The 72,089-nt window shown below is 36.5% G+C and overlaps 4 protein-coding genes and 1 pseudogene across 4 annotated transcripts; 4 read left to right on the top strand and 1 right to left on the bottom strand.

The window, feature by feature from the left end:
- Window positions 1-1,280: 1,280 nt before the first annotated feature.
- LOC103965744 (glutathione S-transferase F9) lies at window positions 1,281-11,246 on the top strand. Its single transcript, XM_048576871.1, has 3 exons — window positions 1,281-1,505; window positions 9,920-9,968; window positions 10,404-11,246. The coding sequence occupies exons 1-3, from the start codon at window positions 1,362-1,364 to the stop codon at window positions 10,853-10,855; spliced, it is 645 nt and encodes a 214-aa protein (XP_048432828.1). The 5' UTR covers window positions 1,281-1,361; the 3' UTR covers window positions 10,856-11,246.
- A 30,853-nt stretch (window positions 11,247-42,099) lies between these two features.
- Window positions 42,100-44,561, top strand: LOC103965750 (transcription factor JUNGBRUNNEN 1). Its single transcript, XM_009378828.3, has 3 exons — window positions 42,100-42,365; window positions 43,109-43,422; window positions 43,952-44,561. Exons 1-3 carry the CDS (start codon window positions 42,164-42,166, stop codon window positions 44,354-44,356), a joined length of 921 nt encoding a protein of 306 aa, XP_009377103.2. The 5' UTR covers window positions 42,100-42,163; the 3' UTR covers window positions 44,357-44,561.
- An 808-nt stretch (window positions 44,562-45,369) lies between these two features.
- Window positions 45,370-49,846, bottom strand: LOC103965768 (switch-associated protein 70). The gene is made up of 10 exons (XM_009378845.3): window positions 49,651-49,846; window positions 49,429-49,533; window positions 48,984-49,045; window positions 48,822-48,905; window positions 48,688-48,719; window positions 48,474-48,555; window positions 47,093-47,321; window positions 46,677-46,904; window positions 46,207-46,499; window positions 45,370-46,083 (listed from the first exon to the last, which is right to left on the bottom strand). The coding sequence occupies exons 1-10, from the start codon at window positions 49,675-49,677 to the stop codon at window positions 45,732-45,734; spliced, it is 1,494 nt and encodes a 497-aa protein (XP_009377120.2). The 5' UTR covers window positions 49,678-49,846; the 3' UTR covers window positions 45,370-45,731.
- A 1,259-nt stretch (window positions 49,847-51,105) lies between these two features.
- On the top strand, window positions 51,106-57,260 carry LOC103966761 (annotated as a pseudogene).
- Window positions 57,261-57,681: 421 nt separating this feature from the next.
- Window positions 57,682-59,876, top strand: LOC103965776 (4-hydroxyphenylpyruvate dioxygenase). The gene is made up of 2 exons (XM_009378853.3): window positions 57,682-58,964; window positions 59,402-59,876. Exons 1-2 carry the CDS (start codon window positions 57,829-57,831, stop codon window positions 59,586-59,588), a joined length of 1,323 nt encoding a protein of 440 aa, XP_009377128.3. The 5' UTR covers window positions 57,682-57,828; the 3' UTR covers window positions 59,589-59,876.
- Window positions 59,877-72,089: the final 12,213 nt, after the last annotated feature.

Raw genomic sequence — 72,089 nt, 5'->3', positions numbered from 1 at the left:
GATTAACTTATTCTACGAAATTAGGTATCATTATATTTATAACGAACACATCTAATCCTAATAACTAGACCTAAACTAAACTTATAAAAAAATCCAAACAATATAATACCTAAAATAATAATATTTTCCAACACATCATATTTAATATTATGAGTACAAAACAAGGCAGATAGAAATCCCCAACTTCAATGCATTTCACATGCTTTCTCATCACATTTGGCACCTTTTACTCGTCTTACGTCATGGCCTCCATTTTATATGCCATTATTTGTTATGTCCTGGCCTTCATTTTATATAACATATTTATAAGAAGTTGTTATTGGGACTTTAATTTTTTTTTTATTTATAAATTTTTTAGATTTAGTTATGAAAAGTGTATAATGTAATTTTTGGAATAGCAATAAGAGTTCATTTACATGTACATAATTGTCTTTCCTTTGCTATCTTAGAGCATCTCTAAAATAAATGTCAAAATATCCAAATTAACATTAATAGTCAAAAGATAGCAACAATTTTCCAACCGAAAAACCAAATCTGATGTGGCATAATATGAATTGACAACTATCACTCTTGCTACACAAATTAACAGCAGCTACAAATCTTTTTTAATTGATTATTGACTGTATTTTATTAATTTTATTATTGTCTTTTATTTCAAAACATTTATTATAATATTTTAATGCAATAAAATAATAACTTAGTTGACATGACAGGTGGAGAGAAAAACTAAAAGATATCAACCTACTTGTCAAATTTAAATTTTATGTTTAAAATTGTGAAAATTACATTTACTTCCTCAAGTTGACATTAACAAATTTGTTGGAATTTTGGATTGACAGGCCAAGGCACCCCACTTTAACAACACAAATATTGTCCTCAACTTGATAATTATCACATGTCTAATCCGTCAGGTGTGGGGACTAGGTATTAATTAGAGTAAGGTAATTATATTTAAACTCATTATTTCTCTTTCCCTCACCGATGTGAGATAGTTAACCTTTAAATAATGACGTGATAACAATGTGTTCCTCATTTATACTGACGTGACTGTCAACTTGTGCCACATACCCGTTAAATTAAAAAAATTTCGACTAGAAAAATGATCTTCGAAATGCATCCTACTTTAATCTCTGAAAATGTAATTTACTTTTTAAAATTTAGCATATCATTTGAAGATGCTGCTAGGAAAGCTGCAACTGGATGGATGTATGCATGTGAGCAGCCCCACCTACCCTCCACTCCAATTTTAAATTCTTCAATCCAATTGTTGGAGTGCTATATAATAAGAAGTACAGAACCAGAAGCTGGAGTCTGCAGACTGTTATCTAAATCCTTCGGTTTTAACACTAAAAAGTCATAACATGGTGGTGAAGGTGTATGGGCCTCTGTACGCCGCCCCAAAGCGTGTTTTGGTATGCCTTGTTGAGAAAGAGGTTGACTTTGAGACAGTCCCCATTGATCTTCTCAAGGGAGAGAACAAACACCCCGATTTCCTCAAGTTACAGGTTAGCTAATTAGTTACCTCTTAATGCAATTGTTTCTGATTAGCGATTGTTTTACACGTAGGATGAATTGGGACGTTATTTTGTAAATACGTAATTATTTTGAATATATTACATATTTTAATGATGTGGAAAATAAAAATAATAAAATATTAAAAACTAGGGGGAAAAAAAGAAGAGCATCGCTACGTCGACAGTGGGTGTGGTGATGACGGCTGTTGTTCGCCGACGGCTTTCAGTCGACTCCGCCGAGCCAATTTGTGGGATTAATGTTGGGACTCAGCGGGTGACTGGGTGTTGGATTGGATTGGGGTTGGGACTCTCCACTGCTGAGCTTTGCTCGATTAACGCTAGTCCGAGTCTTTTATCACAGAGCTTCGAGCCACCATTTCCATGGTCGGCGAACCCGTATGTAAGTCGATGGCATCTTTAATTTTTTTTCTTCGAACCCCGCGTACCCACATCCCGCCCCAGATCCGTCGATCGCCGTTCCAGAAGCCAAAAAAAGAAAAAGTACCAAGATTTCCCACACTCAATACAGAAACATAGAATCCCAACAATTTCTTACCCATTTTCCCTCTGACCAAACACACCCAATTTTCTTCTCAGACAATATGCAGAGCTTAAATCACCCATTCCACTTCAGATCCTGAAAAGCCCAGCTAAGCCTATAAACCAAAAACTAAAATAATAAAAAATTTCCCACCGAGGAAGACGCTGAGGTTGGGATGGGGCTCTGCAATTGCAGCAGGTTGGGTGGAAGTGGCGTGAAGCAGAATTAGGGTTTCATTTTTTTTTCTTTTTCTATTTTTAAGTTTTTAATAATTAAAAAAAAACTTAAAATCTGTTTGGTATTCTACTTGAATCAAAATTTTTAAACTCAAAAACAATTTTCAAGTTTTAGACCTTAAACACTTATTTGGTAGAATTATTTTAAAAAACTGAACTAAGACTAACTAAAAAATATATTCTATTATCTAAAAACATAAAAAGTGAGTTTTAAAAGATTTTTTTTAATTAAACTCATTCATTTCTTTTTTCTACTTCATCCCCTCTCACACTAAATCTATCTCTCTTTTCTTCTTTCTCTCTCATCTTTTTTTTTAACCTCTTCATCTCTCCCCTAATCCGCTCACTTCGTTTTCTTAGTTTTTTTCTTTCACTCCTCTTCCTCTCTATCTCGTCTGAACTTCTCTCTTCGTCTTTCTCTTTTTTTTTCAATCATCTCTTACATTGTGTTTCGATGGAGAATTTCTAAATTATCACAGAATTTTAAATGACGGGAATTACAATTGACAGTAATTAAATTCCCATTAATTGAAATTTCATCGTTTAGATGTTGGATACATAGAAATTACAAAATGACGGAAATTCCAAATTTCATTGTTTGGATATTCTCTAGAATTTGTATTAAATAGAGGAATACAAATTTGAATAAAAACGTTAAACTGGTTATAAATCATTAAGGTAAAGTCATCAAACAAAAATCATTGAGCTATAAGAAAATACGTTGCTTTCCCTCACTCCCTGAAAAACCTTGAATGCGCACATTATCCAAGCTTCCACACTTGGAGTACATATCTATCAATGCAGAACCCACAAGAACATTTTCAGTAGGCCCAAAACCGAATTTCTTAGCAATGTCTCGAACCCAAGTAGCATACTTAGGTGCACCTAATTGTGTAGAAGCTGAAATGAGACCAACCAACGTAATCTCAGCAGTCCCTCCACCAGCACATTGCATTCTCTAAAAGCAATCCAACGTGTATCTTGGATGGGCATTCTGAGCATACCCATTAACCATTGCAGTTCACGCCACCATATCTTTTGCAAGCAACCCCTCAAACAACTCCCGAGCTGATTCCATATATCCCCAACCTGAAGGAAAATTTGTGAAAAACATGTTCATTTAAGCAACATCAATAGCATGCAATTAACAATTAAAGGCGGAATCATGCTTGTATGCACTTAAAACAAAACATTTACCCATGAAATTCAAAGCCTAGTAGATAGGTGAACCAAGACTCAACTCAAAACAAAGTGAGTTGAGAAATCAATACCTTTGTAGATTCCTCTTTGCATAAGCAAAGGCTAATCACCCAAAGAGAGGGCCTTCATTCCTTGCATCTTAGATCCATGGATTTGGATGGATGAAAATGTTTCTCCAAGTTCCCAAAATTGAGAACCTCTAAGTCTCCACACCAAGGTATATTGAAGAAGAAATGAGTGACCTTGAGGAAGTAAGATTGCTAGATGTTATCCTCAAGGTGGCCGGCCATTTCTAGAGAGAAAGGAGAGTTTGTGTTTCTCCAATTTCCCCAAAAACAACACTTAACAAATTTTGGCTATTAAGTCACACTTATACCTTAATTCATTTGAGTGGCAAACTTGTAAATAAGTCAAAACCCACTCTTTCTCTAACATGGCCGGCCTTAGGGATTTATTGGGCTATTTGGGCCTTTGTGAATCATTATTCATTAAGTTGTCATACAACTTAAGTCAATGGACTTGACGTTCGAAGCCCATTGGGCCTTAAGGTCCAAAACTATCCCGAGGTCTTCAACAAACTTATTCGTTTGATTATAATAATCATATTAATTAATCCTTGCCATAAATAATTAAACCATTTAATTATTCTTACTCATCTCCGTTGAATCTTCAAACTCTACCTTACACGGTGTACGATCCATTAGGTTCCTTTTAGCGAGGCAGTGGGCGATTCAAACTCTTTCAAATCGATTGTGAATTGAAACTTACTTTCAATTCTCCCGTTAGTGATAATACACTTTTAGGGCTTCCACAAACCATGGTTGACGCCTAGCAGCATGTCATGGTTACCCAAGCTAATCAGAAGAGGTGGAGAACCTATTCAGTTTTAGGATTACAAATGCAATACGGTCTTTCTCTAATACAATACTCTTGACCATATTGTTTGGTTTGATAGTTTATTCATGTCTACTATCCAATGTGAATCTTTGTACTTATATGATTACCTTGAATGTGATCTGGAACGCATTCCAACATCTCATTCATACTCTGGCCAGAGATTCTAAATCATATCATAGAGTATTCTCCCTCAAACAGTTTGAAGGTTAGAGATCCCTTGTTGCGCATTCACTTGCCTCCATGGCTAAGTGGCTTAACCCCGACGATGCCGTGGACACCCTGATAAAGTGACTTTGACATAATCAAAGATTAAGGACCTAACCATAAGACAACTGTGATGCCTCAGGTCAAAAGACTAATTTGCATTATCCCAACCATGAGTTCTCATGTGACATGAATATGAGAACTCTTCGTTGATCGTGTTCAGTGAACTCATTCTCTATTGAGCACCTACGTACTTGTCTTGATGTCACACACACCAATGACTCGAGACTAGTCACTCTCCCTGAGAGAAGACATAGCACGTACTGATCTTAACGGACTGTTAATGCCCAATTGACAATCCTATGATCAGGAACGTTTAGGATGTGTCAACGAAAGAATGGTCTCATGAATCTAACTTCTTTAGATCGCATTCTTCCAATCACATATTCCTTGGACTTATCGTTTAAGCATATAACATTTATATGAGACGGCTCAAACAATAATCTTTGCCCTTTACATTTAAACTACATTAGTTTGAAATGTCCGTAAAGTATCATCATATGATTGGTTTTAGGGCACATTTCCAACACAACCTTGGTATAAGCAAGTATCAACTCAATCCAAGAAACAACATCCCTCTCAGGCATTTCATCAGTTTGCATCAAAATGATACATCAACAAGACATTAGTTAAAATCAGAGTAAATTTTCCAACAATTAATAGCTTCAATTTTCCAACAATTAATAGCTGTAATTTTCCAACAATTAATAGCTACAATAATGTGATAAAGTTGATTGAAGTAGAAAAATCCCAGTAAAGCACACTTGCAAATGTCAATGAACTTTCATGACATGCAAGGCTTTTATTCTAACTAAAATCTTACTGAAAAACACTAAAATGGGAAATATAATGAAAACAATCCTATGCGCCTCGTGAAGTAAACAATAATACCATATTCTTTTTCTTCTTAACTGGGAGTGTCTTCAACATGAGAAATTGCTTGTCATTTTCGATCAACCAAGCACATGCTTTGATTTGTTCTTCTTCACTGAGATCTGGTATTGCATTTACTTCATCATATACCTCTGTTGGATCAAGCTTCTTTGTGTCTGCACAAATATATTCTTGAAAGGATGAAGCCATCTTGGCAAGTGAATCTGCAATCATATCTTTAGGGGTGGTTGGTTTTTTCTTTGTATGAGGCACTTCAACAAAATTTATTGGCTTTCTCTTGCTTTGAGTCTTCTGAACATTGGCTGAAGTAGGTGAAATATCATTAATAATTTCAATATCTTCTAAACCTTGCATATCACCATCCAAATCAATATGATTAGTTTCATTATGCGGAGAAGTCATAATCTCAACAGCTTTCACACCTGTTTCAGCACCCTCACCCGTGGCTCTATCTTTGCCACACAAATCCACTATATCATCCCAATTTGGAATGAACTTCCAACGAAAACTTTTAGCACCACTATGTGACTACCAATCGAAACATAAAAATCAAGAAGCAAACCGTAAGTATAAGAAGAGTTAAAAAAATATCACACACACAAAAGAAAAATAATGAATTTGTCATACCTTCACGTACTCTTGCCAGACATGATCTTCATCTACACTTATCATCTTTTTGGTTGCACCCCAACTAAATCCACTTTGACTTAGTATATCACTCACTATTGCATAGAACTTTTTCCAAGACTTCACACATTTCGAATGTTATCGGCGGTTACATGAATATCAAATTGAGTAGATATCATAGATGTAGCAGAATTATAAGCAGCTGTCTTCCAACCACCATCTTCTTTGTTACCCAATCTTCGTTCTTCACGAAGTATGTCAGCCAAAGCACGTTCCATATCTACATTCCATCTAAAATAATTATTTTCATCTCCTTCATTTTCAATTTCTTGGTTCTCTTTCTTTCTCCTTGGTTTTTGTTTGCATACTGGTTTTCTATCGAATCCTTTCATTGCTCCTAACATTAAACAAATATTAATTGAAATTTTAAGTCATTCGTAAACACATGCATATCAAGGAACAGAGTATCATTATTCACTAAGATAACACAATCAAAATAAAATCTGAAAACCAGGGCATTCCATAAAATATAAAAACTAATGCATTTCATAGCATGCATATCAAGAATCAGAGTATTAGCATTCACTAAGACAATATAATCAAACTAAAATCTGAAAATCAGGGCATTCCATAAAATTTAAAAACTAATGCATTTCGTAGCAATAATGTCATTGACAAAATTATTAACTGAGACGTTAAAGATGACATGCTAAGAAAAACAACTAATTTTCGATTAAGAAATATTGGCAACTCTCTGAGCTTGGTAATCATGGAACATATGCAATGCCAATGTATCACGAAATGTTGTCCATTCGGTAGTAGCTTGAATAGATGTAATCCCATCAGAGTTATTTTCATTTTCCTCCCTTGTTGAACGATTTAACAACTTTGAGTCCACAGATGCTAAAAATTATAAATCTTAAGCTTCTAAAATTGGATCAGCTGCTTGCTCAGTTCTAATAAAATTATGCAAGATACAACATGCATTTATAATCCTAACTTGTGTGTTTTAATATCAAAAAAGGATGGTGTGCGTAATATGCGCCATTGTTTTTTTAACAATCCAAATGCCCTCTCAATAACATTCCTTGCCTTTGAATGACGCAAATTATATAATTCTTTGTAGTTTTCAGGTCAACGGTTTCCAACCCACTCTTTCAAGTGATATCTAGTTCCATGGTAAGGTGCTAAAAACCCCGGTCCATTAGTATCGCCAGCGTCCACAAGAAAATACTTATCTACAATAAAAATTTAGAGAACAAATTTAGATACATTTTAAAGTTTTGTTTTTCTAACATAGAACTAATTGGTATCACACATTACCATTTGGAACATGAAACCGGTTACTCCTATGTAAAGCATCAAGCAAAACACGAGCATCAAATGCAGAGCCTTCCCATCCAGGTAACACATAAAAAAATCTTAAATCTGGACCACAAACTCCTAACATATTAGTGGATATATCACCCTTCTATCTCGATATCTTGGTCTTTCCTCAACCGTTATTGTTACTAGAATGAGAGTTCCATCAAGTGCTCCAAGACAATTCTAAATAAAAATGTCATACAATGAAAAAAAGATTAAAGTCTAAAAAGCTAGTGAAGATACCAAACAAATACATAATTTTTTTTAGAATTACCTCAAACCACCGCCACTTCTCTCTTTCAGAATTACCAATAATTCGTTGATATTTCACTTATTCTTGACTTATTTTCATCATTGCACGCAACACATTGTGAAATTGCCAACTAATTGTTTCCTTGGAACGATAATAGTGTAAACTGACGACTCTAAACTTCAAGTTGTGGGCAAGTATATGCAAAAAAATTGCAATAGATTCTTCAATGGACACATGTCTAGTGCGAACTAATCCACCAATCCCTTGTAAAATTTCACATACGTTTAAATGCACTCTTGCTAACTCGTAATTGTTCAATGCAAGTTGAATCTTTTCCATTAAACAATTGGCCGAGGAAAGATTGTCTTTCTTGATCCCAATCATTTGAAGGTTCTTTGAGAAGAACACTCTTACTATACCAATGCATGACAATGACAATAACATATATAATCGTACCAACAATAATTTTCCTCTTTTTCCTATTTTCCTCTTCATTTATAGCATGCTTTCGCTTTAACCTCGTTAGCATGTCTACAACATCAGTATTTTCCATACCTGTTTGAATATATCAACAAAGATATATTGTGACATGCAACAACAGTTATGTGATATGCAACTTTCTGTTTTAACCAAAAGAGTAGCCATACAAGTCACATTCAAATCAAGGAACTTTCTAAATTAACACCAAAGGCCATCAAAATCATCATTTTCAATCTTTCAATTACTGCTTCGGTGGCTTAACAAAATCATCATTTTCATATTGTTGCTTCTGCTTGTCATACATCATAATTAAAGATATTCGGTAGCGAGTAGGAGAAGCTAGATACGTTTTGATTGGATATGCGCTAGAAAGTCATATGCTTTTTTGGATTGAGGTGCTATCAAACGCTATTTCTATCTAAAGATTATCAAACCAGCTATTTTGAGTTCTGCAGCAACTCCTATTGGCTAATTAAGTGACAGTTGATTAAAATTATATCACTGATCACATGGGGTCTGCTAATCAGATTGAATTAGAGTTCACTAATTAACAAGACGATAATACTCTGATTCTTGATTTGAGTTGTTTCCTATATAAGGTTACAGACCCAATACACAATTCAATCGGATAAAAAAATTAATAAGCACACCAAGCATATGACTATCACCAAAATTCACAATTGCTATAAAGAGTATACCCAAAAAGCTTAAAATAATTCAAGAAAGAAGAGAGAAGAGGGAAGAGGCTAACCTAGAATGAAGGAAGAGATGAAGCACGAGCGAGAATCCCTTCGAAGATTGGTGAGTTATAACAGAGTGAAGCCCTTTTTACTATGAACTTTGGCGCTAAACATCCCAGTTTGGCACCCTAATCATGAAATTTGGCACTTGCAAGATTTCCATCCGATGGATTTGGGATTCTCTCTGTTGTTGGAATTATGAAATTCCACCTATTTAGATGGAAATTAAACTCGGTAATCTTCATCCCCAATTTCCCCCCTTTTTTTTTCCAGTAGAAATTGCCGTTTCTCTCGCAGCAAGGTTCCCAAACGTGGGAAAACTGCTTTCCCATCCTAATTCCCTAGTTTAAGTGAAATTATTTTTATTTTACTGTATCCAAACGGAGCATTAATTTCTTTCCTCCTCTTTTATTTTTCTCCCTCTCATGTGTCCCCATCTTTTTAGATCTCTTTGTCTAATTTAAATTGTAAGATTTAAAAATTTTAAATTGCAAACCAATCAAGTTTTTTAGTCTTAAAGAAAATTATTTTCAAGAAATGTTCTTAAGAAATATTTTAAGAAATGATAAAAATTTTCAAATAGGATACTAAACAGAGCCCTTAATTTTTTATTAATTAAATATTTTTTATTAGTTGGTCGGCCATGTGGCCCAAATTTAGTAGCCATGTCAGTATAAATATGGAACCCACTGTTGCCACGTCGTTGCTTAACGGCTAACTTAACAGATTATTTAACGGCTGTATGATATTGAAATGAAATAATAGTAAATCAGTAAATGTATGAAATTGAAATGTTTTAAAGATGTTGTATGAAGTTGCAATTGCACCAAAACTTGAGGGTGTAAAATGTAATTTACCCAATTATGTACGTGTACATTGATTTTGTATTGGTTTGTCTTTAAATGCAGCCATTTGGAACAGTTCCTCTCATTGAAGATGGGGATTATACTCTATATGGTATGCTCTGCTTTCCTTCTGGCACTTGATCTTTTAGTTTTTATTATTTATTCTGATACAAGTGATAGAGGGCTAGGAAAATCGAACTTGGAATTTCAGTTGCAATGGTGAATATTCGTAACTGAGTAACAATTCACCATTTTTGCTAGCACATGATATATCTTTACTTTTGGGTCCAAAATTTATCATCTTTTGAGAATTTCCTTAGCATCAGGTTGACCTTACAATTATACACTTGCTCACTGGTTTCTTAACATCACCTATACAAATGATCTAACAAGTTGTTTAAGAACGTAAAGTTGCACGTACCAAATAAAATACAACACATAACTAGTGATTCCACTACTAATAGCGAAGTCTTTTGAGATAAAACTCCACTGGTCCATCTTTCTGAAATCTCACCAATTGTTTGATAAAATCGTCTTTGATCTGCAGAATCACGCGCAATCATGAGGTACTATGCAGAAAAATATAAGTCACAAGGGACTGATTTGCTGGGAAAGACAATTGAGGAAAGAGGGCTTGTGGAACAATGGCTGGAAGTTGAAGCACACAACTTCCAACCACCAATCTACAACTTGGTCGTTCACATTCTCTTTACCCCAGTTTTGGGTTTTCCTTCAGACCCCAAGATCTTACAAGAGAGTGAAGAAAAGCTGGGAAAAGTGCTGGACATTTACGAGGAGCAGCTGTCGAAGAGCAAGTACTTGGCCGGTGATTTCTTCAGCCTTGCTGATCTTAGCCACCTTCCATTCACTCACTTCTTGGTGGCTAATATGGGGAAGGAGTATATGATCAGGGACAGAAAGCATGTCTCTGCATGGTGGGATGACATTAGCAACAGACCATCTTGGAAGAGGGTCCTACAGTTTGGCGACCCATTTTAAGGTCGATGTACCCTTGGAAGAAAATTTGTGTACTATGGGTGTGTACAATTATTTTTCTTGCAATGATAACGTGTTGTGTATGAAAAATTATTGTGAGAAGAACGTTAAATTCTTGCGTAATGTTATATTCTCTTGTAGTTTATAAAACTATTGTACCCTGGAGTTGGGCAAAAAACAAAATCAGAACAGCTTGTTGGAATAATGTGCTATCTCCTTGATCATTTGCTTTATGTCGTGGCTTGTGAGATGTTTTTTATTTCTCTGTAAGACTCACATTCGACCTTCCATTTGCTGATTGGCTGATCTTTGATCGTTTTTCTGCTTCATCTTCCTTCTATTTTTCTGTTTCTGTAGTCCTCATCTCTGATGCCCGCACTTGTGAACTACAGGGTTGATACCTCTCCAAATTAGGAATAGTAAATAAATAGTGTTGCAATATGCCTGACTCTAATATACTGTGGTAGTGTGGCAATTGCATTGAAAAGATCAAGTAAAAAAAACCATGTGTAAATATGTATAGTTATGACATTATGTGACGGTGTGACAACCTGATTTAAAAAAAAAAATCTTCAAACTTAAGAGCTTAGTTTTGCTAGAAAGGGTCATGCTTGTACCTGTTAGGTTTATGGGCTTCTTCAGGCTGAATTTGTTGTTAATTTTAATTGCTTTTGAAAACCGCATTAGTTTTGTGAATGTTTGATATCAGAACGTTACGAAATAAGCTAAACAAAATTGTTTATATTCATTCATATACTAAAGATTGTATGATACTGAGCTGATGAAAATCAAATTAAAAACATGTACTTCTATTATATTTGGACCGTGAGCTTTACATATACGTTAAAGAACAATGTTCGACTCTTTATATATAAAGAGTATTTTGAAACGTCTAACTTATTAAACTCACAAAAAAAGTTGGGTTTTATCACAAATGATATCTGAAATTGACCTACCCTATTAAGATGGTCTCTGAAATTAAAAATCAATCAATGTGATTTCTGAAAATACATTTCGCAAATCAATGTAGTCCTTTCGTCACAAATCTGTCAAAATTCTGTTATGTACTAATGTGGCACATAATTGGATCTCATAAGTCTAATTAAATATTGACATTTGGAATAAAAATAATTAAATATTAAATATCTTTTTTATTTTAGTATAAATAAAAAAGGAAAAAAGAAGAAGAAGACAATGTTCTTCCCCTCCCACTCGAGCACAAAATGAATGGAATTTGCTTTGCAGCCATAAAAAATTCAATTCGTTAATTGAATCTCCACCATATCATTTTGTTGAATCTTTTAGAAGGATTAACACAAAATGGATGGAATGTTTTGTTGGCTGCGCGGGCCTTAAGGTTTTAACAGACATGGCTGGAGAGAGGAAGCAACAGCCAACAAAGTCTGCAATCCGAGCAGAAAGAAAAAAACAAGGATAACAATGTTTTATCATGGTTTTCATTGTTTTTGGCACCCAGAAAGTTAGGCTGTGGGAAATCAAATGTCTTCTGATAAATATATACCCACCTAATAACAACCACGCCTGCACAACGAACACCAACGCTTCCAAAACCCGAACCTAAAACCTCGTTCTCACAAACGCACAACACAACACAAGGAAATCAGAAGAATGGCGTCACAGGGAGGTAAGCGACTGTCGCTCCGAAGCAACGGGGAAGCATTTGTTCATCTTCTCTTTTTTCCTTTTTTTTTTTTTTAAGTTTTATATTATGCAAAAATAAAAATTATTATTTAATTATTTTTAATTCAAATATCAACATTTAATTATAATTGTGGAACTTAGCTATGTGCCACATCTGCATATAATAGAAATTTTGACAGATTTGTGACAGAAGTATTACACTGATTTCCAATATCCATTTTCAAAGATCACATTTTATTGATTTTCAATTTCAAGGATATCTTGATGAAGTGGTCAATTTTAAAAACCATTGTAATAAAAACGCTAAAAAATTTTTACACATATGTCAAATTATAATTTATCTATAATAAAAAATTTCATTCGCCTAAGTAAGTAAATACCTTTCCGTGTCAAACCTTAGCCAGATGCGACTAGTCAGCCTTACAAACTCGAAAATTCTTGTAGTAATTGTATGAGGCACTGAGATCTTTGTTGTGCATCTATCGACTTGAAACGTAACACAAAAAATGATGATGGTCAAACTGATCAAGCAGCAGCAATATTAGAAGTCTTGTTTAATTGCTTACATTTTGAAGAAGATTAAATGAACCAGCAGGTATGTTGCCCACAATACAAGAAATGCCTTTTCATGAAGTTTACCATTCGGAGCTATTGACCATTTGATTTTTCCAATAAGATATAACGACTTTGTGTGTTGTGGGGGTGATCACCGTCAAAAAGTCTCGCCTAGGCCTTGCTTATGCATTAGGCTGTAAGCTACTAATACAATTAATCACTAGATATTAAAAAATAATAAAAAAATTTGGCACCTAGATTTACGTAGGCACCTACTTAGTAAAACGTCTAGGTCGTGACTCTCACTTAGACGGAAACTAGATAACTTCTCTTTTACATTTTATTTTTGAAGAAATTAGGTTCCCATCATTTTTTTTTTTCTACTCCATTGATTAAAATCTTATTTCATTTCAACTTTTGATCAAAATCCTTGGGTTTTAATGAATGTCATTATTTCAATAATAAAATATTTACATGTCAAGATAATTAAATTTTATCACTAATATATATTCATTTAGTATTAGAAACGTTACATTCGGTATATTTATATTTATGACTAAACTTTGTATCATATATTTCTATTTTTAGTTTGTACCCATTTTTAATTTGCAACCATTTTTTTAATTTGAACCATTTTTCTTTACAGTTTTAAATTGTACCCAAGTATTAATTTTTTTGTTCCCATATTTTTAAATTTTTATTTGTACTCATAATATTTTTTTCCCATTTTATTTGTGCCTATAATTTATTTATAATGTACCCATGTATCTTTAAAAGTGTACCACTTGTTACATGTAAAATTTACCAATTTTTTAATATAAATCTATTTATTTTTTTAATCTAAAATTTATCCATTGTTGTTTATATAAAATGTACACATTGTTTTCTATATAAAATGTACCTATTTTTTTAATATAAATTTTCCCTTTTTTTTTTTGTATAAAACGAACCCACTTTTTTAAATTTATAATTACATGCACCATTGTACTCATATAATTATATGGGTACATTTTTTTATGGGTTACATATCAAAACATGTTACTTTTGGAAAAATGTTGAAATTGTACCCCATAGATAATTATATATGGGGAATGTATGGGTACATTCTTTTGACATGTGACAACTATTTTATCATTCATAACAATGTTTTCTTTTGGTCAAATTCATAACAATGTTGGAGCACTTTTTTTTGACACTATTTCCAATTGATTGATGCATATATATGCGAACATGTACTTAACATCTATTAATATACACTTTCAAAAGGAATTATATTGTTATATTGATTTTTTATTCAATCAAAATTTTGAAAAAAATTCAATAGTTTTTGTTGGCCCTTTTTTTATAGCTCATTAGATGTGAGATTTTAAATACTATTGTAGACATATAAATTTCGTTGCATACAAATAATGCATCATAAAGCTCCATGTGGTATATGACTCGTCACAAATGGACAAGTCATCAATGACATGTGGCACAAATCAAGCAAGGGGCCCAAATTGCTCCCAAAACCGGAAAGGAAGCTAAAACATCTTCACAAAACAAGCAAGAATTAAAGATTGCTCACAAAATAGGCACCAAGCCCTATAGATTTCAGCGAAGCAAGGGAAAGTGGCTGAAAACAAGACACAAAACATGCCTAAATTCTCCTATGGACGAATCAAGACATTAATCAAAGCTAGATCCATCCAAAGGCAAGCTTTGAGAAGTCTATAAATACAAGGTCCCAAGACAAGTATAAGGTGAACAATTTCTACATTGAAGGGCCAAAATTCTCACAAAAAGAGAACCTCTGCTAAAGCTCTCTTTGAAGAACGTACAACCAAAGTCGAAGCTTTCTTTCAACCAGAGCTGAAGCATTCCTTTGAAGAATCAACAAGAACTTGTGCAGATTCCTTCAAGACTTTGTTACAAGTTTAAAACTTGTAACTACGTTCGATTTAAGATCACGTCGCCAAGACCCTTGAATCAACAAAATCCCATATGAACATCACCTTTGTCGTAGGTCATACACAAATCTAGAGGTGAAGACTATCCACACATTGTTTCAAGCTCAAAACTTGAAGCAATTGTTCAATCGTTAGCCCAAGATCAAGTCATCACGATCCTTGGATCAACAACCTACATATCTACATCAAATTTGAAGACTGAATCAGAGGAAAATTGTAAACAGTGATTGTAACCCTACAAATTCATCAATACAAATCTACTTTGTACACGTGTTCTCGTTTCATTTGTTACTAAATTTTCGTGTTTACAAATTTGGCACGCCCAGTGGAACGTCTCTGTCTCCCATCTCTATCTTCAAATCCATAAGAAACACACGTCCAGTGGGATGTCTCTGTCTCCCATCTTTGTCTTCAAATCCCAGCTCGTATGCCTTAGCCATGCAAGCTATGACTACTAGTGCGACTTCAATCGAAGAGCAGCTAGCACAAATGAGAGAAGCAATCGCAAGATTGACAAGGAACATGGAGTAAAATGACTTGCAAATTTATCAGCCGCGCATTTCATTGAAGTTTGCAACAATGCCAAAAGGTTATTAGCCGCCCAAATTTATGTAATTCGATGGAAATGGCAATCCTAAGCAACATATTGCCCATGTCATTGAAATTTGCAACAATGCTGGGATAGAGGGAGACTACCTCGTCAAACAGTTTGTACGCTCGCTAAAAGGCAATGCTTTTGACTGATACATCGACCTCGAGCTTGAATCTATCAACAGCTGGGACCAGCTTAAAAGGGAATTCTTTAACCATTTCTACAACACTCACCGCACCATAAGCATGCTGGGGCTGACAAGTACGAAGTAGTAAAAGGATGAACTTGTCATCGACTACATCAATAGATGGTGTTCATTAAGTTTAGATTACAAAGATTGGTTTTCTGAAATCTTTGCCATTCAGATGTGTGTTCAAGGCATGCACTGGGGGCTACATTACATCCTCAAAGGCATAGAACCAAGAACTTTTGAAGAATTGGCAACTCAATCCCATGACATGTAGTTGAGTATTGCTAATCATAGGAAGAAATAGCCAATCACCGATTACAAAAAGGATAAGGTGTTCGTCCCAAAGGTAGACAAGACTGGAAAAAGACCACCATTAAAGCTTTTGCCGTCCATACTATCCCTATCAAGACATCTTCCATGCCCGTCCAGATCTTCTCTAAAAAAAATCGAAAGAGATGAAGAGAGGTGAGCCTTCTCGCACCCAAGATAGGTACAAAAAAACCTTGATGGAACTAAAGCAGAAGGCGTACCCTTTTCTTGACTCTGATGTGGCTGCAATGCTAGACGACTTGCTGGAAAAGAAGGTGACTGAATTACCTGAATGTAAGCACCTCGAAGAGATGAATGGCGTTAACGATCTTAGATACTGCAAATACCATCGTATTATAAGTCATCATGTCGGTAAGTGCTTCGTCCTCAAAGAGCTCGTCATGAAGCTAGCACAACAAAGGCAGATCGAGCTTGACCTTGAAGACACAGCCACAACACATGCTACTACGATTGCGTTTGGATCATTCGATCCCTTGCTTCTCCAAGTAACACCTGACCACTCCCGTCTATGCTCAAGCTGTATGGCATTCTCTGCACAACCATCGTTGGGGGCAAGCGACCAAAATACACCTATCGACGATGAAGAAGGGTGAACACTGGTGATTTACAAAAAGACAAGGAAGCCAATACCACAAGCCATAAGGCCAAAGGTGGAACAAAGGAAAAAACATCGCCACTGTAACAGTAAGAAGCCCAAAAGAAACGTAAAAGCTGTTAAGCCAACGTAATCTAAGGAACCTATAGAGCAAAAGCCACGCATTCCCGTCTCCTTGCACGAGTACTTCCCGAATGACTTCTTTCAATAGTGTACTACCGTTGTCTGTCATATGGTTGAAGTAGAGGTAGACGAGCCCTCAAAAGGCAAAGTTATCGTCATCGAGGAAGAGAAGACCTTCACACCTAAAGAAGGCATGCCAACATACTTTAGCATCGAGGAAGCACTACTATTACCCAATGAGATATGAAAAGCACTAGTAGCTGTCTTGGTGAGTCCCGACGACCATGAAGTGCAAGAAAGCAAGGATAAAGGCTTGAAACTTTGACCACATGAGTATGCCACATGTTGTGCCGTCCATGACGCAATCAACTTCACTGACGAAGACTTGCTGTTAAGATTAAAGCCTCACAATCGTCTTCTCTTTGTCTCTAGGTATGTGAGGGAGAACAAAATCAACAGTATGCTTATGGATGGTGGGTCAGCCAAAAACATCATGCCAAAGTCAACAATTGTTGACCACAATTGACATCAAGGTGGGTGAACTATCCCGAAGCCGCCTCTTAATCCAAGGTTTTAACCAATGAGGACAAATAGCGATGAGCATGATCTGAGTGGAGATGGCCATTGGCGAACTCAAATCAAGCACCCTATTTTACATGATTAATGCAAGAACTTCATATAGCTTGCTTTTTGGAAGGCCTTGGATCCACAAAAATGGAGCAATGTCGTCCATCCTTCATCAATGCTTAAAGTTTTACTGAGAGTGAGTAATGGTGATACAAGGTGATACTAAGCCATTCACCGAAGCCGAATCACACTTCTCGGACGCCAAGTTCTATATGGATGAAGACATGGTGCTCGAAACTCTTCCAAAGAAATCAAATCCACAGGCAAAGTCACACCTAAGAAACAAGAGTGGTAAGCCATGCCCAAGAAACAAGAAGGGGATGCCAAGCAAAAACAATGATGAGCCTGTTAAGCACACAATAATTAAATGGAGTGCGTTGGCCTAAAAAGGACCAAACACACCCATCTTCCAATACATTCCAATGTCAAGAAGAAAGAATAAGCAATCCCCATTCGAAACTGGAACAAGCAAAGTCGACACACAGCTGCACAAGGACGATGTAAAACTGCTCAAGACAAATGCAGTTTTACCTCTGACACAGCTAGGCAACGCTAAAGTTTCAAAAACAGCACAAATTTCGTAAAACCTCTACCAAAGAGGGCAAACCCAAGCTCTCTTCCAACCAAGAGGACTAAAGAAGGTTTTGAACCAAACGTCTACAAACTCATGTCAAAGGCTGGGTGCGATTTCTCTTTCTCTTCAAATCTTGGAAAAAAAAATGTAAACACCATCAATGACAAAGAACGTGACCTCCACGAGACTCAAAAGAAGTTGAAGGAGCATAGTTACGGAGTTAACAACAATAAAGCTGGACTTGGCTTCACACCAAATACACTCGTGAAGATTTCAAGCAAAGCTAAAAACGTTAGCGCTCAACACATCAGCGTGAGTGTTGAACAAAATCAAGATGAGCTTAAAGTATCCCCTTTAACGTCAGTCTTTAATAAGCTGAATCGTTCAAAACCTAAAATTTCGATACTTGATTGCAATGGTGGTCAAGACTGAATTTTCATCTTCAAGCAGCTTAACACGCCAACACCCTAAAACTCTATGTTTGAAAAGAGGCGCACCATCATCCACACTGGCTAATCTTCACGCCAACAAGCCCAAGATGACGGTACTGAAGATGAGGTCCAAGACGTCTTCCATATCACAATCCAAGAAAACAAAGAAGATGAAATCCCTGAGTAAGACGCCATTGTTATGCCACCATAGCTCGAGGATGGGGGGCAAGCCACAGTCGATGATCTCAAGGAGCTCAACTTAGGCACAAGCGAGGAACTAAAGCCTATCTTCGTAAGTGCACTACTAAGTGCGGACGAGATCGAGAAGTACTACCAACTGTTAATGGAGTACAAAGATGTCTTTGCTTGGACCTACAAAGAAATGTCCAACCTTGACTTGACCATCGCTGTGTATCGTCTTGCATTCAAGCCTGGAACGCGACCGATAAAGTAAAGTCAAAGACGCTATCGATCTGAGCTCATCCCACAAATTAAGGCTGAGATTGACAAGCTAATCAAAGCAGACTTCATTCGAGAGGTGCAATACCTTAAGTGGATCTCCAACATCGTCATTGTCCTTAAGAAATCTGAACAAATATGTGTTTATGTAGACTTCCGAGACCTCAATGATGCTTGCCCGAAGGATGACTTTCCCTTCCCAATCATCGAAATCATAGTGGATGAGACCACTAGCCACAATGCCATATCATTCATAGATGGCTCCTTTGGGTACAATCAAATCCGCATGGCTCCCAATGACAAGGAACTAACAACCTTCCGCGCTTCAAAAGGTATCTACTGCTACAATGTAATGCCTTTTGGCTTGAAGAACGATGGGGCTACATATCAATGTGCGATGCAGAAGATCTTCAACAACATGTTACAAAAAATGTAGAATGTTACGTGGACGACGTAGTTGTTAAGACCAAAAAGAGATTTGATCACTTCTAGGAAGTTCATCGACTTTATTGTCAAGCATCATGGCACTAAAGTAGACCAATCGAAAATTAAAGCCATCCAAAGAATGCCGAAACCAAGGAACTTACACGAGCTGAAAAGTCTACTAAGGCAACTAGCCTTCATCAGACACTTCATCTCTAACCTTGCTGGACGCTGTCAACCCTTTAGTTGACTCATAAAAAATGACTCTTCATTCATATGGGATGACGTCTGTCGCAATGCCTTTGAGAGCATAAAAAGTACTTGGTAAGCCCATCTGTCTTATAAGCTCTCGTGCCTGGAAAGTCGTTCATCCTATACATTTTTGCACGAGGGGTTCCATTGGAGTACTCTTGGCACAAGAAAATAAAGATCAAAAGGAAATAACACTCTACTACCTAAGTAGAACTCTCACGGATGCCGAGCTCAACTACTCACCGATCGAAAAGATATGCCTTGCCCTAGTTTTCGCTGTCCAAAAGCTAAGACACTACATGCATGCTTACACTATCCACTTGGTTGCTAAAGCCAACCTAGTCAAGTACGTTATGTCTAAACCTGTTCTGACAGGGCGACTAGATAAATGGGCGTTGCTTCTTAATCAATATAAGATCATCTACGTCCCAGCTAAAGCCGTCAAGGGACAAACCTTAGCAAGTTTCCTTACCAACCATCAAATCCTAGCCGATTGGAAAATCTCAAACGATTTGCCTGACGATGAGGTGTTCTATATCTACACCTTTCCTACATGGACAATGTTCTTCGAAGGATCCGCATGAATAGACAGATCAGGGGCATGAGTAGTATTCATGTTGCCACAAAGATAAGTGCTACCCTATTCCTTTCGACTAAGCGAGCTATGCTCCAACAATGTCGCTGAGTATCAAGCACTAATCATTGGACTCCAAATGGTGATCGACATGGAAACCACAACGCTAGAAGTGTATGACGACTCTAAGCTCATAATCAATCAACTCTTGACTGAATATGAAGTAAGGAAAGATGATATCATCCTATACTTTCGACTAGCAACTGAACTGCTACAAAAGTTCGAGGCCGTGATGCTAGAACATATGCCAAGAAAAGAAAACCAAATGGTGGACGTTCTCGTTAACCTAGCCTTAAGTATGACGCTAAGAGAAGACGAAGTTGTGGACGTGCCAGTTTGACAAAAATGGATGATCCCGCTCATCACTAAAATGCTACTGGATGATACAAATGTCATCTCAGTACTTCTAGTTGACATTAAAGAGTGGAGACAGCCATTGATTGACTACTTGGAGCATGGAAAGTTTCTAGACGATCCTAGATACCGCTCTGAAATACGTCGACGAGCACCTCGCTTCCTCTACTACAAAGGAACACTCTACCGATGCTCTTTTGAAAGAGTACTTCTGAGATGTCTAGGTGAGGAAGAAGCCAATCATGCCATGGAAGAAGCACATTCAGGCGTACGCGCGAAGCATCAGTCTAGACAAAAGCTACATTTCTAGCTCAAAAGAATGGGTTACTACTGGCCCAGCATGGTAAAGGATTACATGGAGTACCCTAAAAGGTGCCAAGCCTGCCAATTCCATGCCAACTTCATACATCAATTGCTTAAACCATTACATCCTACAGTTGCTTTATGGCCGTTTGATGCATGGGGATTGGACGTCGTAGGACCAATCACACCAAAGTCATCTGCATGATAAGCTTACATCCTAGCTGCAACAGATTACTTCTGTAAGTAGGCTAAAGCTGTACCCCTAAGGGAAGTCAAGAAGGAAACTGTTTTCCGTTTCATCAAGGAGCATATGTTCCACCAATATGGTGTGCCTTAGTACATCATCACTGACAACGGAAAATAATTCTCCAATTGACTCATGGACGAGTTCTGTGAGAAATACAAGTTCAAGCAGCATAAGTCTTCCATGTATCATGCTTCGGCCAACGGTCTCACCGAAGCATTCAACAAAACATTGTGTAACCTCCTAAAAAAGCTAATTAGCTGAACAAAGAGAGACTGGCATGAAAGAATAAGCGAAGAAATTTGGGCATATAGGACGACACATAGAACTCATACCCAAGCTACGCTTTATTCTCTCGTATATGGCGTGGAAGTTGTTCTGCTACTCGAAAGTCAAATCCCCTCACTAAGGATGGCTATACAAGAATGCTTGACTGAAGAGGAAAATGCAAAGCTATAACTTCAAGAGTTAGAAGCACTCAATGAAAGAAGGCTTGAAGCTCAACAACACTTGGAATGCTACCAAGCACGGCTATCCAACGCATTCAACAAGAAGGTCTGCCCAAGGTCTTTCCAAACTGGAGATCTTGTCTTGGCATTACGAAGGCCTATCATCACAACTCACAAGATAAAAAGCAAGTTCACATCAAAGTGGGATGGACATTGCGTAATACAAGAGATTTACACTAACGGTGTCTACTTAATCATGGCGGAAGACGGCTTAAAAATCAGCCCCATCAATGGCAAATTCTTGAAGCGTTATTATCCCTAAACCAAACAAACAATGCACCTCGCCTGCATGAGCCTAAACTGCACACGGCACAAAGCTCTTTGCCTGCAAGAGCATAAACTGTGTACGGAAAAACAAAACAAAATAGAAAAAAAAATCAAAATCATCATCAAAATCACCATCAAAAGCAATCCGTCATTCCTTTGAACTACGTCATGACTTGATCCCTCCTCAACCGAGGATACGTAGGTAACTTGAAACGTTAAGTACAGTCACATCATCAACAAAAACACAAATACTTCAAAGAATAAAAAGCAAATTCAAGAATGTGAATACTTTATTTCTTTAAAGGAAGAATTCGGCTACAATGCCGTGTTACAAAAAGAAAAAAAAAAAAAGGCTTGTACTTCATGGCACCCCAATACCAAAATCGGATCCATGAAAATATCTTCACACCTGACTTACCATGAAGCTCCTAGGAAAGCTTGTGATACACCCAAAACAAATAATAGCAACTCACAGGCAATCTTTGGCTATTGCGATGAGAAAATTCCTCCATGCTAGGAACAACCTCGTCGTAAAACATACCATGGATCAACAAGCCTTCTATCTTGTGGAGATCCCAAAGTGAAATTGACATCTCCCCTTGTGACGTGTGAAGTGTGTTGGTTGTTGAACACCAATGCTAAAAAAACACACGAAGAACGGAAGGATGGCGATCATAACTAAACAAAGATGCGTACATGGCGTGATAAAGGCCCACGTTCGTAAGCACATCTTTAATCAGATCGGCTCAAGACATCTTCAAACCACTCTTAGTAAAACTCAGCAAAGACGGCTTCTCCAGTAGTCGACAAGGTGTTATTCCAAGTCATGGCTCCACTACGGATGCGATCACCAAGAAGCTCAAACGAAGCCAGTGAATTATCACAAACATGGTGCGAAGGATTCAAGATAAGAATCCTCGACGTACATGCCTTCTTCTCAATATTTGGTCAACCAAAATCTGTCACTTCCCAAGATACTTCAGAAAACCACGACTTGATATGCATCGAGTTATCTTTTGCAGGAAAAACAAGCGCCTTAGGGCCAGTCAACGGCGCACAAAGTTTCAACATCATTCCCTTATCTTGCGAATCACCTTCCTTCACAAGAATAGTGATGGTATTACTATTAAAGCACTTGAAAAATACCATGGCTGCAACAAGACAACATAAGCATAAGAGTGAGGCAGCAAAAAGAAAAAAAAATTGCTTCACTAAAGCAAAAGACATGCGAGACAAAACCTCGTGAACGTTGAAGAATGACGATGACTAAGTCATAACGACGAAAAGAAATTAGCCACAAAACTTGAGCAACACAACAAAGAGGACAACTACAAGACGGTCATTCAAAGCATGCTACAGTGCAAAGAAAACAAAAATGCTACGTAATCACACTACGCAACCCTGCAGTGATTACACAAGCTGTTTCTTGCACTGCACAGTAATGTCACCACCGAGAGAAAACTGTGATCAAAAGGCACTACATAGCGTAACCTCGCTGCAGTCTTTTGCATAGTTCCACACGGTAAAAAGTGACGCACTGCAACAAGCTCCAAACACCAAAACTCACGACAACAACAACAACAGCAAAAAAGAAAAAAAAAAAATCCCACTGCAGCAAGTAGAGTTAATATGCACGGCAAGGTTTGTTATGCCAAAAACACACACCGAATTGTCCTATAAATAAGGATCAATTGCTTCCTAATGCTATAGGGAGAATACATACCAAATAGCAAAAGGAAAATCAAAAGAAGGAAGTACATTCCAAAGGAAGGGAGCAAATTCCAAGCAAAAAATGGCAAGGTGATTTTGGCCACAAAGGAAAAAAGCATGTTGTTTTTGCAACAAAATCAGCAAAGAAAAGAATTGGAAACAAAAAAAAAAAAGAAAAAAAAGGAAAGGGCTTCAAAATTTCCAAAACATCAAAGGAAAGTACCTTTCCTTGCCAAAATACAAAAGGCAATCCCTCTAAAGCAAGCACAACTCTTCAAGTTTCCCAAACCAAAAGGAAAAAACACCGTCTTGCCGTGGAAAAGGAAAGGGAAGAAAAAAAAATGCAAATCCTACTTACCCAAGGACAAGCATTAAATCTTTCCAAAACCTTGTAGGAAATCACCAAATCTTTCCAACACTTTGAAGGAAATCACCCTCATTACCAAAATTGAAGGAGATTCCTACCTAAGGAAGGAAAAAGCATTTTTTTCCGGCACCCACAAGGAAAAAATCCAAGCCTCAAAATATACCAAATGTATTTTGTCAAAATTATGGAAAATCAATAAGCACAATAAGTATGTGCCGATTTATCCATCATTCAAGATCAAGCCTCTACGGCCCTTGAAGAAAATTTCCATTTCATTCAAGATTAAGCCTTTAAGGCCCTTGAAGAAATTTTTTATTTCATTCAAGACCAAGCCTCAACGGCCCTTGAAGAAATGTTTCTTTCAAGAAATACGTCTCAACGACCCTTGACAAAATTCATCATCTCAATTTAAGAAATACGCCTCTACGGCCCTTGAAGAAGCAAACTAATTCAAGATCAAGTCTTGACAACCCTTGAGTTAGAACATTCACACTGTAGGACTTCAAAACATGTTTTCTACATGTGACAAGCACATGCCTACAATGAGCCTTGAAGTGGGGGCATTTTAGACATGTAAATTTCGTTGCATACAAATGATACATCACAAAGCTCCACATGGCATATGACTCGTCACAAATGGACAAGTCATCAATGACATATGGCACAAATCAAGTAAAGGAAGCTCAAAAGCATTCCTAAAATGCAACAAAGAGGAAGAAATCTCCTTAAAATCGGCAAGGGGCCCAAATTGCTCCAAAAACCAGAAAGAAAGCTAAAGCATCTTCACAAAACAAGAAAAGAATTGAAGATTGCTCACAAAATAGGCAACAAGCCCTATAAATTTCTGCCAAGCAAGGCAAAGTGGCTGAAAACAAGACACAAAACATGCCTAAATTCTCCCATGGACGAATCAAGACACAAATTAAAGCCAAATCCATCCAAAGGCAAGTGTTGAGAAGTCCACAAGGTCCCAAGACAAGTATAAGGTGGACAATTTCTACATTGAAGGGCCGAAATTCTCACAAAAGGAGAACGTCTGCCAAATCTTTGAAGACTAATACACTGCCAAAGCTTTCTTCGAATAATGTACAACCAAAGCTGAAGTTTTCTTTCGACCAAAGCCGAAGCATTCCTTTCAAGAATCAACAAGCACTTGTGCCGATTCCTTCAAGACTTTGTTGCAAGCTTAAAACTTGTAACGACGTTCGATTCAAGATCAAGTTGCCAAGACCCTTGAATCAACAAAATCCTACATCAACATCACCTTTGCCACAGGTCATACATAAACCTAAAGGTGTAGACTATTCACACATTGTTTCAAGCTCAAAACTTGAAGCAATTGTTCTATCGTTCGTCCGAGATCAAGTCATCACGACCCTTGGATCAACAACCTACGCATCTACATCAAATTTGAAGACTGAATTAGAGGAAAATTGTAAAAAGAGATTGTAACCCTACAAATTCATCAACACAAATCTACTTTGTGCATGTGTTCTCGTTTCATTCATTACAAAATTTTTGTGTTTACAACCATAAAATCTCAAGCTCTATTGTTGACATGGAAATATATTAATATTAATATTAATATGTTGAGGTGTACAAAGTCAAAGAACTTTGATCAAAAATTGAAAACCACTAAGGTTTTAATCAATGAGTATTAGTGGCTAGGGACCACATCCAAAGTCTCCCTTTATTTTTTTTCAATAAATTGTAAGAGAATTGTTGGATACTTAGACAAACACTCATTATATATTTGTTCCTTATGTTTCCAATATGTTCTAGTACTTTATAATTTATATATCATTTCTATTTTGCGTATATGTGTGACAACCCGTCCTTAATTTTACGGTTTTATTAATTTTAAGGATATTTACGGTAGTGAATAGTATTACGTTGACATAAATTATTACTGGTTTACGATTCTATTTACGTTATCTACTCATTATGTGCTACACTGGTGTTAGTACTCACCCAGGCTAAGGCCAGTCTTTCACGTGTACGTTCACATCGTACAATACGTTCAATTTGGATCCATTGTTGGTGCCAGTCTTGTCCTAGATTGTTATAGGCAATTAGGACTCGTATGTGATGCGCATAGTGTCGGTCTTCATGAAATTGTAGTACTAAAGCGTAAATCATTATTACACCCAGTCCTGTTCATGTCAGAATAGCTTTGCATGAACTCATGTGTCAGTATATGTTGATGAGCACTCGATGTGATATGTTTATTTCTACGAGATATTGTGATTACTGGAAGTTATATGCCTATTTACAAAATTTGTGACGCATTGAATTCTTAAGATATTGCTGGCTACGGTAAGTATTTTCATACTATATGTAGTATGTATATTTTGAAAATTATACTTGTTTTATGGCGAGGGATTATAATGTTTTCAAAAAGGTTTTTATAAAATTTTATTTTTAGGCCCACTCACCCTTGTTTTTCGCCCCTCTAGGTTTTAGTACTGAGTTTTCGTGTTGACGAGGATTCTTGGCAAACTTTGATATAGGTGATTACCTTTGACGATATAATTCTTATCCTACATTTACTATACTTTACTTATACTCTGACATCATGTGTGAATTGGGTTCATTCCCGCTCACAAACGCACTCTTACATTTAGGCACCTTTAGGTTTAAATTTATTCATATTTGCCGCATCACTACACTTTATGGCTTCCCTACCCTCCTGGTGTCGACCAGCATAGCTCAATTCGGAGTCCAAGTGGACATTCCGGGTCGAGGTGTGTCAGTTTGGTATCAGAGCATAAGTTTGGGCAGTATTGCGTTCATCACTCCTTTAAAATAATAAAACTGTAAAATTAGGAATGGGTTGTCACATATGTATTCCAGTACAACTGTGTATTTTTTTTTTAAGTATAAATAGAAATTTTTCTGTACGTTATATAATAAATTTAATTAAAATTAAAAAATAAAAATTTAAGCCCCTTAAATCCTGCCTAGGCGCTAGATTTCTGTCTACCACTTGACTAGTGTGCCTTTTAGAACTTTAGTTGTGACCAATACGTGAGTGTTTAATTCCCACATTAGGGTTCAAAGGGTGGAAAAAATGGTGGTAATAAAAAAAAAACGGTCAGACAGTTTTTTTAGCCTGGTCCACTAATAATTGTTTGGGAGAAACACTTCAAAACAAACTGTGAACGTGTAAACTTAAATGTCAAATGCTGCCACGATAATGACACTTGGAACTAGGTTTTTTTTTGTTTTTCCTTTTAAAATGTTGCTTCAAATATAATTTTCTTTTCCATGTCTATTTAGGGAAGATGATGAAATATTTTCATTCACATATACGGAAACTCAAACATTAGGAAATTAGACCATGAAGTATTTGTCTAATTTCCATGTTTAGTTTACATTAATGAGAATATAAAACTTGTTCACTTACTTTTATGGCAAATTGGACAAAAACAATGCATAAAAGTTTTCCCAAGGTAAGCAAGGAAAATGTATGAAATTCCCTCTGCATGTCAAGTTCATACTCATTTGGCAAGTATCACATTCCCAACAATATGTTTACAAAAACATCAGAATGGTATCTCATATTCATTAGCATAATCCGAATTTACAAATCACAAATCAAACGACAGTTTAAGTGTTTTTTTTTTTAATAAAATGGAGCTCTCAGAACTTATTTGTGAAATGCCGTCCCATAGTTAATCGAATACTGATCAAATAGTACCAATTACATGTTTTTTTTTACATTGAAAGAAATCGATACTCATTATATTGCAAGCTCACTGTCTTTCACTATTTACTATAAGTCTATAACCCAAGGGTTTTTGTTCTAGATATTACATGCATTTTCAAACGACTGCTAGATTTCAATGTTAACATCTGACAGTCTATTGGATTACCAAACACATGCATTAATATCTTTGAAATGAGAGGTTTTACAGGTTAAAGTTCCGCATCCACACAGATCAGATAATTAATGATGTTGGTTCGATCAGGTAGTATTGGATCTTAGGTTTTTTTCTCTCGTTTGGTCTCAAAAAGTTAAAAAAAAACCTTTTTCACACAAATACCAGAATTCTATAGTCTCTGGGAAAATCATAGCTAGAGCACTCCTCATCATATATGAATATTGCAGATGTGATACATAAGCCCCTACGTACACTCAAAGATAGGGATATATATAAATATATATTATAACCCATTATTTCCGATTACCTTGTCGCAAAATTTGACACGTTTTGTTGGCATTGCATATGTTCTCACAAATGTGATTCGACCGCCAATTAAAGTCAATGTAGTGCGTATATGTTTTTGTTTTATTTGGCTGCAAAATTAAGGATTTAAAGGTTTAATCGGATAAATGGTCCTTGTGGTGATAAGATAATCAGAAGATAGTCCTCGTGTTAAAAAAATAAGGATCTAAATCCTCGTGGTGTAATTTGTTAGTAAATCTAGTCCAAAATTGATTTTTTGGTAAATGTTTGTTAATTGAAGGGTAAAACTGATCAAGCAGCAACAATATTAGAATTCCCGCCTAGGACCGTTTAGGCATCACCTCGTGGTGTAATTTGTTAGCAAATCTAGTGTTCTAAGAGTTCCCGTCTAGGACCATTTAGGCACCACCTCAAAGCTAGGCAGCTGGCTACACCACAATTAATCACTAAGCATTTGAAAAAAATAAGAAAGGGCACCTAGACCCTCCTAAATCGCCTAGGCTGCAACTCTGACTTAGATAAAAAAATATATAACTTTCATTTTGCTTTTTATCTTTACAATAAATTGTAAGTAAGACTTATTGGATACTTAGACAAACAATCATTATGTGCTTGTTTCTTATGTTTTTAATATGTTCAAGTACTTTATAATTTATATATCATTTTAGTTTGCAATTTTGTATCTCAATACAATTGTGTGTGTGTGTGTGTATATATATATATATGAAGTATAAATAAACATTTACTTGTATGCTATTTAATAAGATTAATTAACATTAACGACTTGGCCCCCGCTTAGCTGCTAGTGTCCTATCCACTGCCTAACTAGCGTCCAGTGCCTTTTAAAATCTTGGGATACGAGTATTAAATTTTCAAGTTAAGGTTTCAAAGGGTGGAAAAAATGGTGGTAAGAAAAAGCATGGTTAGATAATTTTTTTTTAGCTGATCCGTTGATAATTGTTAGTGAGAAACACTTCTAAACAATAGTGTGAACATGTATACTTCTTTTGATGTCTAATGCTGCCGCGATAAACAGTTGGAACGAGGCATTTTTTTCCTTTAATTAAAATGATGCTTTAAATATAATTTTCATTCTTCTTCTTCATCAAAAAAAAAAATATATATATATATAAAATTGTCATTATGTCTATTTAGAGAAGATAATGAAAGATTTTCATTCACATATCTATATGGAAACTCAAACAGTAGGAAATGAGACCATAAAGTATTTGTCCAATTTCCATGCTTGGTTTACAGTAATGGGAATAAAGAATTAGTTCACTTACTTTTACGGTAAATTTGCACAGAAATAATGCACAAAAGTTTTCCCAAGCTAATTAAGGAAAAGGAAAAATTAATATTCGGTTCCTAGTTACTAATGTTCATTGACTGAAATCTTATAACTTTTTAGATTTTGATCCAAGTCTCTAGTATTAATGTAATAATGAATTTACATGTCAATTACATAATTTTTTAAAATAAAAATTAATAATTGATTTAGGATTTTAATACTCACACCTTTATTAAACTCCTAACTAATTGTTAATCCTAAACATTCCAAAATAAATAAAAAATTAGAATAAGTTTGTACCCATTAGCTTTTTATAAAATGTTTGCAATTTTTTAATCTTATATGTACCCATTGATGTAATTTTTTCAAATTTTTAATCTTAAAATGCACCCCTTCTTAAATATACCAATTTGTTAATTTTTTTTTCTAGCAAAAAATCTATTCAATTTTTTTCTAATCCATTTTTGAACTTATATTGGTAGATTCTTTTTCTTTGATTTGAGAATGTATTCAAGTCAAGTTTTATCGAAGAAATTTACTAATGTTATTAAGCCTAATGTCTGTTATTATTTTTTGTGTGGTTTTGAAGAATGTACCCATGTTTTGATACAATAATTTTTTTGTTAATCTGATGAATGTACCCATATATATATATACACACACACACACACATACACACATACATATAAACACAATAGTATAACTTATATTTTAATATTTTTAATCCCACAAATTATGGGTTTTTATTTAAAATCTCATTAACATAAACAACTATAAATTTCAATTTTTAATTTAAAAAATATTGTAACATAAATAGAAATAAATTGTCACATTAATTTCAGGGACTTACATAAAAATTTGAAAACCAACAAAATTTCAGTCAAAGAAAATTGGTAGATAGAGACAGCATCCAAAGTCTCCCAAAGGAAAATGTATGAAATTCTCTCTGCATGTGAAGTTCATACTCACTTGGCAAGTGTCACACTCCCAACAATATGTTTACATAAACACCGGAATATTATCTCATACTCATTACCATATTCCAAATTCGCAAATTGCAAATCAAACGATAGTTTAAGTGTTTTTTACTATGAAATGGAGCTTTGCAGAACTTATTTGTGAGAAGTCGTCCCATACTTATTCACACACTGATCAAATATATTTGTTTTTGTCATCGAAATCGAAAAAGCCTTTTCTCCCGAAATTTTTTGCTAGCGGATTAGCATCCTTGAGCGTATTGCAAGATCACTGTCTTTCACTATTTACTGTAAGTCTATAACCCAAGGGTTTTTGTTCTGGATATTACTGTTGGAACTAAACTAGGTCACTAAGAGTTTTGAGAATGCAAAGTATGGAAGCACTGGTATACTTGGGAGAATTCTTATTAGATTGAAACAAACAACTTCAGCTATTAAGTAGCCTTACATCAAACAGGAAATCAAATAACAACCTACGATTATACAGGACCTAAAATCGTGGTGAATGACTAGGTTAAAACAGAAAACAACTTGTCCCTCAAGTATAGGAGGGTTATTAGCACGTCCAGGAATAAAGCCTAGAATAAAGGAACCCTAACAACTAGACTTTTGACTATTTCAACATCCTCCCTTAAACTGAATACCATTGATATTCAGTTTATTCCAGGGTATTCACGAACACCCATTAACTCTTGCATCTTCAAAAACACTTCAAGCTTTAACGGCTTTGTCATGATGTCTGCAATCTATTCTTGAGTAGAACACTGTAACAGCTCCACAACATTATCTTTGACAAGATCTCGAAGGAAATGAAACCGAACATCTATGTGCTTATTGCGACCATGCATTACCGGATTCTTTGAAAGTTTAATGGTTGAGACATTATCACAATAAACTACTGTTAGACCACTTTGGCTCAAACTTAAACTCCCCAGAATTCTTCTTAACCACACCACTTGACATGCACTTGAAGCTACAACTATAAACTCTGCTTCAGTAGTAGAGAGAGTAACCACTTGTTGTTTCTTCGAAGACCATGAAACTGCACCTGAATTCATCATAAAAACATAACCTGAAGTGCTTTTTTTGTCATCTTGATCACCGGCATAGTCACTGTCCATGTAGCCAATAAGCTCTTCATTTTCTCCCTTCTTGTAAAACACCCCAAAACCAGTGGTGCCTTTCACATACCTTAAAATCCTTTTAGCTGCCATTAGATGAATCTCAGTAGGATGCTCCATATACCTACTAATCAAACTTACAGTGAACATAAGATCAGGACGTGTAGCTATTAAGTACATGAGACTTCCAACCATCTGTTATAAAGCGCGTTATCAACCTTCACCCCCTCTTCATCACGAGTTAGTTTAAAACTAAGAACAACAGGGTTGTGCACTGAGTTGCATTGATCCATATTAAACCTTTCCAACTCTTCCTGTGCATACTTTCGTTGACTGATGAATATTCCATCCGTTGTATGCACCATTTCTATGCCAAGAAAGTACCTCATTTGTCCAAGAGCAGTCACGTCAAACTCATCCATCATGGACCTTTTAAATTGCTCAAAAAATGACTCATCATTCCCAATGAATATAAGATCATCAACATAGAGGCATACAATTAAAGTTTTACCATCATTTGTTGCCTTAATGAACAATGTATGCTCGTAGGGACATTTATTGAAACCTTCCTTGATGAAGTACGACTCTATTCGACTGTACCATGCCCGTAGAGCCTGCTTGAGTCCATAGAGTGCCTTCTTTAGACGATATACCTTGGACTCACTCCCCTTATGTTCATAACCAAGTGGTTGTTCAACAAACACTTCCTCGAGTTGGTAAATCTTCCAACTCTTTTGTGCAGCAAAAGAAATGACCACTCGAATTGTATCCAATCGAGCCATTGGTGCAAACACCTCAGAGAAATCAACTCCATATTGTTGACTATATCCCTTTGCAACAAGCAGAGCCTTGTACTTGTCTACCTCCCCATTTTCATTCAGTTTTGTCTTAAAAACCCACTTCACTCCAATAGTTTTTCCCCCCGATGGCAGATCAATCAACTCTCACGTATCATTCTTCTCTATAGCTTCTATATCTCGATCCATTGTTTGTCTCCACTTCTCACTCTTCACGGTATCGTAATAAGTTGTTGGATCACCATTAGTAAACAAGGCTAGGTGAGCCAAGTTTACACTTTCTTCATCAGAGAGACCCTCGCCAGTTTCATAATCTTTCATCCAGATTGGTGGTCTTCGAGTTTGTCCTTCTTAAGATGCACTGCCTTCAGCCGTGACTTCTCCTACTTCAAATGAATCATTACCATGAGACTCATTGGTTCCCATATCTTCAATAGCTCCAGATCTTTCTTCATCTTCTATGATTGTTTCTTCATCAATTTCCCATTCAAGATCAGTTAAGATAGCCTGCTCATGAATGTCATCCCAATTCCATTGTTCATCTTCCTCAAAAACCACATCTTGACTTACAATAATTTTCTGTGAGATGGGATCAAATAGTCTATAAGCTTTGGATTCCTCACTTAACCCCAACAGTATACATTTGAGGCTTTTGTCATAAAGTTTCACTTTTTTGCTATCAAGTACATGCACGTGAGATACACATCCAAAGACTCTAAAGTGATCCACCGATGGTTTGTACCCACTCCAAGCTTCTTCAGGTGTCTTGCTTTTTACGGCAAAAGTTGGAATTCTATTCAATACATGCACTGCCCAGTTCACTGGTTCGGGCCAGAAAGTTTTTGGAATTTGCTTCTCTGATAGCATGCACCGAACCATATTCATGATAGTTCGATTTTTCCTTTCAGCTACGCCGTTTTGTTGAGGTGTGTAGGTAGCCGTCAACTGTCTGTGAATGTCATTCTCACTGCAGAAACTTGTGAATTCATGTGACATAAACTCACCTCCTCGATCTGTCCTTAAGCCTCTTATGAACGCTCTTGTTTCCTTCTCCACTCTAGCTTTATAAGTTTTGAACATAGCAAAGGCTTCTGATTTCTCCACCAGAAAGTAAACCCACGTTCTTCTACTAAAATCATCAATAAAAGTGATGGGATACCTCTTCTTGCTATTTGAGATTGGACTTATCGGGCCACATATGTTAGCATTTATCAATTGTAATATCTTGGAGGCTCTCCATATACTTTCCCTTGGAAAAGAGTCACGGTGCTGTTTTCCCACAAGACAATCATCACACACTTTCTGAAACGCTTTGAACTTTGGTAACCCTTCAACCATATTCTTTTGTTGCAGCACTTTCAGTCTATTCCAGCTCAAATGCCCATACCGACAATGCCAAAGAGTTGCTTGATCAGTGGTTGTCATGGTGAGACTTTTTTTTCCTTCAGTGAGCAGCGAACAACCAAGGCAAACATCTTATTGCACGTCATCTCAGTCTCAAGAATTAGACCTTTCTCAGGATGAAAGATCTTGCACTTTCCATGTTGCATGAGCACAGAAAGTCCCCTCTCTTGCAGTTAACCAATGCTCAACAGATTATTCTTTAACTCAGGTACAAACATGCACGATCCCATGCACCTCTATTCACACCTTGCCCTTGCCCTTCACACTGAGACTGGAGTCGTTTCCTAGCTTTACTGATTCTCTGAAACTGTCATCCATCTCGATAAATACTTCCTCGCTGCCATTCATATGATTACTACATCCAGAATCCAAGAACCAAGTGTACTCCTTCTCAATTCCCTTAACATCTACTTGCGCCATCAGCAACATTTCTTCTTTTGTTTCTGTAAATTCGCTTGTGAACCCCTAGCTTTCTTTGGACATTCCCACTGAAAATGCCCTAGCTCATGACAGTTGTAGCATTCAATGATAGATTTGTCGAACCCAAATTTACTTCTTCCTCATCCTCTTCCACGGTATAAGCCACGACCACCACCTCTTCCTCCTTGTTGAATTCCAGAAGTGACTTGAAAAGCTTGTTTATCCACAATTTGCCGACTGACTCTTTGTTTATACACAAGAAGACTGCTCTGGAGTTCATCAATGGATAAAGCATCCAAGTCATTCGACTCTTCAATCGAGCAAACAACATAATCATATTTTGAAGTCATGGACCTCAAATTTTTTTCAATGATTACCACATCCTATATTCTTTCTCTATGAAGCCTCATCTTATTGGCTATAACGAGCGTTCTTCCAAAATAGTCATTCACAGTTTCTCCAGTCTTTATATGCAGTACTTCAAACTCCTTTCGAAGTGCCTGCAGTTCCCTGATACTTCTGCATCAAGGAATCCCATATATCCTTCGCAGTTTCCTTTTTCAAGATCGTTTCTAAAATTGCACGATCAATGGCCTGGAACAAATAGTTCTTGGCCTTCAAATCTTTCAATTTCTGCTCCTTCAGCACCTTCTTTTGCAAGTCACTAGATTCAGCCCCTCCTGCTCCTGCAGTGATTCTTGTCTCCACCAAGTTCAAATATTCTTTGGAACGCAGAAAGTTCTCCATTAGCATACTCCAGTGATCATAGTGCCCATCGAACTTTGGGATGGCAGGTTGTACAAAGCTACTCTCAGACGTCATGTTTTTGTTCTCTCACACAGACACCAGGTTTGGTCAGGCCCTGTGTTAGGGCTCTAATACCAAATTGTCACATCTCGGCCTGAGGTGGATCACTTCCGGGCTCGCTTCACCACCGTAGCACGATATTGTCCGCTTTGGGCTCCGACTACGCCCTCACGGTTTTGTTTTTGGGAACTCACGAGCAACTTCCCAGTGGGTCACCCATCATGGGATTGCTCTAGCCTTTTTCTCGCTTAACTTTGAAGTTCCTACGGAACCCGAAGCCAGTGAGCTCCCAAAAGGCCTCGTGCTAGGTAGGGATGGGAATATACATTTAAGGATCACTCCCTTGGGTGATGTGGGATGTTACAATCCAACCCTCATAGGGGCCCGACGTCCTCGTCGGCACACCACGACCAGGTTTAGGCTCTGATACCAGATGTTGGAACTGAACTAGGTCACTAAGAGTTTTGAGAATGCAAAGTATGAAAGCACTGGTATACTCGAAGAATTTTTATTAGATTGAAACAAACAACTTCGGCTATTAAGTAGCCTTACATCAAACAGGAAATCAAATAACAACCCACGATTATACAGGACCTAAAATCGTGGTGAGTGACTAGGTTAAAACATAAAACAACTTGTCCCTCAAGTATAGGAGGGTTATTAGCATGTCCAGGAATAAAGCTTAGAATAAAAGAACCCTAACAACTAGACTTTTGACTATTTCAACAATTACATGCATGTTCAAACGACTGCTAGATTTCAATGCTAATATCTGACAGTCTATTGGATACCAACACATGCATTAACATCTTTGAATTGAGAGGTTTCACAGCTTAAAGGTCAGCGTCCACACAGATCGGATAATTAATGATGTTGGTTCGATCAGGGAGAAAAGGAAAACAAAAACCTTTCAAAACAATCACCAGAATTCGATAAGTCGTTGGGAAAATCGTAGCTAGAGCACTCGTCATTACATATGACTATTGCAGATATATGATACATAAGCTCCTACGTACATTCGAAGATAGGGATATATATATATATCTAACTATTTGCTGATATGATACATAAGCTCCTACGTAAATTCGAAGATATATAACCTCATTATTTCCATTTTGGCACCTTGTCACCCGCCCGTTAAAGTCAATGTACAGCGTATATGTTTTTGTTTTATTTGGCCCCAAAATTATGCATACTGATATGCCTCTGTTTTTGTTTTTGTTTTGTGGAAGCCAGTTTTATAGTTAAGGAGAGGCTGAAATGTTTCTGTAAGTCTTCATGACCTCCGGAAGGAGTAGATACCGTAACTTGCCATCTCCCCGTTTTTAAGAAAAAAAATATATGATTATCCAAAAAAAAATAATAATAATAATAATAATAATGCATTGCATATGAGCACGCAAGAAATAATTAAGCAATTAAGGTCAAGTTTGGTAATTATTTTATTTTTAGTTTTTAACATAATTTTTATTTATTGTGCTTGAAATAAGAGGAAATGAGGGTGAAGGGCAGTGTGAGAGAGAAAAATAAATAAGAACTAAAATATTAAAAGTGAAAGTAACTTCGTCTTCTCTCGACTTTTTTTTACATATATTTCTCACATGTGCTTTACCCTAGGAGAGAAGGGCCTCTTGACTTGCCTTTCATTTGGCCAAACTAGGGCTAGGCATTAACAAAAAAAAAAAAAACTGAGTGAACTGCATCGGTGGCTTGGTTTGGTTTGCTTTTTATTTTTATTTTTATTTTTTAATTTTCAGTGGTTAAACCAAACCGTCCCGAATTTAATTGGTTTGGAAATTGATTCTCAAAATTCTTAGCGTGCAATTAACCGAATTAACCCGCATATATTTAATTTTATTTTCTTAATCATAATTAATACATGTAACAAGATAAAAGGTTAGTTATTTACGAGTTACCGTTTTTCCACCACATGAAAACAATTAGTTTAAGAGTTCCCTTTAAAACAACTGGGGGGACCATTTGGAGAAGGTAGCATTTACTGCTTTGGTGCTCTCCTTGGGCTACTTCATTGTACTTTTTTTTAGCAATCACTCATATTGGTGCTATGTTCTGTAGCTTTTGGGAGAGAAATTTGTTATGTATTTACCGCTTCACACAAACCAAAATAACCAACCCACCACTGTCGGTTAACTGACTTGATTGGTTTTAAACCCAGCTTGATCGATTTTGGTTTGCAATTTTGGCCCTACCAACCAGGTCTGTTTGGTTTCAGTTGTGGCCTAAAACTGACCCAAATCAACCCACGCCCACCCCTAGGCCAAACTTAAGAATTTCCCATCACATACTTAAAGAAAAGAGGCTTCCATAGTTTGGTTATTCTACATTTGTGTATTAATATAATCAAAGTCTTACCATTCTCTTGTTCTGTAAAAACCTCATTATTTAGAAATTAGACACATGTACAGTGAATACCATCCTCTTATTCTAGTAAAAGCACTCATTTTCTTTGCTCAGCAATCATTTTCTAGTCAAAGCATATATAATTAAAAGAAAAATTAGGTCACAAACACTTTTGGAAATTTGGGGATGCAATTTTCAAGATGCCATAATCCTGTTTATGGAATATCCCTTCCATTTTTCAATTGGATGGTTTTTTAATTAAGAAATCAAAAGAGAGAAGGTTACGTGGAAGCTGAGACTGTTCTAACTTCCTTACCAGAAAGACTGTTCTAATTTCTACCCGATTGAGTAGGGTTCTTGACGTGGCCTCGAAGAAGAAGCTTCTAACCAGACCTGACTTGGATTTTTCTTCAATTATTATTTCGAGGGTAACATGTTCAGTTATTTCATTTAAAAAAGAATTAAATTATTGACGTTGCAATGCATGTTTGACTTGAGAATTTGAAATCAGTTTTGGCCGTTAAAAAACTATCGACTTCTTCACCGTTTATCCATTTTGTGTCCCTATTGTATTCTTATTTTTGTCTATATGTACTATTTGGCCATTAAAAAACTATCGACGTTTATCCATTTTGTGTCCCTATTGTATTTTTTTTTTTTTGTCTATATGTACTATATTTTTCTTCTTTCCATTCTGTGGTGTGCTGGTGTGCGGATCACATTTGACTTTCTATGTTACTAAATAGTCTGATATGCTCAAGCTTTCTTGAAAATATATATGGAGAAGAAATTTCTATTTCGCTAAAATTACTAAAATGCACATGCCACATCAACAGTTCAACGCTTCTATTTGTAGGTGGTGACGGAATGAGACAACTTCAGACACAGAAAAAATACAAGATGGATATGGAGGGTATAGAAATATAATAAGAATAAAGTGAGATTCGTGAAATAGAATACATTCTAACTAACAAAAATAAGATATATATAATATGTGCGTGTGTGTGTGTGGGTGAGGAATTTTTGTTTGTAGGTGAACATACTTGCACAAATTTTCGTTTTTCTCCTTTTTTTTTTTTTTTTTTTTTTTTTTTTTTTTTTTTTTGGAGAACGTATCATATCATCAAGTAATTGATGGTTGATATATTTTTCTTACACAAACTCTTATGAAATTAAACTTGAGATCTCTGAGTTAACACTCCCTTAATTAATTAGTTGAGTTACAAGACTTTTGTTAACTTATATATATATATATATATATATATATAATTTGAAACAAAATGATTCCATGCACGTATACTTGTTTCCCTAGCTAAGGGGTGCTATTGCCATGCATAGTTGCCAAGCGGAGAAGAATGCGACACAAATAACACAAGAGACAAGTTATTAAGTTAATAGAACCCAAATTAGAAGCATTACATTTGCAAAGACTTTGTCTTATTTTTTGTATTTTTCATTGTGATACAGCGTAACATGAAAAAGTGAAGGAGGAAGGCATGAGATTGGAATCGACCAGAAAAGTTGGGGAGTGAAAAATTAGGGTTTTTCTGAAAGAAATATTCTAATTTTAAAAAATATTTATAGAAAAACAAACACAAGACTAACTAAATAAATATAAGAATTTAAAAAAAAAATCCTTGTTTTACAAAAAAAAAAAATTATTATAAGGACAAAGAAACCTAGAACTTATTGCCACTATAAAGACTAACTCAGAAAACAAAACTTAATTTAGTAACTTAATTTATTATTTCCCAACAAGCGGGAACCTCGAAGTTTATTTAGTGATAAAAAGTATGAAGAGGTATTCATCAATTTCCTCCTTGAACTTGTGACCATTAGCCAATTTCCCCCCTCAACTTTAATTTTGGCCAATTTCCCCCCTCAACTTTAATTTAGCCAATTTCCCCCCTCAACTCTTATAATTAGTCAATTTGCACCCTACTGTTAATTTTTTAATTTGATCATAATTAAACAAGTGTGTGTAAGAAACTAAATAAGATGTATGTTAATCATGTTCCTATATCTTTATCATATTACAAATAGATTAAAATTTAGAATTTTACAATTTATCATAGATAGTATTATTAGTCATAATAAATCAGTATGGAGTAATTTTATTTGATTTTTGACTATACAAAATTGATAACAAAAAGGATTGATGTGTAAATTTTTGTATGTGAATACAATTTTCTTTATAAAAGTGAAAGCTAAGTTCAAGTAAATTGCAGAGAATCGAGCTTTAGTGAAAAAATGGCTAGTCTATTCATAATTTTCGACTCCTTATTAAGAATAACCCATTTTATTGAAATAGGTATGATCCATGAGTTTAGGATTATTATTTCTTTTTTTTTATTATTTCTTCTTCTACATGCTTTAAACCCGATTCATAACTTTTTCTTATAATCAACCCATATCACATACTAACTGTATTATGTTTTTGTACATTTTACCCTATATTATGCGGGTGAGTTTATGTTAATTTTAGTACTTTGTTGGAAGTTATTAGAAAGATTGAAAATTAAGAAAAGAATAGATGGAAAATTTAAAAAAAAAAATTAACAATAGGGTGCAAATTGACTAATTTTGAGAGTTGAGGGGGAAATTGGCCAAATTAAAGTTGAGGGTGCAAATTGACTAATTATGAGAGTTGAGGGGGGAAATTGGCCAAAATTAAAGTTGAGGGGGGAAATTGGCCAATGGTCACAAGTTCAGGGGGGAAATTGATGAATACCTCAAAGTATGAATAATAACAACTCAAAAGTTACTTTTACATACGACCTCAAAACCTAGCACTGTCATCATAAAAAGAATTAACCGCGTATTAGGAGCTCCAAACGAATATTTTGACTCACTGATTTAAAAAATTTAAGAAAAAATAATAATAAATATTTCAAAACTTTGAATTTTAATAAAAAATATTTTAATAACTTTATTTAATGATAAGGATAAAAAAAACAACGAGACAAACAAAAACTGAAAACCTGAAAATCAGCACATACTTGGCCGAATATAGTAATATCTGTTTTTGGATGTGTTGAGGAGGAGAGGAAGGAGATTCTGGTTTGCTAACTTTAATTGATAGTTTGACTGACTGTGTTCCCCCTTTTCATTAGGTTGTTTTTTTTCCCCTAATTTGCTAATTAGAGTTTGATTTGCAGATTAAAGTTATCAAATTAGGTGAACACGGTTAGTCAAAGTTATCAGGTTATTTTTTTCAGATTAGCCAACCGAGGAGGAGAGGAAGGAGACTCGAATTTGCCAATTTTTTGCCCTTTTTGTTGAAATTCAAGTTCTTTTTATTAAAATTCGCAAGAAGTTATTGTATGTATTTAGAAGATTAACATTAAGATGAAAGAAACACAATCATATTGTCTAACTAGACTAATGATGCCACTTAGTACTACGGTCTAGTGATATTCCTCTTGATTTGTAAGTGAAAAATCTTATGTTCAGTTTTTACCAAAAACTAATTTGAACCACATTATTGCGGGCTCACTATGAAGCGTAGCCCATTGTCTCATTCTCTCCCCTCCCTTAGTACATATAATATCGTTTGATAAAAAAAAATAATAATAAATAAATAAAGACTAACGGCTTGGTCTATATAGGAGGGCATAAAATAATTATATTTGATGTAGTAAAATAGGTCAATATATATTCTAGACGAAATAGATATGGTAGCTTTCCTCTCGTCAATAATTGTGATGTCTTTTACCAATCTTCTGGTAATTGTCCCAATGAAAGAGGGAAAGCTACGTGGCCTATAATAGTCAAGGTGATGCCCACTCAAGTCGACTTCATACTATATAATATCATCCATACCACGAAATTACCAAATGTCATACATCACGTTTTTTCTTTGCCTTCCATGATGTTTTAGCCTTTTTAAGCCTAACGATGGAGAAAATTATTAAGTGTATGGTATTTAAGCAGGTATCTTTTTACATGCCATAATATAAGTGGAGGGGCACGAAAAGATATATTATTTCCTTTACTTGTATAATGACATGTATAATACCGTTTGAATACTACACTTGGAAAAATATCTAATAGAGAAACATTGAGATGTAATGGGTTCCATGCATCGTGATGTTATTGACCACTAAAATAAAATTATGAAGAGAGTCTAATACATATATAATAACTTACACTAATGGCTTAAGACGTTACCAAAGTGGGTTGTAAATTTAGTGGTAGAGCCATAATTCGTTCCCAGGTGCAACATGTAAGCCACGCGAAAGAAATTAGACTAAATATAGCAATATAATTTATTTGAAAAAAATAAAGTTTTTTTTATTGGCATATTGTTGAAAAAAATAATTTATTTGAAAAAAAAGAGAAAATTATTGCCATCAGCAAGTTTCGGATGCGTGGCGTGATGGAATTATGAATAAAACCCATCTTCCACTTTCTATTAGTCACACATAATCAGTACATAAAAGACTTAATTAAAGGAAAAAAGAAAAAAAATGGGCAACACCAAAATCTAACTTAGGGTCAAAGGAAGGAACATTGGATCTCGAACCTCTGCATATACGCATGTGTGGACAGAGTCGCACAGAGGGACCAGGATATGAAATTATTGACTTCTTCCATGCCTTGACTTGACTATGGCAACCACCGCTTGAGACATCGCAACTAATATTCTTTAATTTCATTATTTAAATTTTGTGTGGGCTGAAATAAAAATAATTGTTCTATATATAACAAGCTTAAGCTTCTACTTTGAGACTACAGAAGAGTTATAGAATCGAGAGAGAGAGAGAGAGAGAGAGAGAGAGAGAGAGAGAGATATGGAGGTGGCAAAGGTGGTGAGAAATTCATCAGAAAAGGATAAGGATGAAGAGGAAGTGATGCTTCCAGGGTTTAGATTTCATCCAACAGATGAGGAGCTTGTTGGGTTTTATCTAAAGAGGAAGGTGGAGAAGAGAGCCATTAGTATGGAACTCATCAAACAGATTGATATCTACAAATATGATCCTTGGGATCTTCCAAGTAAGACCCCTCAAGGCTCCAGAAGTTAGTTACTTAGTTTGAGCTGATTAGTTCACAAGTGTACTGATGGTATCATATATCTTAATTAGCATCTTACTACGGTAATATATATATATATATATATATAGACAAAGTTCTTGAAAAAAAATATCTATATACAGCTATATATAAACGACACATAAATTAATATATAACAACTACATACTAAAAATCTAAAGCTACAGGTTTAGGTTAAATTCCGAAGAAAATTAGCGATGCGTTCTTTCAAGGTTATTGTCTATTCTCCTTTAGGTTGAATTTACAAAAATTAAGCAAATGAACTAGCTTAATTAGCATATGGTAATTAGGAGAATAAGATTTTTGAGTTCAATGCTTTTAAGACTAGTTATCATTCTTATGCAGAGAAATTTTTATGCTGTGTGAGTTGCATTGTATGACGTTAGACACTAATACAAACACATGGAGATCATAATGATCAAATAAATGAAAAAGTTGTATCCAACTTGTAGAGATGAACTATTCATTAAGGAAAGTTATCAATATCAATCCCTCTTGAAATGTTAGGATTAGTTAGAAGGAATAAATTTCATGTCTAGTGATCTTTTAATTGTGTTGTGTCAAAGTGAAAAATTATTTACCTCTACTGTATATATGTTACTGTCATAATATATACTAGTACTTAGTGTGAACGCCCATGATCTTTCATTAACTGAACGAATATTCTTTTTCCGGTAACAATGAAGAAGTTAGCAGTTTGGGGGACAAAGAGTGCTACTTCTTCTGCAGAAGAGGAAGAAAATATAGGAACAGCATAAGACCTAACAGAGTCACAGGTTCTGGATTTTGGAAAGCCACTGGGATTGACAAGGCCATATATTCAGTTAAAGATCCCCACGAGTGCATTGGCCTCAAGAAATCATTAGTCTACTACCGTGGGAGTGCTGGCAAAGGCACTAAAACGGATTGGATGATGAATGAGTTTCGCCTTCCTCCTAATGGCCATGGAAAAACTACCAAGTTCCTAAATGCCAAGGTCGACGTTACACAAGAAGAAGCTGTAAGTTTTTTATAATTCTTACGCTTTTTGATAATTACTTGAGGACTCTATTTTGTATATCTATGTGTTAATTTTCATGCCGTGTTGACAATAGTGGAGTTGATTAAAGAATTTGAGGAGTCTAATAACACAGTTGTTAACCATTTTTTAGTAGAATAATGCTATACTTACCACATTCGTATCACCTCTGTAATACAGATAAGGCCCACAAATACAAGTGGAAAGGTGATACAAATGTTGTACACGTAGTAAGAGTAGTATTTTTGTTTTTTGTTTTTTTTTTTTTTTTTTGGTATAATGACATGAAAGTTTAGAATTTTGTTGGCCAATTACATGGAGCCACATGTACGTAGGTTAGGGGGAGATGGCAACTTTCAATCTACATGTACATCCGCCCCTACATGTTGATGGTGTAGACATTATTATCCCATGAATATAGGGAAATTTCTTTTAAGTACTATGTCTTCTCATGCATAGAAAGTGATCAAAAACCAATTACAGTGTACAACTACGTGAATTTGATTTGCAGGAAGTTTGGACACTCTGCAGAATTTTCAAGCGAATCCCATCTTATAAAAAGTACACACCAGACTGCAAAGAATCCACAACCAAACAAAACCCTACTGATTCAAGTTCTAAAACATGCAGCCTCGAATCTGGGAGCTACTGCAGTGAGATACACTTCGGACTCAAAGATTCGGTCATTCAACGCATTGAAAGACCAAAACCAGCTCATGTGGATGAAGCAAATCAGTGGCTTGTAGCTGTAGGGGAGTTGGACTCTATATCTTACCCGACTCCATTTTCAACAACTTATTCAACCTTGACGAACCTGAGCGACGGCGATTTGTTTACTAATGGAAACTGGGATGAGCTGGGACCAGTGGTTCAGCTGGCTGTTGATCCATCGTCCCAAGTTTATGACTGTAGGTAGGCTAGGTATACATGGAGGGTTAGTGTGCACTTAGAAGCTTCGTTAATTTCTTTCTGTTATTCTTTTTTTTTCTCCTTTTTGTGGGCCTTTTTTCTCGTCTCATGGTAGGCACGTACCCTTGTTGTATTAGAGAGATTTGTCAATGTGTTCGGGATATGGGACGGAACATCACATGTTATGATACAATTAGGAGAAAGTTTTTTTTCTTTTTTTTTTCTTTCAAGTGTCTCTCTAGTTATATAATGATATGTGGTGTTCCGTTCCGTGTTCTGAACATATTGAAAAATCTCTCGTTATATACGGTAATAACATTAATTGCAACGACTGTCATGTATATATAAATAAGAATGTATACTTCTCCACAATTACATTAACCATATATAATTTTTATCGAGGTTCTCTATTTGTACCATATCCTCGTTGATGTACATATTCCATTTGTTATTAATAAATATCATACATTTTCTCAAAAAATCAAAGTCTTAATTCTTGAATAAAACTTAATGAAGTTTACCTTACAAGTAAGATTTTATTTCTACAAGCCGTTTATTCTAATTGACGACAACTTTCAGGATGAAGACTTGAGTAGAAGTTCTAGAACTGTTTTATGATCAAACTGACCTAACTTATACATCTACACAACACATAGTTAGCTTCAAATTTTTTTTTTTATTTATTTTCCTTGTTTGGGAGAACAATTTCTAGGTTCGCTTTCATGGTTGTACCAAGCATACCGAAAGAAAAACATCAAAAAGGGCTTCTAGCTTGGTTAAAACATTCATTATATGTGCTCAAGGTCCTGAGTTTCATTTTTCTCCCTCACTATCACATATACATAGAGCATTGTTATTAACACTTCAAAAATCTCATTGTGAACTCTTCATAAACGTATTTTTCTTTCTAAATAAAAAGTTCAGAGCGCACAATAAATTTTAGAATGCCAATAACAAATTACAGAGATTTCATGCATAAATTTTCAAATTAGGTTCCTGCAAAATCTGATGGATAGATAGTTGGGGGAGAAACGGAGAAGCTCCACACATAAAATTTCCATATCAAAGAAGGAATGGAGTACCACAACAATATTGACAATCAGGAGGATTTTTGTATGCACTCAGCTAGATCACATGGAACTCGTTACACACAAAGATGGGCCTTAGATGTTTTTCTGTTTCTGTAAATACTCGACACAACTCACCGGGCGCATACAATGCTCTACGCAGAAGCAGCCTGCCAATAGCTTGATTTGTTGAACGAAGGGTAAAAAAGAATACACCGACGAAGTTCACATCTGTCCTATAACTGACTTTTCTATAGTTTGCTGCACGCGTTACAATGTTTAAGTTTTCTGCTCTACAAATGTATCAGTTCATTTTCAAGGCTGTTGAAAAGAGTCCACTCCTTGCTCATGATGATTACCAGTTGGTTGGCTGACAACTGGAATATCCAAGCTACTTGCTTCCGATTGGGGGGCGACTTCTCTTACATCGGCTATCCTTGCATCTTGAGCCTGATTATCACTCCATTCACCGTCACCTACTGGCCGTAGGTTGACTTGACCCTCAGCCATGCGAACTACACTCACCCCTGCTACCGGAACTGCTCTAGAAACACTGAGGCATGCTTTATCAACATTTACTTGGGACAAGTCTACATGTTTAGTCAGGGGTGTATTTCCAATAGACTCAGACTTCTCCTCAAACACTTGCTTTGTATCAATGTGATGTCTGTTTACGGGAAAAAGGTTGATTAATCAACATTGATGAAAACTTGATAAGGGACAAAAAGGATTCAATGAATAATAAACCCGAGCAACTTATATACTGGGTAAAAGACAGAAGGTACCAAACCTTTGAAGTTGCGCTTGCAACGTATTCACATATTCCAGAAGTTCTTGCTTGTCTTTCAGTGCAGTTGATTCTTTCTGCACAGCCTCCTTTATTCTAGCTTGAGCATCTGCCTCTGTAACCCTGACCTTCTCCTCTGCTCTCACAACTGCTGCTTCTAATATCACAACACGCTCTCTGGCTTTTGCAAGCTCAGAACGCCACATGTGTGCCTCTTGGACAGCAGAATCTCTCTGCCTAGTCAATTGGTCTCTTTCTTTGCTCAAGTTTGCAACCTTTTCTTCATACTCTTTTAGCTATAAACATAAACAAAAGCCATAAATAAAGCAGAACAATAAAAAAGTTCTCTCAAACAAAATTCAGCTTTTCATTTTCCAAATTAAGAAAATATAGTAGTGGAAGGGGAAAAGAAAACAGATCAATTATTATTCAAATATACTACACATTTAAGACGTAGCAGAGCTCATAAATACCTTTGACAACGAAGATTCCAGCTGCTTCGCTGAATCCCTTTTTAAGCGATCAATTTCTGCACAAACAATTTTCCTTTGTTCATCTATTGTATGAGCTGCAGAGGCTGCAGCCTCAGCAGCTTCAGCAGTCTCAGTTAATTTCTCTGCTATTTCTTTAATTGTTGAATCGCGTGAACGAAGGTCCCTAGCCAAATTATGTAGTTCGTCATCTTTGACCCGAAGTGTCTCCTACAGGACACAGAGGCACAGTCACAAGGATGCTAGGTGAACATAATAATCCCAAAGAGAAATTACATTTAAATGACTGAAATAGAATATCATTTAACAAATTATACTGTAAAGTGCATTTCCAATGAAAATAGGACACTGTATTTTAATTCATGTTTTAGAACCAAATTAGATCACAAGTAGAGTACCTTCATAATTGCAAAATCATCCATAGGACCATCATTTGGCTTATTGGTTATCATTCCCAAGGCATTTCTCAAAGAAATGTGCATTGCTGCTTCGATTTCCTTAGAACTCTCCGCAGCAGTTGAATTGGCAGCAGCAACTACTGCTGCAACCGTTCCTAGTTTTGCAGAGCCACTGCCACTCAAGGAATTCACAGCTTCTTTGTGGGCCTTTAGAACCAATTGTGTTGCTCTGATTGTCAGAGGCAAAAAATGAAAAAGAGCAAAATAAGACAATATTAGATGAAACATTTAATACCGGAAACTTTATGGCTAATCTTGTCTTAATTGAAATGAGTCGCCAAATATCATATAAGAAATAAAAGGGAAATAAAGGAAAAGAAAGTGGAATTATAGTCAAATATGCATGGGACATAATTCGCTTATTTCACTATAGCAACAGAAATTTTCAGTCTTGAGACCATCAATCGCCATCCAAATCATATACAACGGACCACAGCTTTGTTATATATAATATGTAATTTTTCATCCTCCTTGAAAGACTGACACACGACCAATCGGTTCAATCTATTTCTTTATCTCCTCAATATAATGGAATGGTATGACTCAATACGAAGGATCTTTCCATCTTTCACGATTCTTTCTACACAATTTTTTTTGATAAAAGTTTGGTTCAAAGGCCACGCCTAATCTCTTTATCCGAATCTCTTTATCAATGATTCAATGAAATATCTTGGATCTATGTTAAATTAGTGGATACATGTATCACTCGAATGAATTTAGTTATGATGTCAATTAGGATACTCTTGAAACAATTCATTGTATTGATACTTATCAAATCCAATATCAATAAACCTTTTATTTTACCTATATTATATACTCCAACCCTATCCATATGATGCTTGAATAATATCTTTGAGCGAAGCAACATCACATGCTAAAAGACTTTTTTTTTTTCTCCTGATGTCACATTTTAAGATAACTAACTTGCTAATATACATCTTAAAAATGAGGAAAACATGGAAAAGCAAATACATTTGAGCCTGCCAAAAAAATGCCAACTTCACAATGGCAAACCGCATGTGAAGGATGATCTAAAAAGAGTATTCAAACTAAATTGGGACATAAAGAATAAGTCCTCAGAGTAAAATTAGACCCTAAGCATAGAAACGTTCAAATTCTAATCCCCTTGTTACTTCCCCGACCACACATCGATAGATACCTATGTCAGCTAATTTCTCATTTGGACCAGCAGCATCTAATATCTTCAAAAGATACATCCTAGAGCTTATAAAGTATTTACAAGAGGCACAGAAAAACGAAACTGTACAGTATATAACATCTACGCAATAGCTACAGCATATTGTAAAGGGAAAGAACTTACTGCAGTGTTGCTACCCAAGCTCTAGCTGCCCCAGGAGTCTCTGCACAAAGGAAGTAGTCTTTTTTCTGCGGGGTCCCAATATCTAAAGAATATAGTTAAGAAGCACAAAAGTCCAGCTTTACAAGAGTGCCTGTTTTCTATGGCAGTTATAAGATACAACCTCACTTTGTTTTCAACATCAAATAAAAGTACTAAAGAAAATAAAAGAGGATACAGAAACAGCAACCGTCATACTTTTGCAACCCACTGAAACCACAAACCAAAAAAATAAGTTAATAACCAATCAAATTAAGGCCTGCTAAATGACTAATGTAGAAAACGTGATATTATGAAAAGCGTCAGTCTTACTGGAAGTTCACTGGAGATAGGGTAATTGTGCTATTCGCATCAAATAGAATGGTTCCCTTGACAGTCGGCTCATTTCTCCTAATCCTAAATCATAACAAGGTATAATGTTGGTCAATGCATTTATAAGACTTGAATTGAAGCGAATGTCAGTGCAAAACTAACTTGTATTCCATTCTCCCTGTCGTCGGGTCTAAGATCATCCACCGCTCGTTCCATTTTCTCAGCTGTTAAAGTAAAAAACACAACACATAAGCTAATTTCCAGATTGCAGAACAAAGAGCACCACACAGACCAACTAACAAAAACCATCCCAGTGTTCAGTTTCCAATTCGAACTCTTTCAAGCATGATTCATCAAAATTTTGAAACTACTGAACTTCAATAAATTCAATCGGAACTTAAAAAACTTTAAACTAATCAAACATTCTGCAATCCGCATTATAATTTGTGCAATAAAAATCCAACAGAATCGAAATTCGAAATTGACCCAACAAAAAAAAAACCTGAACTTTCGCAAAACCCAGAAATTAATCCTAAAAATAAACATAGAAATCACAGAAAAAATGTAAAAGAAAGTGAAAAAAGAAGAGAGGTACGGAGGATCGTACAGTCTCGGATCGCTTGAGAAGTGGACCCTGCAACAAGTTCCGACCCGAACCCGATGCGAGCTGGCGCTTGATCTTCTCCAAGCTGTTCTCTGCGTCCGCAGCTCGCTGCTCGATCGCAAAATTCAGAATTTAGCTAACCCCCGGATATAAAAAATAAAAATTCGATACACACATACATAAATAAATGGAAGAAAAAGTAAATAGAGAGAGAGAGGCACTGGCCGGAGAGGCGCCATTGATTGTGGCCATGGAAATGGGTGGATCGAGATAATCGAAAGCCTGAGAATTTCGGTGAATTTTTGAAGGGATTTTTGGTATCGGATGAGGTTTTTTCAGTCGTTCAGAAGGCTGGTAGGTTTGCTTCTCGGACTAGCAGGTGAACGACGATGATGTCTTCTAAGTTTTCGACACGCATTTAAGAAAAAATTAAAATATGAAGAATAGTGCTTTGCTTTTTGACTAATCTTTTCTCCGACTTTGCTTCTTGTCGCTTGGGTTTTTTCAGTTCACATCCCAAACTATTATTACTTTGTCTAGTAAGACTCTCATGTTCCGGATTCCTTTCATCAAGTTCATTTAATTATCTAATTCGGATCTTTAAAATTTGATTTAACGATTAAAATTATTATAACTTTTAAATAAGCTTTCTATTTGTAACCGTTTGATTAAATATCAAAGGTCAAGATTGATTGATTTGGTTGATTTGGTGGAAGGGATCCGGAGACGATTCATTTCCTATTGGAAGGTACTCTTATGGCCAAATATACGAGAAAATTTTACATGGTACGAGTATACTTGTACATGACGTTATATGTTAATAAAATAATGATAGATGGATAAAAGTTTATACATGATGTTAATTTATATGCACAAGACTCACCGTAATATACTCATATAATGTAAATTATTCTGTTAACATAGAATAGGTTGTCGAGTTCTTTTTAGTACGGATAACCAGATAGTATGCATTTGGATGCTTGCTGTTTTCGATTTTTAGTCATTGGATCATTGAATCACGTATTCAGTGGTTTATTAATCTGCTTCAGGTTATAGGCCGGTCCATTCTAAATTTGTAAGCCCACTAACTTTAGAGCTGCCCAAAAAAGGGCCCAATTTCATCAATTTTATTGATTTTGTTGAGTTTCCAAAAATTATAATAGTACAACAAACAAAAGTTGAATTGTGATTAATTTAGTTTGGTTCGTTTTGGCCTATGTAAAAACCGCGTAAATCAAATCAAAGTGCCTTTCCTAATTTTGTTACTGTTCGGCACTTGATATCAATCTTCTTTGTTTTTACTTGGATGAACTATTGAATACTCTTATGATGTTGTAGATTGCTATATATTTTGGCTTTTGTAGTTCGGTTTAATTCTTTTTCTTTTCATTTCAACTCAAAATTAAATCGCACTGAACTGAACTACTTGTTGAATACATTTATCATTTTTTAACCATTTTATTGTTTGCATGAACTATATATTATGCTAATTTTGCCCTAACAAAATAATTAAAAACCAACTTTTCACAATTGAAAAAATAAACAATGTAACCAGTAAACAAAAAAAAACCACAAGAAGTTCCCGGTTCTTTTTTAAATCCCATTTTCTTCTCCAAAATCCCCCAAATAGCTAGGGAGAGTTCACTCACCTCCGGTCCGAGCTAAACCGCAACGGTGAGAATGGCGGGTATTGTGAAACCGCCGGGGGCTTTTGCGGTGACGCCACACAAAGTCTTCGTCTGCATACTGCTTCAGACCAACGCGCCGCCCGCTCAAATATGAGTCCCCTTCCCTTTCTCCACCGTCAGCCAGCACAACCTCCTCGGCTTGTTCTTGTTGTCTTTCACGAAGGTACTCTCAAAGTTTCTCCCTTTTCCCCCCAATTAATCTTCAATTTACGGAAATTACTTGCAATTAAGTTCTTAATTACGGTTTGCAGTCTTATGATGATATTTTCGAGCCGAAATTGGATGAACTTATGCACCAATTGAGGGGAATTGGGGGATCATTGAAGTATTAGTTAACCGATCATCTGACCAGTAGGCTGTCGTCTCTGTCCTCCCCGGATGATTTGTTTAACTTCTTTAGTGATATGAGAGGTCAGTTAATTGTAATTGCGGTTGTTTTTGCTAATTTTGAATTTTACTTGCTTGCCGATGCTCATTTGGTTTCGATATTTTTCTTTAGGGTGTTTTGGAAGATGACCAAGTTATTCTGGATCGAAATAGCAGCCTGGGGATGTTTCTCCGTCGTTGCATACTTGCGTTTAATCTTTTATCCCTTGAGGTAATGTTACTTTTTAATTTATTTTCTTGATGCATACTCTTTTTTTTTCAATTCTTTATATATTCAACGGTGTCTGGAATAAAAAACTGTTTCATCCTCACTCCAGTATTCAAAAATCACCCCAAAATGTACTAAAAGATTGTTGTCTCTTTTATTTGGGTTAGTGAAAGCGTAAAGGGAAGGGCTTTTTAGATTAGAAACTCAACTTTCAAGTGCTTGCCTTTTATACACTGTACTTTTAGCAACCCATAGATATGGGCATTGGTGGACATGAGTTTTGTGTTTGTGTTGTGCTTATCGTTGTTAGATTTTATAGGAAGGAAAGCTTTGACAGGGAACTACCATTTCATATGATTCTAATATTATTGCAGGGTGCAAGCCATCTTTTGACAAGTATAGAGATGTACTGTAAAGAAGCCATCTCAAGTTATCCTCCATATGAGTCGCCGCACTTAGATGATTCGAGTAATGATTTAGAAACGCCTCCAGAATATGAGAACATGGAACTGGAGAATCTTGTTTTTGAAAAAGTCACTGAAGAAATCGAAGCAAGACAAAGATCTGGTGGAAGTGTTTCTTTTCATCTTCATGCACCCAAAGCACTTATTGGATTGGTTGAAGGTATAAATGCTACACGTGATCCTCTTGAAGCACATAGAGAGGCTACGACATCATATAGGCCTTTGTGATTGACAAAAATAATCTTGAAAGCCTATTGTATAAAATTGTTTCTGAATCAAGCGGGACTCACTTACAATTTATACTTATACAAATCATTTATTTTACTCTATCTGTTTAGAACGTTGAGAGCAAAGCTGGCATGCTTGTTATGCTGAACATTGTCTGCCAACAAGTAGCCCAGCTCACTACTTTGGGTTCTTTATTAATGGATTTGCTATAAAACGTGATGTTTACTGATTTTGTTGCGATGGCAATTGTAATCATGCATAAATATGCAGATATTGAAGTCCCTGGTGATCCAGAATTCAAACATGGTGGCAATAGAGAAGATTGTCATTATGCACATCCTACAAGCAGTATATTAAGTGATCTTGATCCCACTGGTGGGCTATTCCTACAGACAAACTGGCAGATACAGGGATTTTTACAGGAGCAAGCTGATGCACTTGAAAAGTAAGTGGCATATACGTTGACAATCTTTTGGTTTTCCTATTTGTTTAATGTACTTTAGGCTGTACTGAATCTTGATTTATATCCGTTTGGTAGGCAGGGGAGCTCTTTCTCTTTAAATGCTTTTGAGCTCATGCTTAGGCAGCTTCAAAAACTGGCACCCGAGTTGCATCACATTAGTAACTTACACAAATATTTTTCTTATTTGGTAACTTGTATTGTACTTGCACTTAAAAAGTATGTTTCTTTATCATTTTGGATTTTGATCCAGGTTCACTTCTTGTGTTACTTGAATGGTCTGTATCATGATGATTTTTTTGCTGCTTTGGAGAATGCTATTTTGATTACAGGTACATTAGAACTCAGCTCTGCATGTAGTTTGGTAATTTCTTGATAAAGTTCTGTTGTGTGAGTTTCTTTTTCATTTAGTAACCTAATTTTGAAATATTGAACGTAAATTGGAAATGGTGAGCCATGACTGTACATCGTGTGTTCCTATGAAAGGAGATACTTGTTATGACTGGATGCATCACTACGCTTCATGGCTTTTCATGCATGTCCAATGGCATGCTCCTAGTCTTGGTTACCTATGTGAAAATAAGTTTGATAGATTTTGGTGGGCTTAGGTTAAGCCATTAAATGAAAGCTTTCAAACTGTAATTTTATGTTAGTTGTGTTACCATCGATGTCCATTATTTTTTTCTTCTATGTGTTTATAACAAACAAACTAATCCAATAAATATTGGCACAAAAGTTCAGGATGAAGGGATTTGATCTTATTCCTCCTGCATCTGGTTGCAATAGCTTAGGAAGATATGAAATTGCCTTGCGTTGTTTAGGAATGATGCGTTTCCATTTTGGGCACGCAAAGCAAGCTTTGGAGGTGAGGCCATATTATCTACTCCTTTAATTAAGAATCGTCATTTGTATTTCCCTGTGGTTTACATATTCACTTTTATCCTAAATCAAACATATTTCATTATGTCCGTAATTATATTGTATCTGATGGTTTGCTATAACCTTTTGGATGACATGCGTGCCTCTGAATTAAAAAGGCATCCTGATATTATCCTTCCTTTACATATATGTTGTCTACTAGAACCTCATGGTTTTCAACTTGTGCAGCAAAGTAACGATACATGCCTTGCTTACACCTTAGCGGCTATCTGCAATTTGTTGTCCGAAACTAGCTTATCTAGTACAACTGGAATACTGGGCTCATCATATTTACCTTTGACCAGAATAGGCATTTCACTGTCTGTCGAGCAACAACTTTTTGTTCTCTTGAGAGGGTCTCTGAAGAGAGCAGAAAATTTGAAGTTAAACCGTTTAGTTGCATCAAATCACCTTGCAATGCCTAAATTTGATTTAACGGTGAGCATGAAATTGCAGTGTATTTTCACCAACTGATTCCTAATCTAGGCCATCTTTGTACTTCTTCCCTCTGTAAAGACTGAAGGGGGTATTGTGGATGTCATGCTGCCGATAATGATGATAAAGCTGTTTCTCATTGCATAAGTTCATTTGCAGCATGTGCAAAGGCCTCTTGTTTCATTTGGGCTTCAATGAAGCTGAGAACAAGCCCAGTTAATGTTTGCAAGGTAACGGTGACCCTTTGAAGATTTTAATGTTATTTGATTTCCTAAATTGTTCAATTTCCTAACATTGCTCCCCTCGTTTCCCTCTATTATATGTAATTCTTGCAGGAACTTGGATTCAGTTCTTTTGGATCCGAAACTTCTTCAACGACAACTGATGGTGCTTTTAGTACTGCATGGCTTAAGAATATACAGAAGCCAATGAATTCACAAGTTTTGTCTCAAGAAAGTGGAACAGGAACCAATAATGCTTTCCAGTTCTGCGCACAACCAAGTTCAGTCCCTGCATCTGTGTTGCAGTTAATAGGCTCTTCATACTTACTTCGTGCCACTACATGGGAAATATATGGAAGGTGATCTTTTGTAAATGCCTGTGTTAAACTTTTCCTTTTGTGCTGATTTAACTTCTACAGTCTACAGTTGACGGGATCGGTATTTCCTGTTGGAATAATAGACTTATTGTGCCTAGATTTCGAGTTACCTTGTCATCTTAAATTTTCATTTTCAGTTTTCACTTTTTTGAAAACTGAAACTGAAATCTTGTTTGGTAACTACTTTCAGTTTTCAAAAAAAAAAAAAAAACTAAAAACCAAAAAGTGAAAACTCAAGGCCAAATTTTGAAAACTCAAGAAAGTAGTTTTCAGTTTTCATTTTTTTGAAAACTGAATATTGAAAGTAGTTACCGAACAAGATTTTAGGTCTCAGTTTTCAAATAAGTGAAAACACAAACTGAAAATTGAAAATGAAATAGTTATCAAATGGTTAGTTTTATTACCATACTATTTTTATGGGGATATAATATCTTGCTTGTTTTGAGACATTTTTCTTTTCATATGTCATCAGTTCGTCTCTTGCCAGAATTAATGCACTTGTTCATGCAACTTGTTTTCCTGATGTTTCAAGCTAATTTTTAACTGAAAGTATCATAAGATTTACATATCATGTTTCTATTCCGATCCATTTTTATAACTTGAGCCTGACTATTTCTTGGATGTCCTCAGTTCATCTGACACAGCATTAGCATATTTGAAGCTCATCCAACATCTAGCCGTTTTTAAAGGATACAATGGTTAGATAAAATACTTGAGTACTTAAAAAGAATATATTTTTTTGGAGATGCAGCCATATCAATTTATGGTCCGAGTACTCTATCTCCCTCTCATGTGCATCACATGCACGAATGTTGTTGATCATTGATGACTTGTATATTTTTCTTCTCCTTGTTTAGAGGCTTTTGCTGCTCTTGAAATAGCTGCAGCGAAGTTTTTATTCGTCTCAAAATCAAGAATTTTGTTACTAAAACTTCAGCTGCTCCATGAGCGTGCTTTACATGGGTAAGTTTACCAGGTGCACCATTTCATGAATATTTTGATTCATGTACAGTATTTTTCTATGTCTATGTCAGTCATGACCTTGCCAAATGTCATTTAGAGGACATTTGAAGCTTGCCCAACAAGTATGTGATGAGCTTGGAGTCCTGGCATCATCTGTCAATGGCATGGATATGGAACTGAAGACGGAAGCAAGCCTCAGAAATGCTCGTACATTGCTTGCAGCAAATCAGTTCGGTGAGGTTCAATATTACACATAGAACTTCTTAACTTATAACTAGACTTCATCTTCCCAATGTGTGGCATGCTTTTCTTACTACTTTGGAATTTCACCGCAAGCAGCAGCTGTAGCACCCTCCCTCTTTTGTATGTGTTACAAATTCAAAATGCAAGTTGAAAATGCCAGTGTTCTTATTTTGCCAACTGAAATCCACAAGGTACAATTTTACATTTGGTACACGATGTGGTAGGAGGTTCAGGCAGACTAAACTTTTCATGACGACCTGTCTTCTTTGCCACATATCTACCTGTTTGTCTATTAACAAAGTTCGTCTTCTATATTACTGCAAAGCTAAAAGTTCTTTTATTTCTGTTTCCCAGAAATCAGGTAATGCTGTTTTAGGTCTTCCATATGCATTGGCAAGCCTCTCGTTTTGCCAGTCACTTAATCTGGATCTTCTTAAAGCATCGGTCACACTAACACTAGCTGAGTTTTGGCTCTCACTTGGATCAAGTCTTGCAAAAATGGCCTTGAGCCTTGTACATGGGGCTTTTCCTATGATTATTGGGTCAAGGAGGGTTGGAGCTCCGTGCTCACGCCTTTATTGTAGAAGCAAAATGCTATCTATGCATTTTCTCATAACACGTTTCATCATCGATTGAGTTTTTCCATTGCTGCCATTGTCAAATTATACTTGGCTGTATTTTATTTTATGATCAAACATATTTTACACGAAGTCCTAATTGTTTTCACATTTCACTAGCCAGTTTCTGGAAGCATGTACTGGATCCTTTGAGACAAGCTTCGGATGAGCTTCAATCAATTGCTAGAGGTAAAATATACTTCTGAGTTTTGAGTTTTCGGAAACTTTTGCTTTTTTATTGGCTGAAAATGGGAGTCTGAATACTACTGAGTCGGAACCCCCGTTGATGGCTGTGAAAATGCTTCTGGTTCGCAGCATCACGAATTGGCGGCCGAAGCTTTCTATTTGATGGCGATGGTCTTCGACAAACTCGGAAGGATAGAGGACAGGGAAGACGCTGCAGCTTCGGTTAAGCAGCACATTTTGGCTCTGGAGAATCCGCAAGACGAGGAAGATCCTCTTATCAACATGTTTTGAAGGTAGATGTATATGTCATCTTGTAAACCAGCCATTTTAGATGGATCGTGATGCAAAATATCCTACTACTTCGACCGTATCTTTGAGAAATTATGAGTTTGAACATTATAACTTCACTTTTAATTAATATGAAGGCCGATTATGATAAATCTCGTACTTCTGTATAAGTTGTAATTAACAAGTTGGAAACAATATTGATGTTGCTAAAAGCGAATCTTTGGCCGTCTCTCTAAGAATTTGACATGGGAAAGTGGGTCTGGACCTGCGGTAAGTAGTATCTGATCTCCGTTTAATTAAAAAGTAAAAAACAAACTCGCGGGAAAAGCAGAGCGCCACCGCCGCGTGCTCCCGCATGGGTTTACCGTTATTAAAGGTTTTCCCGAGGGCTGTTCTGACTTTTCACCCATTTAACGATCAGAGTTTTCTACGCCATAAACTCGCGGTTACGAACATCCAAATCCCGGGTTGCGTCCCCCAAGAGCTTTCCTCCCAGAACTGACCACTGCATGAAAATTCTGAACAGAAGAAGTCGAGTCTCACACGCCTGTACCACCATCAGCCCGTTCAACCATCCATATCCGCTCACGTGTCGCGACAATCGGATAACTCGATACCTGCCACGTTATCATCACCTTACCTGCAAGTCCACTGTCAGTCACTGCTATATGACCGCGTCTCATTCACCCCACAGCCACCGCAACGGCGATAAGCAGCACCATGGGCCAGGAAAACGACACCCAGTTCAACCTCGTTGGGTTCTCCAACTTCGTCCGGACGAACCCCCGGTCCGACCGGTTCAAGGTCCACCGCTTCCACCACGTCGAGTTCTGGTGCACCGACGCCACCAACGCCGCCCTCCGATTCTCTTGGGGACTCGGCATGCCCATGGTAGCTAAGTCGGACCTCTCCACCGGCAATCAAACCCATGCCTCCTACCTTCTCCGCTCCGGCGACCTCAATTTCCTCTTCACCGCCCCGTACTCCCCCACCCTGACCCGAACCGCCGACCCGGCCCGGCCCAGCAACTCCAGCGCCTCCATTCCCACCTTCGACCACACCGCTTCCCGCGCCTTCTCTGCCACCCACGGCCTCGGCGTCCGCGCCGTCGCCATCCAAGTCGAAGACGCCGTATCCGCCTTCACCACCAGCGTCGCCCACGGCGCCAAACCCTCGGCCGCCCCCATCCTCCTCGACAACCGCGTCACCATCGCCGAAGTCCAACTCTACGGCGACGTTGTTTTGCGGTACGTCAGCTACTCGGACCACAACCATCTCACAGACCCGGACCCCAACCTCTGGTTCCTCCCCGGATTCGAACCCCTACCGTCATCGTTTCCAATCGACTTCGGAATCCGCCGCCTCGACCACGCCGTCGGCAACGTGGAGGATCTCAAATCGGCGATATCGTACGTTAAAGGCTTCACCGGATTCCACGAGTTCGCCGAGTTCACCGCCGACGACGTCGGAACGAGCGAGAGCGGATTAAACTCCGTCGTTTTGGCGAACAACGAGGAGATGGTGCTGCTTCCGATGAACGAGCCGGTGTACGGGACGAAGAGGAAGAGCCAGATTCAGACGTACCTGGAGCACAACGAGGGGGCCGGACTCCAGCATTTGGCGCTGGTGAGCGAGGACATATTCAGGACGCTGAGGGAGATGCGGAGCCGCAGCAGCGTCGGCGGATTTCAGTTCATGCCGAAGCCGCCGCCGACGTATTACGGGAATTTGAAGAAGAGGGCAGGGGATGTGCTGACGGATGAGCAGATTAAGGAGTGTGAGGAACTGGGGATTTTGGTGGATAGGGACGATCAGGGGACCCTGCTTCAGATTTTCACTAAGCCTGTTGGAGATAGGTAAATTCCATCACTTTCTCTGCTCTTTTTCTTCATGTTTCCCGATATTTTAAACTACTCTAATTTACGAGTTTCATGTTTTTTCAATTAACAAAAAGTATGTTTCTCTGTATTTTTCATGGTTCAATCCTTGGTAGGAATCTGGTTTTTCATGATTCTGTCAAACTCGATGCCCATCAAGTTAGATTTTTAGTGTTAAGCTTCGAATTGAGTCCTTTTGATTCGTATCGTAGAAATCTGTCCTTTGAGAAAAATATAGAAAATTGATCATTCGGGTCCATATGCTTTCCGAGTAGAAATCAGTAGTTGTGTTGAAGTTTATGCCTTGTTTGTGAAAAGGAAAAATTGATCACAAATACATTAATAATGCAACTCACATTTTCCGTTGCTGTAACGATCGTTGGATCGGATTAATGGTTCTTGTATAAAATTGGCAGGCCAACCATGTTCATAGAGATCATTCAGAGAGTTGGGTGCATGCTTAAGGACGAAGAAGGCAAGGTTCACCAGAAGGGTGGGTGCGGTGGGTTTGGGAAGGGTAACTTCTCCGAGCTCTTCAAGTCCATCGAGGAGTATGAGAAGACGCTCGAAGCCAAACAGACTGCAGAGCCAGCAGCTGCGTGAATCGCCATCGTCTGCAATATTATAAAATGACTAAATAAGGCGGTTGCTGAAGCCAGGTTCGTTGTACTCATTTTAAGGCTGTTGAATGAGTAGTGTCATTTTGTGTATACCAAGCTGTATGTGTGTTACTGTTGGTGCCTATTGATTTATGCACAATGACACAAATGTTATTGCTAAATTATACTTGTGACAGTAATCAATCACCGGACTTGTTGCACTGTCGACGTGCTTGTAATGTGCAACGTTAAAGAGGAATACAAATCAGAGTATTAAGTCTTTGTGCTGTAATCTTTTGTTCTTGTTTTCTTAATTATGTTGGACATACGACTTTGGCAATTCTGTTCTTTTATCCTCAGCCAGATGATATATTTGGAGGCAGAAATAAGTACATTTTCTACTCTAGGCTTCCAGATGGACGTGGGTGGTGAGAACCGTCGTTCCCAGCCATTCAGAAAATTGTTTGATAGATTAGCATAGATCATGATGTTGAAACAAACTGAGTCGTGATAATTGTAGCGGAAATTTCGATAGCTTCATCCCGATACATGTACTGTTTGGTAACTAACTTAGGTCAGAGAATTGAGATTGTAGTTTGTTTCAAGCCATGGTGACTAGCAGGAAGTAGCGTGCTGTTTGAAGTTTTGAACTATATGCCATTGTTGTGGATTTTCATGCAGAGCTTTGTGCCCGTAGCGAAGCTGCCAAGTGCCAATAGGGCAACCTTAACTGATCATTCAAAACACCGGCCAAATGATCCCGGATCAAACCCAAAACTCGGGACGCATACTATTACATGGGGATGAGCATCGTAGTCTGTTTTTACGGTCTTTCACTCGTCGGAACGGGATCGGAGTGGAGACGGGTTAATTGTGTGGCACGAGTCCACTGTGGAAGGATCGAAACTTTAGAAAGAGGTCCAGTGTGTTTGCCTTAACATCTTCAGCTAAGATGTCAAAAGGAACTCGGAACCAATACAATCCCATCTAATTGAAATGTTTACATCTTCAGCTAAGATGTTAAAGGGAACTCGGAACCAATACAATTCCATCTAAAAGAATTGAATAAGTTGACGAGGATCAGACTCTATAATAATGTTTGATAAACCATGTTTGCTGCACTCCTCCAATGGTAGAGGCCTCTGCCATCAAAGCAACCCGTTGATTAAACCCCGATGTAAATTAGTGGTTCTTATATGTCCTTGATAGTATTACGATAAAGAGAAAAATACTTTAAACTATAGACTTAAAAGAAAAACCTAGCTAACATTGAATTTGGACCATCCGTTATAGGAAGGAATTATTACGATAATTTTTTGTGGATATTATTATGATTTCTTTTGTAATTGTAGTACTTATCTCGATCGGAGGATTATCTTGACGTCTATGTTGGTGGGGGACATTATAGCCTTACCGCAAAACATGGTCTGATTGTCCAACAAACATGCCACGTGTGGTTTATCACCACCAATTACCAAAGAATGATTAGGTGATGGCTTTTGATTTTGCATGTGGTGGTGATGAATGGAAAATTATCCTAATGCAATTGCGGGCATAGGATTATTAGCAAGGAATAACTGATGACTATTCTGCCCGCAGTCTCCGATTGGCATGGGATGGATCATATTATACGGTTACAATTTGAAAATGAGGCAGTTCACTCCTATAAAATACAAGGCGACACGCAACTAGAAAGATCTTTTCAACTCAACAACAAATCAAAACCTTCTAAGATAATTGTATCAAATTTTCAGATTTTTTTATTAAACCGTTTGACCGTGACAATGAAATAAAGGCCTAGCATACAACTTTTTCAGATTGACATTTTTGGACATTTTGGGTATTTTGGAGATCAATATGGCATATTTTAAGGAAGATTCCTTCTGAGGATTTGTTGGGGATGACATAAGCTTTCAAAAGAGACCTTTTTGAACCAAATCGAAGTTGATTTGGTTAGTCAAAAGTTTAATTTTCTAAGAAGTCCGAATTTCAGTTTAAATAGGAAACTTTTTATTTTTTGTTTTATTATTTTATTATGTTTCCTAATTTTATTCTAAGACATTTTGTACGTAGGATTTTATTTTGTAATAGTATAAATAAGGCTATTTAGCCATTAGAGAGAAAAAAAAAGAGGAGGAGACACACTACTTAGCTTTAGACGATTCAAGTTTATTTTCAAGGTGTTTTCTATCCTTATTTTTAACATATGATTGTTCGTAACTAGTTTCTTTTGCTAGGGCGATGCCACGAGACTTAGAAAGAATATGTAGTTTCTTTTCAATTTACTTATGATATTATGCATGCATGATTCGCGACTATTAGGCTATTTTGAAAAGGAAATTGATGCAATTTTGGTTGGAAGGTTTCCTGAAATTGGCGATGGCTTCTTGTTGTTAATAATTGTAATTTCACTTAGGATGAACACCACGTCTTCAAAGTTGCATGGTTTTTCAAAGGGGTTTCACAAAACTTAATGAGTCTTTCATGTTCATATTTGATCTAAACGTCCGGACGGATTAAATGTTAGATATACATTCTATGTTGAAGGTTCCAAATAGGACATACTTTAGGAAAACCTAATCTTCAAATATGCATGGGTAATTCATAAGTGATTAGGAGAACTATGTAGGATTGTTAAAGTGATGGTGGAACCTAAATACTCTTACAAATTGGTTTTCTTTAAATTATTTTCTAATTGATTTCTTAATTTGTTTTTTTATTAAATTCGTTTTAAGTATTTTAAATCCAAAATCAACATTTTTCAAAACTTTGTTTTAAATAATTAATTAAGAGTTGGTTTTTTAAATACAAACTATTCATTCAATCCCCATGGAAACGACCTTGCGTGAGCCGTTTAAACTAGAACTACCTTGTTCTCTTGCAAGTATTTTTAAGTGTTTTTATCCCTACTTTTGCATGTGGTAAAAATCCTCTCAAGAAATTAGCGTCGCTGTGTATTGTTTCAAATAATTTGTGTTTATCATATTCCTAGTTAATTATTTTTGTATATATCTTTTTATTTACCTGTTGATTTTTATTTATTTAATTTTTTTTTTTGTAGGTTGTGGTTTGTTAATTTTGAAAGCCATTCAATGATAAAGCCTCCGGCATGAGAGTTGCCTTTATGGGTTTCTTTAGCAGAAAACGGTTTTTATGGATTTAGACCTACAATTTGTGCCCTTGTTTATTTGAAGACCCATGATATTTTGCAGTGTCCCGAAAGGGAATATTTTCCTGAGTTTTTGCGGAAGCATATCAATACGAGAAACAACTCAAAAAGGCATTGGAACAATCCCTATTCAGAGTTCTACCCTTTAGGTTTGAAAAAGCACCTTTATTTTATGTGGGCATGTAATCAACGGTATTTTGAGCAGCGTGATGTGCCACAAGAGCTTTCGGTGGAGTGCAAAATCTCAATATTGTTGGGATCATCTAATTTGTACATTGAAAATACATAACAAAGTATCAAAATACACCAAAATAAACCAATAAATTATAATTAAGAATAGAGTAAAATGTACGGGCTTTTGGTTTCTTTTGGTATTCCTTATAGTAGTACACTTCCTTCCACAGCGAAATAACTTGCTGCATTAAACACAAAAATGATGAGATATTTTGCCGAACATGTCAATTCATCAACATAAATTGGTCGATGCAAGGGGCTTGTAGCTTAGTTGTTAACAACATTCACCACTTTGAGGTCCTGTGTTCGACTTCCTCTCCCCTAGTATTGCTTGTATATATAAACGAAAAATAAAATATGAGTTGGGTTGCTTACTAACTGCAACATCAGCACCTGCATTATCATAGCCAGTTCATGTAGAAGCAAAACAAACACTAGTAGCAAAATCTGAAATGTTGTGCGTTGGATCCAAGTAAGCAGGTATAGTTGGCTTGTAGCCTAGACCTTCGGGGATGAAGTCAGAAGGAATCCGGCCATTGCAGAACCGCCCGGTGGGCTGGCCTCCTGGAAAATCTTGACCTTAAGGCTGGAATTTGCGCCTGGCAATATTGTAGGAATGAAGTTGCTGTTACCTGAATCAACAGAAGAATCTCCAAATACTATGACTGTTGGAACTTTAGCACTACATTTGGCAACCAAGGGTTTGAAATAAGAAAAGGCCAAGGAATGTACAAGTTTTTCATGTTGCTTTGTAACTATCTGGTTTCTTTTTTGCAATCTCGCAGTTGGATGGAAATATGTGATATGAGAATAACTAAATTGGTGGGAGATATTAGTTTTGGATCTGTTTAAGCTATTGAATCAAATCGAACAGTCAAATATATGTCGATACTGAATCTCTAGACTGTAGGTACTCAAGAAAAATCGATAATTGAGAAAATGAAGTCATAAATCATAAAAATTTGATGCAAAAGTAAGGAGTAAAAAAATGAAAAAAAAACCCCATTAAAGACCAACATATGGAAAGTTCATTGGCACCAAAAAGATGAGTTGAGTTGCTTTTGTGATTGTTAGAGCATTTTCACCCGTTTCAAATTCCCTAGGGGATAGTGGATTGAATTTTCTCCTCCCCCTTCCAAAAACTTCTCCAGCCCATTTCAATCCATTGGGCTTCGGGAGAGCCCAGTTGCTCACCTAGTCAAAAATCGAATGGCCCAGCCCTTAGGCCATATGACGCACGGCTTACACCAGCCACGTGAAGAACGGCTTACACCAGCCACGTGAAGAATTCTTTTTTCCACTAGGCATGCAGAAAGCACGTGCATGTCTCTGACAGCGTTGCAACGCTTGGGGCCCGCAAACAGGTGCACTAATGGGGCTGGATAAAGGGGAGACGTGGCACATGCTAGGCCGTTAGATTTCCATGGCTATATTTTTCTGGGACGTTGGATTTCCAACGGTAAAAAAAAATTGAAATCTAACCCCAACGAATAGATGATGTGGCACAATCGAGACTGTTAGATTTCTGACCAACACCCAGGTTTTTCAGCTTAAAATAAAATATCTATAAAAAATAAAATAAAATAAATCTGAAATGTTACCGTTGGCCACGTGTCAAAATCTAGGTTGTTGGATTTCAATTTTTTTTTTTTTTTTGTAATCCAACAGTCCAGATTAATTAAGTTAATAAAAAAAAATAATACATAAAATTTAAAAAAAAAAAAACATTATAGTTTTTTTTTCCTATAAATACCTAACCATTATCTTCTACCTTACACCACATTTCAATATTTTCAAATACTTTCAACCAATCTTTCTCCAGTAGACGAAGCTTGTCAGGTTATTGTGAGTGTCTTACCAGCACAGGCCCAAGAGTTTTTCTTCTCAAACTCTAGTATACTCCATTCAGATGACCATTTAAAATTTGCTAACATTTCTACAGCATTACCCTAAATTCGATTTTAGTGGTCTGCAAAATGAGAAAAACTTGTTTGGAAATTTTCTGCCACATGGTAAGGTGAGTGCCAAGTTTTTATACATCGATATATTTACATTAATGAGCGAGAGGAATAAATTGGTATCAACAACATTCACGAGATTTAAACTTAATATTTCTCATTTACAAATGAAGCATACCACTAAGTGTACTGCTAAGTGACATTTGAATTTGTGCTTAAAAAGATCTTTGGCATTAATTATGTTTGTACCATACTTGACCAATCTCAAAACTACCAAGCGCTAGTTAACTTCATACCTTCAAGGACACACTGAAGAGTTCATGCCAAGGCACCCCTGCCAAAGCACAAGAGTTTCCCTCCACCCAGGAGGTCAATCACAATACGACACGTGTCAACGTTAAAATAAAGCTCCTAGAGTCCCACATTGACTGCGAACGAAAGCCGAAGACTCTCCTCAACTATAAAAGAAGATCATTCTCCTACAATTAAGGAGGAATGTCATTATTGTACTTAAACTAGTCATTCGAATCCAAAAATGATGATTATGCTTAAACTTATGTATTTCTGTAAACTCTTCACTATTAATAAGAACTCCTCTACTCCGTACACGTAGCCAGACTTAGAGTGAACCACATACATCTTGTGTTTGCTCCCCTATCTCTATCTCTTTACATATTATCATCACTAGGTTTCCGAAGCAACCGTACGAAGGTCACACAAACTTAACACTTTACGTTCTTCCAAAGTCTCATCGATTTTGTGCATCAACAAATTCATTTTCAAAATTTGTGACTTTGTCATTTGTTTACATTTTGATATTCTCTTAAATTCGCATAACCCATGATTTTCAAAAACAAATTGCTGATTATCAAAGTACTTAAATGCTAGGCGTCCAAACTGATAAAAGGTCGAGTTGGGTCGACTTTTCATTTTTAGGCACGTTTTATTTCGCTTTATGGATCTTTCCAACAGATCGAGCTGTAAAACGAGGAATTTCTATACTATTTTTGACAAGGAGGATGGTCCATGGACACTGACCTCACCTAAAGTAAGTTTCCATTCCTATGTCGTATCCTCTGGCTTAAGTGTTTTATAAAATGAGATCTCTCTCGGTGAAAGGAACCATATTCTGCATGGTGTTTTATAAAACGTGATCTTTCTATGAAAGGAAACATATTCTGGCATGGTATTTTACAAAATGGTATCTTTCTATGCGTGAGAGGAAATAAATTCATATATAAAAAGCAAGAGAGATTTACAGTAGGGTTCCAGATCTCATTAGTTTGGCAATCAATCAAATGCCATGCCTATCTTTTGGTGGAAATACTGAATGAGGTTGATGTATAATTGGTTGATGTATAATTGTTTGCCATGAGAAAATCAAATGCTCTGAAATATATGCAACCTTCACATCAAAGTATGAATCCCAACCTTTCCCGTACAAATGAAATATTTATTAATTACCATACTTTTATAGTAAAGTATGGTATACATAAAAATAAGGATGTGTACGTATTAAGAAAATTAGAATCAGACGCCTCATTTTAGACTTTCCTAGATTAAACATTTGTTACTAGTCAACTTTAGATTAAAGTGCTTTCACTTATGATTAAACTCTATATTCCATGTTTATTCTTAATTTAAGTGTTTTTAATGCATTTTAATTCATTTTTACGTAAAAAAAATGTACTCAATAATATCAAATAATTTATTGTTATTTTTATGGAATCTCATTCCTTCCCCAACTTAAGGATTCAATTATATCTAGTGACCCGAGATTAGTTTGATGGAATACAATAATCAATATATGTCTAAGTTCTTTAAGAAATTTCAATATAACTAAATTATTTGTAACTTTGTTTTGTGCAAAAATTGTTTGTAACTTTTTTCATCATTACTGTAACTATTGTCGTTAACAACTATATCTCATTCTTTATTTTCGTCTCTAGAAATTCAACTATTATTGAATTGAAATGTACCATTGTTTTTAAAAAATAAACATTGACATGTACCAACACAATTTATTCTCAAATTGAAACGTACCTAGCTAAATTAAAACCTATTCATGCCTAATTAAAAAGTATGATTACTAAATTGAAATGTACCCATACCGAACTGAAATGTACCCATATTAGCTTGAAACGTACCAATAGGTTTTAGGGTTACACATTGGTATGTTTAAAATATCACCGTATGGGGTTTTTCTTTTTTCTTTCTTTCTTTCTTTTTTTTTTTTTTTTAGGATTAAGTACCTGAAAACCCCCAATTTTTTCATGTCATTTCAAATTGGTCTCAACCTTTTTAAACATTCCAAACAAACATCCATACTATTAAAAATGTCACATCCGTTGAACTCTAGTTAATTTTTTCAAACATATCATGTTCAAAATCCACCGATTAGGTATATCATGGACAACATTAATATTAGTTGCCTCAAAATTTGAATTTTAAACATAGATTATGTACTATGGACCCCAATGAATAAATGAGTATTGAATTGAATCAAAAATGGAGCCAAATTGAAATTATATTAGGAGGGTAATCTCCTAACAAAGAAAAGGGTTAAGAATTCAGACAAAGTTTCAAGGAGCTTGGTTATGCTCATGCGATGTCCACATATGCTAATTCTCGACTTGTAAAACTTCTAATTCTTCTTTATAGATGGTGAAGATGGTGGTGGGCGCTGCACCATGACAGTCCATACCTTTTCAACAACCTCCATGACCTTCTTCTCGATGTTGGCGGCTAGAGTTGTGGGGTGGAGTTGTGGTTTTGTGTTGGGTTGAATGTGATGGCATGATGGAGCTGGTGGTGACCATTCATTGGTGGATGCTATGCTTCCATGACCTTCTATTGATTTTGAAGACAAAGTAAACCCTATTTAATTGAACAGATTTTTAACTAGGGCTTAACAATTGTGACATTTTCAATATGTTGGGTACTTGTTTGGAATGTTTAAAAAGGTTGAGACCAATTTAAAATGACACTAAAAAGTTATGGAGTTTTTATGTGCTTAATCCTTAAAAAAAAAAAACCATTGTCCTTTTTGCACCCACAATTCAACTTTTTTTTGTTATTATGTTATTATAGATTTTTTTTTCTTTTCTTTTGAGATATATTGAATTAATGGCACATACATTAACAATATCTTCTTTTGCAATATTTTAAGATTTTGTTATATATTAGACTTAATTATTAAACTAATTATAGTAATAATTTGTGTAATTTGAAATCAATTAGTAAATTAATCAAAGTTGTAAAACAGTAGTTTGATTAAATCTCTAAAGTCTTAGATGTTTGGTCTAAAAAATTAAAGAACCAAATACCTAGATCAAAATGCCTGTCACATCCCGGCCTGGGGCGGATCACTGCCCGGGCCCGCTCCACCACCGTAGCACAATATTGTCCGCTTTGGGCTTACCATTCCCTCACGATTTTGTTTTGGGAACTCACGAGCAACTTCCCAGTGGGTCACCCATCATGGGATTGCTCTAACCCCCTTCTCGCTTAACTTCGGAGTTCCTACGGAACCTGAAGCCAGTGAGCTCCCAAAAGGCCTCGTGCTAGGTAAGGATGAGAATATACATTTAAGGATCACTCCCCTGGGCGATGTGGGATGTCACAATCCACCCCCTTTAGGGGCCCGACGTCCTCGTTGGCACACACGCGGCCAGGGTTAGGCTCTGATACCAAATTGTTACATCCGGCTCGGGAGGGACCACTTCCCGGGCCTGCTCCACCACCGTAGCACAATATTGTCCGCTTTGGGCCCCGACCACGCCCTCACTGTTTTGTTTCTGGGAACTCACACAAGAACTTCCCGATAGGTCACCCATCCTGGGAGTGCTCTCGCGCATTACTCGCTTAACTTGGGAGTTCCCATGGAACCCGAAGCCAGTGAGCTCCCAAAAGGCCTCGTGCTAAGTAGAGATGGGAATATACATATAAAGCTCACTCCCCTGGGCGATGTGGGATGTCACAATCCACCCCCTTAGGGGCTCGATGTCCTCGTCGGCACACAAGCGGCCAGGGTTAGGTTCTGATACCAAATTGTCATATCCCGGCCCGGGCTTGATCACTGCCCGGGCCCACTCCACCACCGTAGAACGATATTGTCCGCTTTGGGCTTACCATTCCCTCACGATTTTGTTTTTGGGAACTCAAGAGCAACTTCCCAGTGGGTCACCCATCATGGGATTGCTCTAGCCCCCTTCTCGCTTAACTTCGGAGTTCCTACGAAACCCGAAGCCAGTGAGCTCCCAAAAGGCCTCGTGCTAGGTAAGGATGAGAATATACATTTAAGGATCACTCCCCTGGGCGATGTGGGATGTCACAATGCCTCTTAAATTTTCACCTTGAAAAACAAGTATATATTGGTGACATTTCTTATGTTAGTCATTCGTCTTAGTATTGTTCTTAGGAAAACTAATGAAAAGGCTTGAAAACTTTGAGTTTTAACGATAAGGACAAAATAAAGGGTAAAGTGAATAGTACCAGGATTGACTTTTTAGTGTAAAAATGCGGTTTTTCGTTAAGGTGAACAATACCATGGGCTTTTCATTAAAACTTCCTTCAGAACAGTACGTATTTCTTAATTAATATTGAGTTTCTTTTTTTATGCTATTCACACTCTCATTTTTATTTTTCATACATTTCTTGTTATTGATGTCATTTAATATTTTTCAATTCATTCGATCCGACGACCGAAAATTAAGAAGGGTGGATAGGAACTAGTGTGGGAATATCACAACCATATATTTAGTTTTTTTTTTTTTTTTTTTTGACAAATCATGCCTTACAAGGGGGATTTTTATTAAATAAACAAAGAAAGCTACACATAACTAAACCTATTGATACAAAAGCTCATTTCATATAAAATGAAAAGAATGTGTATACTATTCCTCATCAATAGCCAATTGGTTTTATAGTGAAATCTCAACTTTTTTCGTGATATCAGAGCAGATTGTCTTATGTGTAAAGCCTAATGGCCTCACGTGTTTCACGTCACCCGCCTTGTGTTGCTTACGTTTTTTACTTGAAAATTCCCCACACGTGAGGGGACGTGTTGAGAGTATTAATCCCACATCGGAGGAATAAGGAACCTTGCATATGCTTATAAGTAATTAAGTTACTTCTCATATTATCAATTAGTTTGATAGTGGAATCTCAACTGTCTTCAAATTTGAATCATTGTTTGCTATTAGAGTAATGTTACAAATACTAAATTTGTAGACTAAATTTGTAAACTAAATGACATGGAAGTTGATGATTGAATTATTACTTAAGCATTGATAAATGTGCTCATTTTCTATTAGTGACACATCATTTAGTTTGCATACTTTGTCTACAAATTTAGTCTATGTACCCCCTAGTATTATTTTTTCTATTATGCCCTGTAATTCACTCACAATTATTGTGCTATCTATAGTTAATCAAAAAGTAAAAATACACATGAAATGGAAGTTTATAAAAATAAAGGACCAACAGCAACAGTTACATGAACTCTTGTGATAATTAAAAGCCTAAAATGGCACCAAAAAGAGACCTAAAAACACTATGTAAACATGTGCAAAAATCACATGCACTAAACACATAGAAAATGACCGATATACGTACATTGCACATGCTTCTCATCCCCTCCTCTCCAAATGCGCTTTTCCATCTGTAAATGAACAAGATTTCAGTGAGACCAAAAAAGCAAAGTCTTTGCTTCATCTGAATTTGGTAAAAGTGCATGAGTGACACACCAATTTTAGTTTTATTTTCCTTTTAGGCTTACAAGATTGGTTTCCATCAAAAGATACAGTTTCTTGTGCAATCTATGGCCTCGTTTGGCTTGCCATATTACACACCGAACAGTACTTTTAATAAGAATTCGGTGTTTGACGCCTTATGTATAATTTTAATATCAGGATTAATTAGGAGACATATGTGTCGTCATATCATAGTGTCTTTTAGTAGAATTTTTCCAAAGCCCTAGTTATTATTTAGCCTTTTTCAGTGTTTATAGATCCCCAATATTAGTTACTTGTTATTGTCAAGATCATGGCCCATGATATGCCAGTAATGTATGCCCGTGACATGGCAAAAAATATGTGCCGACTTGGAGCCTACACTTATCATTATATAAATCAACAATATTGTATTCTAAGTTGCACCAAGTTTTTAAAGCTCCTCTTCTCATGCTTTTTTCTATTGTTCTTCAATTTGTCCATTTTTCTTCAGCTCCCTTTTTATATTATATATATATATATGGCCTCAGCTATTTCAGAAAGCAAGCAGTTTGTTCTTGGGACAGATGAGTTCGAAGATTTTGACGTCACAGAAGTTGATGGAGCCCTTCTCTGGGATTTGCTTGAAGAGTTGGAGGAGGAGGAGGAGAAGAATGACAAACTAGGGTTTGTAGTGCAATCACCAGTGGGTGCTGATGAGGCCAATAATGTGACGACAGATGGGCAGATTTCATTGGAGCTGCATGGGATTGAAATCTGCATCCCTGATTCAAAGTGGGAAGCTATAGACATGCTAGAGACTGACCCATCGTATGAAATGGGAGCTTGGTTCAGAGATGATGACATGGTGGGGATGGTTGATTTTGGTTCTAGTATTGGAGATTATCCACAATTTCAGCACAATGAAATAACTTACCATTGCTTGTGGGAAGGATAGTTGAATACATATGTATATATACATATATATATATATGTCGACACTGAATCTTTAGACTATAAGTACTCAAGAAAAATCGATAATTGAGAAAATGAAGTCATAAATCATAAAAATTTGATGCAAAAGTAAGGAGTAAAAAAATGAAAAAAACAAAAAAAACCCCATTAAAAACCAACATATGGAAAGTTCATTGGCACCAAAAAGATGAGTTGAGTTGCTTTTGTGATGGTTAGAGCACTTTCATCCCTTTCAAATCCCCTAAGGGATAGTGGATTGAATTCCCTCCTCCTCCTTCCAAAAACTTCTCCAGCCCATATCAATCCATTGGGCTTAGGGAGAGCCCAGTTGCTCACCCAGTCAAAAATCGAATGGCCCAGCCCCTAGGCCATATGACGTAAGGCTTACACCAGCCACGTGAAGAATTCTTTTTTGCGCCAGGCATGCGAAAGCACGTGCACGTCTCTGATAGCGTTGC

Source organism: the organism of the source record quoted next, unplaced genomic scaffold (genome assembly GCF_019419815.1).
Source record: "Pyrus x bretschneideri cultivar Hongxiangsu unplaced genomic scaffold, Pyrus_bretschneideri_v1 Contig93, whole genome shotgun sequence".
NCBI lineage: Eukaryota > Viridiplantae > Streptophyta > Magnoliopsida > Rosales > Rosaceae > Pyrus > Pyrus x bretschneideri.
This window is presented reverse-complemented; position numbering and strand designations above follow the sequence as displayed.

Coding starts and splice junctions, on each gene's coding strand:
- LOC103965744 (XM_048576871.1), top strand. CDS start 1,362: ATGGTGGTGAAGGTGTATGGGCCTCTGTACGCCGCCCCAAAGCGTGTT. Junction 1,506..9,919: donor CCGATTTCCTCAAGTTACAG/GTTAGCTAATTA, acceptor CTTTAAATGCAG/CCATTTGGAACAGTTCCTCT. Junction 9,969..10,403: donor TGGGGATTATACTCTATATG/GTATGCTCTGCT, acceptor TTTGATCTGCAG/AATCACGCGCAATCATGAGG.
- LOC103965750 (XM_009378828.3), top strand. CDS start 42,164: ATGGAGGTGGCAAAGGTGGTGAGAAATTCATCAGAAAAGGATAAGGAT. Junction 42,366..43,108: donor TGATCCTTGGGATCTTCCAA/GTAAGACCCCTC, acceptor GTAACAATGAAG/AAGTTAGCAGTTTGGGGGAC. Junction 43,423..43,951: donor ACGTTACACAAGAAGAAGCT/GTAAGTTTTTTA, acceptor TTTGATTTGCAG/GAAGTTTGGACACTCTGCAG.
- LOC103965768 (XM_009378845.3), bottom strand. CDS start 49,677: ATGGCCACAATCAATGGCGCCTCTCCG. Junction 48,906..48,983: donor ACAGGGAGAATGGAATACAA/GTTAGTTTTGCA, acceptor GTTATGATTTAG/GATTAGGAGAAATGAGCCGA. Junction 48,556..48,687: donor GTATGACGGTTGCTGTTTCT/GTATCCTCTTTT, acceptor TATATTCTTTAG/ATATTGGGACCCCGCAGAAA.
- LOC103965776 (XM_009378853.3), top strand. CDS start 57,829: ATGGGCCAGGAAAACGACACCCAGTTCAACCTCGTTGGGTTCTCCAAC. Junction 58,965..59,401: donor ACTAAGCCTGTTGGAGATAG/GTAAATTCCATC, acceptor TAAAATTGGCAG/GCCAACCATGTTCATAGAGA.